The sequence below is a fragment of the Ylistrum balloti genome, unplaced genomic scaffold, assembly GCF_031769215.1.
Source record: "Ylistrum balloti isolate Yb309-2 unplaced genomic scaffold, AGI_CSIRO_Ybal_v1 Utg370266, whole genome shotgun sequence".
Classification (NCBI taxonomy): domain Eukaryota; kingdom Metazoa; phylum Mollusca; class Bivalvia; order Pectinida; family Pectinidae; genus Ylistrum; species Ylistrum balloti.
Window position 1 is genome coordinate 397766 of NW_026782208.1, and position 72089 is coordinate 469854.

The 72089-nt window shown below is 34.2% G+C and overlaps 3 protein-coding genes across 3 annotated transcripts; 1 reads left to right on the top strand and 2 right to left on the bottom strand.

The window, feature by feature from the left end:
* The first annotated feature begins 6333 nt into the window (after window positions 1-6333).
* On the top strand, window positions 6334-20675 carry LOC132552664 (probable ATP-dependent RNA helicase DDX10). The gene is made up of 19 exons (XM_060216853.1): window positions 6334-6498; window positions 8444-8504; window positions 9115-9245; window positions 9615-9773; window positions 9937-10057; window positions 10522-10636; window positions 11574-11670; window positions 12744-12848; window positions 13110-13272; window positions 13551-13635; window positions 13869-13970; window positions 14251-14338; window positions 14798-14886; window positions 15386-15797; window positions 16426-16554; window positions 17276-17428; window positions 18555-18614; window positions 19248-19378; window positions 20442-20675. Exons 1-19 carry the CDS (start codon window positions 6334-6336, stop codon window positions 20635-20637), a joined length of 2562 nt encoding a protein of 853 aa, XP_060072836.1. The 3' UTR covers window positions 20638-20675.
* A 1856-nt stretch (window positions 20676-22531) lies between these two features.
* Window positions 22532-23200, bottom strand: LOC132552683 (achaete-scute homolog 3-like). Its single transcript, XM_060216875.1, has one exon. The coding sequence runs from the start codon at window positions 23192-23194 to the stop codon at window positions 22532-22534; it is 663 nt and encodes a 220-aa protein (XP_060072858.1). The 5' UTR covers window positions 23195-23200.
* A 27317-nt stretch (window positions 23201-50517) lies between these two features.
* Window positions 50518-56698, bottom strand: LOC132552681 (steroid 17-alpha-hydroxylase/17,20 lyase-like). Its single transcript, XM_060216873.1, has 6 exons — window positions 55981-56698; window positions 53720-53806; window positions 53321-53527; window positions 51732-51901; window positions 51218-51321; window positions 50518-50757 (listed from the first exon to the last, which is right to left on the bottom strand). The coding sequence occupies exons 1-6, from the start codon at window positions 56686-56688 to the stop codon at window positions 50522-50524; spliced, it is 1512 nt and encodes a 503-aa protein (XP_060072856.1). The 5' UTR covers window positions 56689-56698; the 3' UTR covers window positions 50518-50521.
* Window positions 56699-72089: the final 15391 nt, after the last annotated feature.

The window sequence follows — 72089 nt, forward strand, 5'->3', positions numbered from 1 at the left end:
AGCAAGATTTTTAAAGGTTCTTAAAGTCATATATGAAAGTCAGTGTTTTTCTAGTATACGAGTTTAACAAATCATGTAATGTAATCTTAAACAAATGTTACAATGTTTACAGAAATCTGTAATTACCACCATATTGATTAAGTACAAACTTACCCGTGTGATATTCCTGTTCTTATAGTCATAATTTATTCAACAGGAAATTTAGTTGGTATCTCATTAGTACCTAAATGTGGTATATGCTTTATCTATAAGAAATCTAATCCGATATTCCAGACCATGGTTTATGCAGTTGTACAGTATTTGTTATATAAGAGTATTAATTCTTTGTTTTGATTGAATATTTAAACATGTTTCTAGTTGCTGATTGAAGTATTACAATATGCTTTTTTGTTGTAGTTTCTCTAGCAGTGCATACTTGATTAAATTGATTACTGATTGGAAAAAGAAAAACATAGCTATCTGGTGGCCTGATCTTGAATTATCACGTAAATTTCAAAGTTTATTTCCCTTTTTCTTATTAAGTATTTGCTGTTCCTGTGGGCCCTAGTTGTGCGTGTTTAGTTTTTAGTACGGATCAAAAGAAAGGTAGATAGGTTGCCATCGTAGATTTTGACAGTTCAAGTTTGATATTTCCCTATAAATTACTACTAAATTTCAGAATTAGGTTTTCCTTGGTCCCTTACTATGCTTTATTGCTTATGTTTTTTATTTTGAATTCATTTGAGAAAAACAGTTAATCGAGCATAATACTGTGAGACAAAATAATGAAATGGTGGGGAAAATTCAAACTTTCTCTATATACCTTTTCTCAGTAAAGACAAAATGATGATGGGCACCAAGGTTCCAGACAAGATACATTGTACCTCTAGGATCTCCTTTTCATTTGTGTGACATATATCCATATTTTTAGATATTTAGGTAGGTATGTATTTGAAAAAGGGAGAACACAATTTGATATGACCAATTTGTTTTAAGTTGTAGTTTCATGATACGTTTATTGGGTACATCAGGACCATGCTTTGAAACTAACGAAGATTTAACATTCTCCTCCACACGATAAAGGAAAAGACAAAGAGAAACAATGACTATGACATATTTCAATTTCCTTTTAATCCTCATAATTTGATTGGTTATTTTGTCTTAATTTATTGACTACATTTTCCAAAAGAGAAAAGTATATACCTGGACCTATCAAAGTTTACTTGAAAATAATAATTCCATGTGACAACAGATGGTCAATATTTATCAATTAACATTTTCTTTTTTTTAAATTAAGGAAGGAAAGTATTTGTTGAATACATACCATGTACTGTTATGTTGAATGATAAATTTTAATCTTGTGGTTGTGTGGTATATACCAGTATGCTATATGATTAGAACATATATATGTTAATTTTTCTTAGGGGAAAAAAATGAAATTATGGGACCTTATATCCAAGATGTGTTCGTATCAGTATTAATAATTTGCTTTTTTGTATTATGAGAATGCCTGCCAATGAAACACCTTTTGTTGTTACCAGTTACTATTTGTTTATTGCAGACTTGTGATAGAGGGAGTAGCCATTCCATTTTAAGGCATTATAAACACTCATATTGTTGAATTTTTGTTTAATGTCATGCTACTAACATTTATAACTGACTACATAGACATCTTTCCATTTCTCCTTAGTCGGAATGTGTAACCAGACACAAAGATTGAATTAGAAAAAATAAAATATATATTTTTAATGACCTTTTCTGTTAATTTAATTGCCAAAAATTGAATTTAAGGATACTATAATGGATTTATTTTCAATAAGAAATATAAATTTACTGCTAAATTTCCTGATGATATTTAACAAGAAGTGTTTGGCTCTACCTCAATAATTTTAATTAAGTAAAAGGATTATTATGCTGTAAGATACTCACACAATGGGAATTTGGTTAAATGAAAACAGTTTTAGTGCATTTTGACATCATATCATCTTTGGAAGTCTAGATATTTGAGTATGATATTACAATTGTATACTGAATTATAAATTGCATTTATATCTTGATCAGGTTGATAAATTTGGCCGTAGAAATCTACACACAATTTGTTCTTTCTCCTAAGTATTATTACATGTACTGTGCTTATCATAAATCTTTCTTCACTTAATATGTTTTACTATTTAAATAGTATTATGTGATTTTTTTTCTGAAACCAGTAGATAAGTACCAGCTACATTGTTATACTGTTGTAAAGCTTTTCTAAGTCTGTGTTAATAGTATTAGATATTGATCTGTATCTGTTACTGTGGCAAATCTACTCTAGGCAGAAATGAGGAAAAACTGCTTGGATTTTGTTAATAGTTACCATAGAATATACATAGAAAAGATATTATTTGACATTCCTTGTATTTTGAAATGTTATTAGTGATTCTGTTGTAAGTTGTAGTATATTTGGTGCTACCATTTTATTTCAGTATACATTTAAAATAAAACTGCCATTTTCAAAATAAAGAGCGAATATAAGTGTAATACAATTATATGCTGTGAACAGTGTTAATATCTAAATACAAGATATTCTACAGTTATTTACCTGTTGAAGATTATACAATACCTGGTAGTTCAAGCATACAAATGTACATGTTCAAAATTCAAGGGTTACAAATTTATATGCTTGTCTTCTTTGCACACTTAGACCTGTAAATTGTCACAACCAAATTGATGATTTGTACAAATAGGCCATATGACCCTGATTGTTTGCAAATAACTTGATTAGTTAAAATAAATCCATTGAGTATTATGATTGTGCTGCACCAAAATCACTTTAAAGTCAGTATTTTCTTTGTCAAATTGAGCAGACTAAATGGCTTTTATCACCTAGAAGGGGGTGCGTTATAGAACCTTTGATTTAGTCATATGTTGCAGAGAAAATCAACATTAAACAAGAATGGAACTTCTGGATTTCAGAATCAACAAAACTGAAGGATAGATGCCTTTCATTGTGCTACAATGTATTACATGTAGGTTGTGGCATTGTTAACTCTGGAATCACTGTCCTTATTATCATTTAGCTACAACCCATTATTATTTGAATATATACTTGATAAAGGAAATGTGTCTCTTAGATCTGCTTACTTAATTTTTTCTAGTGCAGCTTTCAGCAAAGGTCTAAAAGGAAAAAGTCATTTTTATCCTGGCTTGTACTGAGTTTAGGTGATTTCCTTTAATTATTGGTTGATAATGCATGTAGAAGAAAATGAATTCATTTTATTATTTTCAATTTATTTTGGTGAAATTTTCCAATCACTAAGACACTTGAATCTAGTCCTTGTGCGTTGATGAGATATGCATGTTTCGTTGATGTCTAATAAACAGGAATGTGGATATGAACTATTACAGTTTTGTGTTATTAATGGTATCACTATTGTATCTACCGAGGTCATCAAATTTTCTTAAAGGACACCTCTATGACAATTGCTTACAGATTCAGATTCAAACTTAAGGATTAGTACCAATTTGGGTCACTAATAAGATGTTGTATGGGCTCTTTAAATGATTAAGTGTCAAAACAGGGATTGGAGGGTCACGGGTTTGTTGAACTAAAAAAGGAAGTCACGAGTCTGTAATTCCTAGTTAGTTAGTCGTAAGTTATAGTAGAAATTAAGACATGGGTCTGTACAGACCTGAAGTATCCAGCTAGTAAATCATGTGTCCGAAGTACTAACTCAGTGATTAAGTAATGAGTCCGCAAGGGCCGGAATAAGTATTTATTAGTAATTATAAATCATAGGTTTGTACATCTAAATTTGTAATTTGTATGTCCAGTTAACCAAAATTGAAAGTCGTAAGTCCTAGCATCAAAATTTAATTAGTAATTCGTGGGTTATAGTAAGCCATGAGTCTGTGTAACTAACAGTTAGCACGACGTAAGTTGTTGATTATAGTAAGTCGTGATTCCGTAATTTCTACGTAATAGGAATTACGGACTCATGACTCCCTATATAGATTCAACAAACCCATGACTTTATAACTAGTAATTACGGACTCATGATTCCCTATCTAAGTTCAACAAACCCATGACTTTATAACTAGTAATTACGGACTCATGACTCTCTATATAGATTCAACAAACCCATGACTTTATAACTAGTAATTACGGACTCACGATTCCCTATCTAAGTTCAACAAACCCATGACTTTATAACTAGAAATTACGGGCTCATGATTCCCTATCTAAGTTAAAAAAACCATGACTTTATAACTAGTAATTATGGGCTCATGACTCCCAATATAGATTAAAAAAACCTATGACTTTATAACAAGTAATTACGGACTCACGATTCCCTATCTAAGTTCAACAAACCCATGTCTTTATAACTAGTAATTACGGACTCACGATTCCCTATCTTAGTTCAACAAACCCATGACTTTATAACAAGTAATTACGGACTCATGACTCTCTATATAGATTCAACAAACCCATGACTTACTAACTAGGCATTACGGACTTATGATTCCCTATCTAAGTTCAACAAACCCATGACTTTATAACTAGAAATTACGGACTCACGATTCCCTATCTAAGTTCAACAAACCCATGACTTTATAACTAGTAATTATGGGCTCATGACTCCCTGTATAGATTCAACAAACCCATGACTTTATAACTAGTAATTACGGACTCACGATTCCCTATCTAAGTTCAACAAACCCATGACTTTATAACTATTAATTATGGGCTCAGGACTCCCTGTATAGATTCAACAAACCCATGACTTTATAACTATTAATTATGGGCTCATGACTCCCTATATAGATTCAACAAACCCATGACTTTATAACTATTAATTATGGGCTCATGACTCCCTGTATAGATTCAACAAACCCATGACTTTATAACTAGTAATTACGGACTCACGATTCCCTATCCAAGTTCAACAAACCCATGACTTTATAACTAGTAATTATGGGCTCATGACTCCCTATATAGATTCAACAAACCCATGAATTACTAACTAGGCATTACGGACTTATGATTCCTTATCTAAGTTCAACAAACCCATGACTTTATAACTATTAATTATGGGCTCATGACTCCCTATATAGCCAACTGCTGAAAAGGCTATAGCCTTGGTTTTTTGGGGTGCTGAACTTGTTCTGATAGTAGTTCATCTGCAAAAGGGACAAACAATTAATGATAGATGTCATGCATCACATCTTAGGGGGCTAAGAGAAAATATTGATAAAAAAAACCCAGTAAAGGTGTGTTGTTCCACCAGGACAATGCCCCTTTTCTTAAGTCTGTCATTGCTATGGCTGGCATTAACAATTGTAGCTTTGAATTGATTGAGTGTCCGCTTTATTCTCCTGATTTCGCTCCATCAGGTTCGTATATTTCCAAAATTGAGAAAAAAAACACATTTCTGGTATCTACTTTCGGTCAGACGATATTGTCATACATGCAGTGGTAGACTTTCTGAACGGTCAAGAAAAGGACTTCTTCAAAAGTGGCATTGAGGCCCTTGAATATCGCTGGCAAAAGTTTTTAGTGCATTAATGGTGTCATTCTTGATTATAAGTCATTGTGAGCATATCGAAGCCGAAAGTTTTTACTGTACCTGTGTGATGTACATATTGTTCAGGCCGAAAGTTTTTGCTGTACCTGAGTGATGTACATATTGTTCGGGATATTTCTGTAGTATAGAATTAATTTCAGTGCATTACTACTTTAATGTGTGTTTTTTTTCAAACTGGAGACCTTTTTGTCAAATTTAAAAAAAAATTCTATATTTCCCTTTAAACTATCTTCATATCAACATAACAATAACAAAATAAGTTTTTACGAAATATGTGGTACAAAAACATCTCATTGGTGCCATGGATCAACATATGATCAGTTCAAAGAACATGTGAGCCATATGGGTCTCTTTTATTAAAAAAAAAGGAACATCCATGCGTATATTTTGCATGGTAATTCAAAGTACTAAAACGTGCATAGTTTAAAAGAAATCCAACTGTGCGTGGTTTCTGTCGGAAATCTGACGAGTTTTCAACCCGCGCTGAAATATGCCGCTGTCACAGATAAAACAAAATCAATGAATTATTATGACTTCACTCATTATGTCAGATATTTGCTAATGTTATAGAGTAATATACAAAAAAATTAAGTTAATTTATTATTAAGATCAGAGACGTATATATATATATATATGTAAGTCTCTGTTAAGATACAATTCATTTCTTGCGTCCGGTATCAGCACTGTGTCAGGCCAGGTTTAGGCACAGCGTACAAGATTTCACTACGACCATAGAGCTCTTCACGGTCAGGAGGAAATTTTGTGCAATATACACATAACTTCCGGCAAAATGAATACTCAGTTTGGAAAATCGTACTTCGGAAAAAATAAGAAGAAGGACAATTTTAGAGGACATTCAGGCAAAGTAAAAAAGAAACATTTATACAACTCTAAAGAGAAGACGTGGAAGACAATAGATAAAGAAATATCATCTCTTCAGGAAAAATATAGCCAGGTAAACAAGGGACGAATTTCATCCACCACGTGTTTTTATTTACATGTAGGTAGTGTCAACCACGTGCGCTGATCAGGAGTATTACTAGGCATCTTTATCTTGACCCAGGAATTCCAAGCTCTAGATATATGAAGTGGGGAAAAAAATCAAACATTACGATAAAAAATCGCGAATGTCCCTTTCAAATGGACTGTTTGATAATTTTGGCAGTAAACAAATGGCTTTAAACTGGTTCCCTAAATATCGGGAGATATTCTAAAGCCCATAAAGTTGTACAAGCAAATAGTAAAATAATATAAAATTAAGTAGTTGTTACGAAGACAATAGACAAGTGTTTGTTGTAACCAGTCCATGTGCAATCAGATGGCTTAAGATGTACAGTTACATGCAATCAAGTATAACAACAAAACAGAGTTAGAAATTGATGGTAATATATACATGGTCAGGATTAGGATGTATAAAAAGCATAACATCAGATGTATCTCTTTATAACCACAGCGAGGCTCTCACACCCCATTTTGGGACTGGGACCCGGGGCCCTTAGAATTTGGAAAAATAGTGACGTTTTCCTTAGAATTGGGAAAACTTTGGGTCTAAATTGGGAAAAAAAGATACCATTTTGCATTGGGATATTCGGCCCCAAATCTGGCAGATCAAGAGGCCTGTGACAGGTACATGCACAATAGTATTCATAGATGTATGCACAAATGTACAGTTTTTTTCAGTAGATATAAAAGAAATAAAATGCTTATAAATCTTCTTTATCCCTTTATCATCCCTTTAATCATGTACCCATTTAACACATATATATTGGGAATACATTAAAAATAAGTTTTATACTATTTACATGTTAAGAAGTTATTCAGAATCACCTGAGTATTGCTCTTTTTGAGTAAATTTGGAATGTTAGAATCTCACATTCTAAAATTTGTCTTATTGTATCAGATGTCATTATTTGTTTTAATGCCTCTGCTAAGATTAAACCCTGGGACCTCCGTCATATTAGTCTGATGTTTAACTGATCAAGCTAGAGAGAAGTTCTCTAAATACTAGCCAATTTGTATATTGTGTCTAGTATTTTACCAGAGTTATGATGTAATCAGAGTTATGATCTTATTTTCTGCACTGCTATTTGATAATACAATATATCAATTACTGCAAATATTTTATGTGTAAAGTAATATAATCATTCATATCCCAAACTATATATAAATAGAGTTATATTTGATTTTAGCTCACTTGTCTGAAATAGAAATTGTGATTAAACTTTTAAAATCTTCTTCAGATTGAGAAATGTCACAGTTTTTATATTTTATTTTAAGTATAATATAGGGGTGTATATTTAAAACTGGTAAAATCAGACCCTGGGGTCCATAAATGTATATAAATCCTAGGTCAAAATTCAACATAAATTCTTTCTGCCACTTAGTTAAATTGTGTTTTGTATTTCAGTGAGAGTGGTATGTGCTTAGAGTACTTATAACACATACTACAATTATTTTCATATTACAAACTGCTCATTCTTATCATACTTTAGAACAATAATGATCTGTATTTAGCTACATTTTTATTTACCTACAAACTAATTAACCTGCATGAAATTAAAAGTATTCCAAGGACATATCTTTTGATTGTCAATTTTTTTCATAAATTAATTAACCTCTTCCACACTTACTGACATGATGGAGTAAGTACAATTATATTATTCATACTTTTTCTGTTAAATGGTGGAATGTATATAAGAACTGGTATCTTTTTAAGTTTTAAATTTGATACCAAACTTCGAAGTGGTGAACTACAAATTTGCTGTTATACGTTACAGCTTGCTTCAAAATATTTCATTCAATTAACAGTTTGGATTTCTCACAAAACCTGAAAAGGATGTATTAAGTATTACCCATGTAGCCGCTGTACAACTTTCTTTTGACGTTTTGTATGTTTGCAGTTTGACTCCACATCTGTAGAGAAATTCACTGACTTCCCACTTTCCAAACGGACACTGCAGGGTAAGTGATAAACCATGGTGATGAAAAATATATATTCCTAAAAGGCATACCAGTTATTTCATTCACTATGATCCCTTCAAATAACCGAAGAAAAAAAAGCAGTAGTTAATCCTTAGATGGACCATATACTTGGCCTAAAATTGTTAATGTTTTGTCTAAGGCATATCCAGGTTACACAATACTGATCATGGAAATAAACAGTAGTATTGGTACATTTTTAATATGACTTCCATTCTGTTATCAGAGATAAGGATTAGGTGTCCGAGGAAGTAATATTTGAGTCCTGGACTCATGCTTTTCTGTGGGACTTAATTATATTTTGAGAACCTGCTATGTCTTAATATTGGGACTTATCAAAAATTTTAAATTTGTGCTCTGGACTCACCTGGAAAAATCACTAGACTCCGTTATATCAGTATTTTGTTTCCTTAATTGATACATTGTTTTTACTTTGATGTTATAAAGAGGAGTTTTAAGAAAGTTTAGTATGAATAATACCTCACTTTATCCATGCTTCCTTGTGTTTTCATAAGCTATATGACATTGTGTGACATCATGAATCTCTTTGGACAGATGATATCAGGGATTTCTGATTTTCTTCTCACTTCAGGTCTTGAATTTGCAAAATATGAAAGTCCAACAGAAATTCAGAAGGAATCGATTGGTTTAGCTTTACAAGGAAATGATATACTTGGTGCTGCTAAAACAGGATCAGGGAAAACTTTAGCTTTTCTTATTCCAGTGAGTATGTAGCATGACTGATGTATAATTGTAAAAAACTAGCTTCAAATATTATTTATCATAAACAATGCCATTGGAATGAAATTGATAATTATATATTTATATCTGAACTGACGTTTTTCTGTGGGAGAGAAAATGGTACCTCAATCTTGAGCTGACATTCTGTAAAAGCATTAGCTATCAGTCTTGACAGATTTAAATAGATTGTGAACACAAACATTTAACACATGATTATATAGTCTATTCTGGACATTTATCAAAAACGAATATACTTTGAAAGGTGGAAATCAATTTGATGTCTTATCAGTTTACTTTATATTGTTCAAGAATGTGATTAAGAACATTTCATTTCGTTTTGCTTTTCTTCAGATCCTGGAATGTTTACACAGACAAAAATGGAGTCCAGTGGATGGTCTTGGAGCATTGATTATCTCCCCTACCAGGGAACTTGCCTATCAAACTTTTGTAGTTCTACGCAAAATAGGAAAATATCATGATTTCTCTGCAGGTTTAGTGATTGGTGGGAAGGTAAGAAAACACAGCCTGTATTAGATATTGATAATCATATTCTATACCATTACTTGTCATATGTGGCAGTACAAATAATTACCTATCAAGCTTGTGTTATTATGCTTCCATTCTTGTACTTGTAGAGAAATCAAAATTTGAATACTTTTTTATGTGGTTTTAGCTGCTGCAGGATGAAATTGGACGTATGAACAGGACAAATATTGTGATCTGTACCCCTGGCAGGTTACTACAGCATATGGATGAGACAGCTAACTTTACAGCTGATGCTCTACAAGTACTAGGTAACTTTATATATATAAATTATCAGACTACATGACCAGTTTTTTGATGTTGAAATAATGAAATTGATTTGATGAATAACTTCATACATTGTATAATTAGAGGTTGAAATGCACTATAAGATATTTTCATGTACAATATATAATAATTTGACTCCAAAATTCTTTACAACCATTTTTGAAAAAGGAAATGAAAGAATGCCTTCTTTTTTATTCAGAGTTGTGTAGACATAACACTTTGTTTGAGGAAATTAACATTCATGCAATGGTTGTGACCTGTAAACTACCATATCACAGTGTTAGAGAAAAAATTCTTTGAAAATTCTAACAGTGTGTCTTACTGATGAACATCTTATGTATTGATGATATGGTGTAGAGTGCCTTCAGATGGAGGCAATAATATATCTTGACATGTTTGGTCGTTTTTGATAATCAAAGTCAGTTCTGTTCTGTTTGATTTCTCACAGTTCTTGATGAGGCAGACAGAATTCTTGATTTGGGGTTCGCTCAGGCGATGAATGCTATCATAGAAAACCTTCCAGTATCACGACAGACTCTCCTTTTTTCTGCAACACAAACAAGGTAAGTTTCTACTTAAGAATTGCTGTTCAAATTTTATCATAATGTAGGGAAGCATGTTCGCTTGACAGTTCACTAGCAGGATCTCTGAAAATTTTGCCAATGAAAGAGGTGCAACAATGTATTTTAATATTTGTGAAGTTTTGTAAGCATTTTCTCTCTTAGTTTTACTGTGTACATTTTCCTTGGTAATATCTTGTTGTGTGCATTGCCAAATTTATGTAGGAGAATGCATTCATTGTAAATTACAGTAAGGCATTAAAATACCCCATACATGTACACCATATTGAAATACAGATACATGTACTGCAAGAGGTGATTGTAGAGGATGGGTTATCTCCTCTTCCTGTATCACATAATTATATACTCCATAAGTGATACCATAATGTGTGTCATGTCATTTATATTTCAACTCAACTTTTAAAATGAACTTTGTAATATTTCACTAGTTTCCATGAGGAAAGATTTTTTTGTCAGTGTGATTTGTAGGATTTGTGATGGAGTTTTAAATATATGTATGTTCCTGAAGTTTGTATTGGTCAATTTCTGATCTTTAATACACAATAATGTGTATTCTCATACATTGAGTTTTAGGACTGAAATATATATTACCTATACATCTCTTTGTATATGACTCATCAATATATTGGACTCGCCAGAAAAAACTGCTTTTAATTTGTCAGGATTTACAGGTCTGTCTCTTGTTTGACATTATCATGCTCCAAAAACCATCAAAGAAACTTAGGAACAACTGGGTTTTTTTATATCAGGACCTCATTTTAAAAGTTAGTCAAAATATGTCTTATTTATTTTTTTGTCCAGTTAACAATGTACTGTTTTCATTTCTGCATATTACATCATTACATGAATGATAGCACAACTTTTTCGATCTTTTTATAATTGTAACTTTCATATCTATTAATATATTTGTTCATTGTAGGTCAGTGAAGGACCTGGCAAGACTTAGTTTACAGAACCCTTTGTATGTTTCTGTACATGAAAATGCTCAACACAGCACCCCCACACAGCTTGAACAGGTAAATGTCATATGCATTGCTATGTCCCTGCAGTTGAAAAAGGATTTGGTTTCCGCCTCAATAAAGTTAAACTATTTTGCATGTATGTTGAAATATTAAAAAATATTGGTCACTCATAACTTCAGAATGCCTTAATAGAGTTAAATGATATTTTGCATGTATGTTGAAATTTTTAAAATCTTAGCTAAGTTTGATTTTTGCTAGTTTCTGAAATTTGTTTAAGTTATGGCCCTTTCTTTACCAAGAAACTAAGAAAAATTAGGTTTCTGCACCATAACTTTAGAATGCCTTAATGAAATTAAATAATATTTTGCATGTATGTTAAAAAATATTAGAAATATTGGTCACTAATAAAAATCTCAGTCAAGATTTAATTTGCACTAATTTCAAGATTATTTGCTACAAGTTCAAGCAATTTATAGCTTTTGCTCCTTATCTCAGTCAGACATTTGTATTGAAATTCGGTATGAACATGTACTATGTAAAAACCCAACATGCTCTTAGTTGGGTTGGGTTAGATGATATCTAAAAGAGTTATGCCCCTTGGACTTAGAACATTGCAAACAGTTCACATTTTCATTTAGTCCCCTCAGGGGCATTAATGTTGTGTGGACATATCAAGTTTTATTATATGTAATAAGAAATGTATTTATTCAAACATTTGTTTATAAATGTATCATTTGTTATCTTTGGTTCTTGGCAGACAAAGTTATTAGAGCCACTGATTTAAATATTACTATCCTCAGTGTTTGTGATTTTTCATCATGTGATTGAGTCTGAAGATAATTGTGAAAATATGCAATAAACAAGTAAACAGAACTCTCATGTTAATTATTGGATAATGAGATGTATGTGTTCATTGATAGATGGTTATTATCCATTTAAATGTGCTGTTAATCCAACATATTGATGGAGTATATCAGAGACTTACTGTATCCGGTCTCTGAATATTCCATTGAAATCTCTGAAATGAATTATAAAAACTACAGAGTTTAGTTTTGTATATTATCTTATTAATTGGAAGTGTCTGGGTTAGACATAAACATAAGACAGGTGTGTTTTTTATATTTCAGAGTTATATTGTGTGTGAGTTACATGACAAACTCAACCTGCTGTGGTCATTCATCAAAAACCATTTGAAATCAAAAACCCTAGTCTTCATGTCGAGTTGTAAACAGGTATGTGTTTGAGAGTAAATAGTCATGTACCATATTTTCTGGATTATAAACCACAACTGATTGTAAGGCAAAATGTTCAGTGTAATTTAAATGGAATTAGTTTAAAGAGTTTATTTCCATTGTGTTTATTGTATGGTATATCGAGTATAAAAAAAGTTGTAACTAGGAGGAAACATTTCTTTTCTCAAATTTATTAACTACAATGAGTACTCGTGTATTTGAATATTAAAAAATGAACAATCAACTCCTTTTTGTTTTTAGGTTCGATACATTCACAACAGTATCTGCCATCTCAGACCGGGTGTTTCTGTCCTTGCACTTCATGGTGCTATGAACCAACTAAAGAGGGTTGCTGTTTATAATGAATTCTGTCGCAAACAAAATGCTATACTCCTTGCAACTGACATAGCAGCCCGAGGACTAGGTACAACTTTGTAGGAATTTCACAATAAGAAATATCTTTTGCTTTTAATTACTGCAAGGAATATTTGAAGAACTTTAAAATATGGCAAAACTTTACATGTTAAATACTGAAAATAACAACATTAGAAACTTGCTACAGTAAATTTAAGTTGGTGTGTGATACAGAGACCTATTGCAAGATAACTTTTTGTCCTATTTCACTAGTTTTATATACAGCTGGAAAAAGGACATGCTGTTCATACTAAAATAATAGAAAGATTGTTTACATATCAAATCCAGATTTCCCTGCTGTCAAGTGGGTGTTACAGTTGGATTGTCCTGAGGATGCTAACACCTACATACACAGAGTTGGAAGGACAGCTAGGTAAGGGAGACAACTTGTTTACAATCACATAGAAAGCCATTGTAATGAAAAGTTCAAACTCTCGATGGGAATGGAATTTGGTTTGTATTTTTATAAAGCAAAGGCAAGAGAGATTGCTCATATGAAAAGGTATTTCAAGCTTTTCTTATAAGGTGTTTGAATGACTAGTTTTGAAACAAACAGAATACATGTATTAGAATAATGATTTATATTGAATGACCCTTGACTTGTAGATATGACACAGATGGGGAGTCTCTTCTTGTCCTGATGCCCTCGGAGGAGGAAGCAATGGTCCAGCTACTCAAAGAAAAGAAGATTCCAATTGAAAAAATAAAGTAAATACTGGAATTTGATGAAATAGCATTCAAGTTTGGAATCACAGTAACATTCACATCTCCGAAAGTATTCGCTTCGAAATCAGGGTTTCCTACAGAGATCTGAATATTAGAAGAACAAAGTCTCAGGATTTATTCTTTTATTCACACAAATCAGAATAGAAATTACAGATGAATATATAACTGTAAGAAAAGTATATCCTGTATTTAAAAAGTAGAAAATGAAGATTTGAGAAAAAATCTAAGGAAAAGGTAATAATTATTGCATTTTGTGTCACAGGGTTAACCCAAAGAAATTATGGAGTATACAACCGAAGCTTGAAAGTATGTGTGCTGCTGATCCACACGTCAAGGAGTCAGCACAGAAGGTAGGTATATAGGATTCAGATCCAACAAAGGATGAAGGAGTCAGCACAGAAGGTAGATGTATAGGATCTAAGTCCTACAAATTTTGAAGGAGTTAGTACAGCATGTAGGTATATATGATCCAAGTCCTATAAAGGTTCAATGATTAAGTAAAGAAGGTAGGAAAAAATGATCCAAGTTAGTCATTTTTACAGCAATGATTATTTTCAGGATATTTGATTGTACAAATGTAAATCTTAATATTGAAAGCAAATGTAAATGAAGTTGTTCCGTAATAGATGATGGTATAGTTATATAGAGCTGGCACTGGACTACATAATCATGAAGTGAACAGCAGATATTACTGATATTGTATGCAATGTCTAGTCTTTGATTCATTAACTTTTTAAATTTAATGTTAATTGTTAACTTTAAAGTTTACAAAATATATTATGCTTAATTTCTTTATTCACAATTTGCAGGCATTTCTGAGCTATCTCCGATCTGTCTTCATGATGAGCAACAAAAAAGTTTTCAACATCCATGCTCTTGATACAGAAAAATATTCTGGGTATGTAAAAGCTGGTTTCTCATTTTCCTTTTAGATATTTATCATATGTCTGCTGAAGGTCTAATGAAACCTTACAATGGTGTTGCATTTTGTATTTTTCAAATTAAGGGAGATAACTGTGGTATGATTAAGAGTAATTTTAACATAGTATGTTTGAAGTATATAATTTGTTAAAGTGAATGTATGATGACATGTGTAACTATCATGTGTTTTAAATCCAAATAGTTGACAGATCATTTTAGAGATTTTCATATGGCCATTTTGATTGCACACCTCTTATCAGTCTTAGAGTCCTGGTATCAGTCAGATCGAGGGCTGATATCAGGACTCCAGGAAGATGACAGCAATAAGTGGTAGCAGCAAGATATTAAAATTTGAAAAGGGTGCTATCACCCAGGCTGATATCAACTTGTGGAAGTATCAGACTTGTCATATATACAAAAACATTATTATCAGTAATAAACATATGATAAAGATAAATATCTACTGTCTCTAATAGGTGCTTAGGTCTGGCCTTTCCCCCAAGGATCAGATTTCTTCAAAGAGAAGAAAAACGGTTAGCAGAGAGAACAGCTACTCAAACTTCACAGATCAAATCCAAGGACAACCCTGGAAAGTCTGAAAATGAACAGGACTCTTATGTTGGATCTGAAAGTGATTCTGACTTGTCTGTAAATAGTGAAGAAATTGGTGTCAGCAGTGGTAGTGAGGAGGACTCCAGTGAAAGTGAAAGTGAAAATGAAAGTAAAATGTCTAAAAATACATTGGAAAAGAAAAAAAGTAATAAAAGTGTTTACCTGGAGAAAGATTCAGACAATGTGAGTTTTGATGTGGAAGAGGAAGATGATTTCCTCACAGTGAAGAAAAGACATTTACCGTCTGAAGTTAAGGATGACAAGAAAAAAGACAAGGTACCTCATTGCATGTATTGATGAAGCAGTTTGTTTATACTGACAAATTGGTTCGTCTACTTTTAATTGTACCAGGTATTGGTAGTTCAGTAAGCTTTATCTATGTGTTGCATTTAATTCATAAACAATTAACTGTTCCTAGTATAGGTCTGTACATACCTTGAAATAAAGCAACCCAATGCTGTAAAATTTCTGGAAGCATTTAATGCATGCTTCTTACATTCCTCATATTTTGGTAAGATATTGTATTACTCTCAGAGTGATTTATTTTGCAAGAAGATACTTACTAGGTCTAACATTCTGTTTTTGAGATGGAGTTACTGATGATTGTGATGCTTGTTAGTTGGCATTGTGGATTAATTTTTGTCAGCATTGTTTTCATTTGAAAATGTAACATTAAACATGGCAGATAGCTATTTCCTTGGCCTTATCTTACACTACAGATCATTATTTTTGGCAGGGGATTGATTTTCAATGATTTCCTAGGTAAACTAAATCCACAAGTTAATAAGTTCATGAACATTCTATAGAATAGTTGCAGTAACACTGCATACCTGGTTTAAATGTGTGTAATGGTATATTGAATTTGACTGTTATCTATAACTATATATGATAATGTTATCCTCAGTCTGAGCAGAGCCTAGAGATACCACAACGTCAGGGAAAGAAGGCACCAACCAAGTATGCCATGGCAAAAATGATACAGAAGAAGAATATCATTGTTAACAAGAAAGTCTCATTTAATGATGAGGGAGAGGTAAGGATAAAAATGATAACAGAAGACAGCATTTTATTTTTTGTATTTTTTCATTTAATGCCTTTTAATTAATACTTTAATTGAGAAATTGATAACATGCCTATAATGGTCTATGTGGTAGTATGTGCATTGTACACCACATATTCAGATGTTTCACTACTGGTATACGGTACCTTATAATTTTAATTGCTGTTGTTTTGGATAACAAAGTGTGGCTGAAAGTGGATATTAGGTTTTATACATGTTATGCTTGCCTTGTTACAAACTGACATCTAGAATATCCTGTATAAATATGAAGTGAGATTTTTATACCCTTCCTTAATGAAGTTCTTTAGGGGCATGTAGCATCTGCTTTGTCAGACATTGATAATATTTGAGGATGAATAATTAAATTGAATAGCTACTTTAGTATACTGTATGTTCATTGGAGGTTCTACTTTGATAAACATTAAATTACTTTTGATTATTTGATATTTCTGATCAGTTACATTATTTGATCAGATTACAAGTTGTAGCATTAAATCTATTTATCATATTCAGTCTGGATATTTAGCAAAACTGATTGTATTTTGATTTATTGCTAACAAAAATAGAACTATTTAATGTGCTGTATCAGTGACACAGAGGAAAGCTGACTTTTGTAAGTATGATCATGATGTTGTGTTTTCTATTAACCTAGCCTTGATCCTAATTGGTGTGACCTCTGACCTTTGTGTTGTAGGTTGTGGTGGATGTGATGAAGCAGTCCAAGGTTGACGAGGAGCCAGACGAATACGAGGGAGGAATCAACATAAGTGCTGCCAAAACACGCATGGAGAAGGAGGACAAATTTGACAAAAAGCTGGACAGGGAGCGTGTACTTCAGAAACATAGGGTAAAACTAAGGGAACCTTACAGATATAACTATCAAATCAGTAAAGGACAGGGAAGGTGTACTTCAGAAACATAGGGTAAAACTAAGAGAACCTTACAGATATAACTATCAAATCAGTAAAGGACAGGGAAGGTGTACTTCAGAAACATAGGGTAAAACTAAGGGAACCTTACAGATATAACTATCAAATCAGTAAAGGACAGGGAAGGTGTACTTCAGAAACATAGGGTAAAACTAAGAGGACCTTATAGATATCGCTATCAAATCAGTATAGGATAGGGAGCATGTTCCTCAAATATACAGAGTAAAAATATTAGGGACTATTAGACAAAGTAAACTAGAAAAGGACAGGGAATATAAGCGTTATGGTGCAAGCTGTATCTCATAAACAGAGGATAAAAATAAGGGGATCTTACAGATGTAACTATTTAACTTGAAAAGGACAGGGATTGTGTACATAGCCTACAATGGAGGCAGTTCTTGAGAAATACGCCGCAAAAAACAAATTGATAAACCTAAGTAGAAAAGTACAGAGATTACATTCTTTAGATACGAAGGGTATGGTAAAATCTCACTTTAACAGATGTAGCTAAGCAGACATTGATCATGTCATTCACAGGAGTATGATATAGGCTGATGAGTATTATAATGGACATAATGTAGCATGTTATGTTAGACTTTTGAGCAGTGAGCTCTCCTTTTGTACTGTGTTATTACCATTACAAAAATTCTTATTAAAAATGAGACCAGTTCAGAAAACATGTTCCCTTTATAATTTTGCATTTAATGTATTAAGTCAAGTTCTGTATTTTCTTTCAAATCTCTCTGCCTGGTGGTATCACTGAATAGAAACACCACTATGTAGTAAATATATATTTGTGGTTTTTATTAAAATGTGTTCTCCAGTGCAGAAACATTGGGCATTGAGGAGGCTTAGTTTACAGATAATTTATACGTAGATTATGGATGAGAAGGAATAGGATATTAGCCTATTATGAGTTACAATGTTATAGGAATACAAGTAGCTAATAACAAACTTGAGAAGAAAATAATATGAATCAAGGGAGACAAATCTTACATATGCAGCAGAATTTGTTTTTATAGTGTTATGTATCCTTCCTTCCAGGAGAAGCGACTGAAGCTCAAAGAAGAGATGAGAGCAAAGAAAAACAAAGGAAAATATCAGGTGAGCTATTGTTTCCGAGAGCTGATGTACAGGACTGAAATATGTTATAATTCATTATACATGAAGCTGATCTGATTTCAGATATTTTATGGGTTCTGTAAGCTGTGGGCTTGTCTTTTGTGAAATGGTCAGTAGATGTTATTTGTTTCCTTTCACCTTGTTTGCTTAACGATAGATCTCACGGGTGTTCAGTTGGTTGTTTAGAGTACACAAAAGTGCTCTCCTAGAGTAAGACTTCTGAAAAATCTTTCTTGACCCAACAAACATTCACTTTCTCTGACAAGAAATTATCTGATATTTGGTGTTAAACAAGGGGAATTCTACATTTCGTGACTTTCAATTCATATCTTGTGTAATTGATCAAGTTTAAGTTGTCATTAAACAAATTATATGCATTAATCATTTGTAGGTATGTATTTTACATTAATTTGTGATGCTACATGTATTTGAGGAATTACATTGTGATTGATTCAGTAGGGGAGATAATCAACGCATTCTCTGGTATAAGTAATATCACAAAATAAGAAAAAAAAACAATATATATCCACAAAAAATAGCAAACAAACTAACAAACAAATTGTTTTATTCTTGAAAGATAACATATTTATAACTTATCTATGGATGTATTGACAGGACGATGAGGAGGAAGGTGAGGCTGTTCTGGGAGGAGAGGAAGACGGATCTAATCCCTTAGATTTCCTGCCTGATCCTGACAAAGTGTATGGCTCTGCTGATGACAGTGGGGAGGAGGACTCTGATTCTGAGTATGTATCTGAAACATTATACACTGTACAACCTTTGTATTTTTGCAATGTATCTGACAATGTGTTTTTTCATGTGTGTGTGACTGTTATGTATCATTGTGACTGCTTTATATGTGAGAGTGACATTGTTATGTGATTGTTTTGTAGCAATGCAAACACCTACAAAATGTTATCATTGCCATGAGTTGTGTGTTTTCATAGCCATCGTGCTTTGTCAGCTGTGTGTCCTCAGCTCTGCCATCCGACATGCATAACATTTTGACATTTCAAACTTGTTATCAAGTTCCACCAGTGAGATTGAACTTGCATGAAATGATTCTGAGATGGTCCTGACCAAGTGTTGTTATTTTTCGAGTATGTCTGATATCCAAGATGGCCGCCATGGCTGCCATGTTGAAAAAACAGATTTTAAACTTCTTCAGTTTCACTGGTGCCATTGAGATAAATATTGGTGGGAATGTTAAGGAAAGGTAGCCAACAAAGTATTTTTTATTTTTCAACCATTTTGTAACATGATTGCACAATCATGGTTTTCCTGTGCAACACCTATTTCAAACTTCTTCTCAAGTTTCACCAGTTGGATTGAGATCCAACTTTACTGTCAAAAAATAGGTAACACTTGTAACAGTTACCTTGTCCTCACCAAAACTTCCATCTGCATCATGGAAAACAGATTCTTAGCAAGATTTCATTCAAAGTAGAAAAAATAACCGTTATGGTCCATGAGCCTCTTGTTCTAATTGATTTAGGTAAAAGTTAGCTAACTGATCGTTATTTTTTCTGATCGAAGAGTTTAACTATCAGACAGAAAGTTTTCCCTCAACTTTAATAACATCAGAGTATATTCATATTTCAGGCAATTTGCCTGTCATTGACAGATAGCAAGTTTTATTTCATATCTGTATTTCATTGGAATGACAAAATTGATGCAAACTGTGTATTTGGTTATTGAGCTCTAGGTCTCATTATTCTAAATGATGATAAACCTTCAACATTCTGATCTTAACATTCACATAATTAACTTATTCTTTAATACATATTGTATATAAAATAATCTTTGCAGGCCAGCCATTAAAAAACAGAGGCTGACTAATACAGAAGATAGTGACAGTGATGACTATTCTGGAGATGAAGATGTGGCAAGTGGAGATGATGATGATGATGATGAGGATGATGATGAGGATGAGGATGATACAATGCAGTCAGCGTACACGTTAGAAGATGATGAAGCTCTGGCATTAAAATTACTTGGAAATTAAAATTGTTAATTTTAAAAACTGAAAGAATAAATATTTATGGCAGCAGAATATATTTTGTTGGTAAGAAATTATTTATTCTATAATCGTCCAGGTTATAGTTATATAAAGATATCAAATTTCATACATATTTGTCTGTCTGTGTGTCTGTCTGTGTCTGTGTGTCTGTCATTGTAACTTCTTCAGCACCACGGACTTGATTTCACTCAAATTTGACAAGTACCTATACATTGTACATATATGTATTTGAGTTATCGCCCTTTAACATGAATTTTCTGCTCATGTCAATGCAACCGTATGTCCAACTTCTCCTGCATTGTATGCTGGGTTTTATTGCGACTTGATAGAGCGCAGTTAAAGTGGGTTTTTAATGACATGAGCCGGAAGGAGGCAAATTATGACAAATTCTGCTGTAGTTATGGCTGAAATGTAGATTATTACTGTTTGGTGGATTGATATATTGATAGAAATAAATATCCTTTATTTTTTAATAGAATCTTTCACCCACTCGAGATTTTGAAGAAGGATCTCCCCGATAGAGGAGATTATTAAGGTATACCATTTACCTGAAATCACATACATAAATTTCCTTAGTTATAGTATGTCAATTTTCTTAAAGGAATGAGGTGGCAGAAAATGCCAAGAGGTCACAGGGATAGAACATTCGATGTACATGTTTACTGTTGTAGCTGACAGGCGGTGTGTATGTTCCAGTGTGTAGTTCAACACAGAGGTTCGTTTGATGGAAAGGACAACAGACTGGTTTAGATCTAGATACCAGTCCTTCTATTTTTCGTTGCCTGATCATAGACTTTGTGTCATGTGTAATTTCAATCCTATGAATACAATGATAAACGAAACCTAGAAATATACCAAGTTACCATTCCAATGGTATTGCTGAACCCGAACATTGATATAATTTTTTCTTACGTCTTCTGTCAACCTGAAAAAAAGAGTCACGTGACATTCATCTGCCAGTAATATGAATTGTGTACTTAAAAAGGTCCTGGATCCTACCCTGTTGGACTCCTTTTCACGTTAACAAAAACATTCCTGTGTGTTTTGGAACAGTTACAAATTTCCTCTTGTTTCTGTTTCACAAAGATTTCCTATTGAAAATAATCTGCCGGGCATGTTGTACGAGCTCTTAGTGTTGACTTCGTACATTCATTTCGCAGCGAAACAAATTCGTCATGTGCTAGAGACTGACATACGGAATCACTGCTCCTGTTCGTGGCTATAATCGGTTCCATTACTATTTTCAAAACACCGATGAAGAGGTGAATTTACCAACAGATAAACCATTAAGAAACAGATGTTTTAATTTGCACCTTTATTTCGTTTGAATACAATATACAACATGAAAACCAGTTGTATTATACCTACGACAGCCGAGGGATAAAACTATGTAAGATTCTGCGGACCTTTTCGTCGTCAGAACTAGTACAACTGCGTATTTGTAAAAGGGTAAACCCTACATTTACTTAAGTTCTAAACAGATCAATAATAAAATTATTCACGTTTATTTAGCAATCTGGGGAACAAATTGATCAGATTCATATTAGCTCTTCCTGTAAAACACTGTTTATCTCGGCTGTACAATTACATTGGTTGACGTTTGAAAATATAAAAGTTTCAGATAGATTACTGAACAAACTATATAATTATTGAATTATTGTTCACGTGGTAGATGATTATTTGATAATGACACCAGTAAAACAACTGCTTTGTGACGGTTGGTTTTTTTTGTGTCATATATGTTTTAATATAGACTGTAGCGCATATTGAATGACTAGATTACAAATTCTCACAACGCTCAAAGGGAGATTTAAATCGCGGCATACTGTATTTAAACATGATATTTATACTAATTAAGAACAATTAACAACCATATCAATTACGCGTTATGAACACACTTTCGTTTCTCAGGACAATGCACTTGACTATTTGCAATAGAGTCATTGGCTTTTAGAGATCGTTTCCGGTGACAGGAATCAGAATTGTCTGTGGTGTTACTATCCGTGTCTGAGAAACTATCGCACATTTCTTCGCTAAATCTAGATTTGGGTATTGGACTGACAGGTCGCGAGTTTCTTTCGATGAACGAGTCTGGCGTGAAGCTGTGGTTATGCTCACTGTCATCCTGGGCAAGAATGTCCTCAAGGTGTTTGATATAGTCTATGGCCTTTCGTAATGTGTCCACTTTACTAATCCGTTTGTCTTTGCGTTCCAGTGGTAGGTGTTCCCGCAACCTTGTGTAACCTTCGTTCACACAGCGCACGCGTTCCCGTTCGCGTTCATTTCGTTTCCCAATACAGTTCGGTTCACCCTGTTCCGCCATGACTGAAGGTAGTGGGATTATGCACAATGGAGAAAAGGGATCCCGCTTCGGCACTACACCTTTAAGGGAGGCTTCATACCTTAATCCATCGAAGTGAAGGGAAGGGTTTTTGATTACCCTCGCAGCCGTGGGGAATATCGGAACACATGGTTGGTCATCACAATCTCGTGGAATCCCGAGTTCTTCACATGTTGGTGACGAGATCTTTATAGAAAACATGTCGTATTGCGATTGAGGATGGCATCTGTGAAAAAATATTACAATATATAAAATCCCTTAGTATATTACTTAGAAAGACTGATAGTTATGTCAAAGCTGGGCTTTTATCATTAGAAATATTTTTGATGGAAACATGTTATCTTCGATGTACAAGTATAAGTATATGTAGTTCATACGAGACACACATGACAATAATCAGGCCTGTGCAAACTTAATGACAGTTATCGAACTTGTAGCAAATCAGTTAACATTTAATACATAAAAGAGTTATACTTCATACTATTTATGTAACGTAAAACGTTTTGTTCACCTGAAGACTTTATGATAACTGAATTGCAATATCCATCAATGGAAAATTTCTTTTCAATTTGATTATTACATTTTCAAATATATTGTTTATCAATATTCAATTTAAATATTTGTATGATATATTTTAGTACATTTATAATATATTTATAGATATATTTATTTTATAAAAATGTGTCTAATTCTCAAAGTGATAAAGTTGCCCAGCAGTCTTAGTTTATCGGATATTGGAAGTTATATATCAAACGTTCGCGAATTATTATTTTTAATGTATTGTCTTACTATAAATGTATGTTCATTGTGGAGATACAGATTCTTATTTCAGATATCATAATCCAATGTTATATTTGCTGATTATTAAAAACAAAGCTCGAATAAAGTTGATGAAGACGCTTTAAATGTTGAAAAAGGAAACCAAAAGACAATCTAAGACAGTTATGCATCGTTTTCTAGTTAAAATTCCATGTATATACACCCGACTACCTTACAGATCTAAACCTGGTGTACATCACACAAAGGAATATTATTAAATTTTTATAAATTTTATTCAATTTTCAGTATTAAATACCGATCGTATTAGATGTATACTACAATAAATCTTCACGAATTCACAAAACGGTGTTATTTATTAAACATATATACTAAATTAAATAGACATCATCGGTAAGAGGGCCTATTGATAATGAAATATCGATATACATGTAACAAATTCATTCGCGTATCACAATTTTAAAAAAAGGGGACTTTTATGAAGTTGTTAATGTTATGCGTTATCATATTTTTACGCATTTTTCTAGCAATTATATGTTTTATTAAAACATTGAAATGCACGCAAATATAAAATAAATTGGCAATAATTATGTGACTTTCCAGGCATTTACATAATAGATACTAAATCAGAAATATTTTTAAACATCAGTATACAATGCAGTTGGTCTTTACCATAAAGGCCGCGGTAAGCTATCCGAATTTTTATTTCGGAAAAAAAATGAACATTGGTTCGTATTAATAGTCTACACAAGCTGTTAACATAGTCAACTTCTGTTTATTCAAACTGTTTATTACTGTAAGGTACTACAGTATACAATGTTCCTTAGTTCGTTTTGATTATACAATGGTATCAATATTTTTCAATCAGCGTTTTATTATTGTTTTTTTTTTTAATTTTCTAGCTTGAATTGAAGATGTACATAAGAGAGAAAGTAATAAACTCATCAATATATTTCAAGGGCTGAAAATGTAGCTATGTTGAAACAACATTTTATCCATTTTTTCAACGATCAACGATTATTTATATGGATTTAAACGCATGAAAAAAGAATGATTAAAATGAAATAGAAACAGTATTTTGTCTCCTATTAAACACGAAGAACATGTAACCTATGTTGACATGTTCAGTTTGGAATTAATAAATACATAAATAACATATTTCTAAAACACAAGACAACAAATCAGACTGGATCAACATATAAAATACTAGCTCATATACATTTTCTAATTGATTGTAAAACTATCAGAAGGAAATAACAACCTAAATCATTTAGTGTACGTAATATTGTACATAATGTAATTGGTACAGTAATTAAGCCATACATACCAAGTTTAAACAAAAGATTCGTCCATTTCCAACTCTTCACTCAAACCGTCATCAAGAAATAACTACCCTTAAGTAACCTTTCATCATGCTATCAGTTCAGTTTTTTTCTGGTATATGAGAAAATTCTCGCCTCCTATCTCCTTATGCAAATAAGCTTCTCTCGGGCGCGTGTCTCGGGCTTTCAAGTGCCATAAGGGATTATCTCCCTTCGCCAATCAGTAAAACACCACAAAAAGCGGATTTATCACTTGAGCAGGGAAGATATTCTTGTGAAATAGTCACCCATGAACGGTGTAGAGATAAAGGTAGTGTTGATGATACATTGGTAGAATCGGAAAATACTGTCCTTCATATCTGTAATTCTCTTTTAACACATAATTCCCGTCATATGACACATTAATACGACTCTAACCTTTTAGCTACAAACATGGATAAATAACCAGAAATAACAGAGTCATAGTTGACTTAGCTTTGTTAATGTTTTGTTTGAATTTGGACCTCAGTGTTACATACGGTCCACTGACTTTATTGTAACAGGATCGTCCTGACAGGATTACACTCAGCTGAACCGTCTACTAATAGATGTCTTATAATTAATGTATCAATGAATAGAAGGTAGGTTTTCCTTCATCAGAAGTCATTGCCTATTATTTAGTTAAAAATGGGTTATTTGACTTGAATTTGCAAAATCAAGCAATAAAAAAATACGTTACAATTACATTTTTTTCATATATGATAAAAAATTAGGCAAAATAAGATTTCCACGAAACTACTTAAACCATTGTAGGTATCTGTTGCTCACTGTTAAAACACATTGTATGTATTAAATGGAATCAGTTATGCTGATAAGAAACGGCGTCCTTTTTGTTCATATGCTTGGGTACAAAATTTTTAATCGCTGTACATTCATTGCTAAATTGTTAACATTTTTGATGGTCATCCATTCTTTTTTTCTATGTAAAAGCTAAGCATTTAAAATACATAATCACAGCGTGTTCTTATTCCTGTAAATAGTGTATAATATAATGAATGGACTGATCTTATCAAAGGTAAACATACTAAATTCCTTTTACATTTCGTCACAGCCAGGTAATGCGCGACATTAAAGGCCACTGTTAACAATACATTCACACTGACCAGCTTTTGTTCAATATTATTCTACACTAACGGAACACACATCTGTCGAGTGGTCATTTTCCGCATAAAACGAAACACTCCCGATATTACGTCATAATGGTTTTTATGATAAGTTGTATTAAGCAAACATTAAATAAAGGATCAATGCATGTATTGAGGTTTAATTGAGTTATTTGATAGAAGCGTATTCTAAGATCATGCCGAATACCTCCTAATTATGAGCATTTGATAAAGTATTAAACACGCAATCCAACTTGTATTGACTTAATTGCCTGATCTTATCAAACTCTATCTTGGAAATCTACCAGTAATCATTTCAGAACCTCAATCTCAAACGTTTGTCAGTGATAATTTAAGTCTATTCAGAGGTTTACTGGTAAAATTTTGGTCTATCTTAGATGCGTTTAACCAGTAATCGCGTGTTCCAGTAATTATTAAAATTATTTCGACATATAAGTATATCGGACTTTAACCAGTAATCATTTTTTACCCTGTCAATATCTTTGAAGTTTACCGGTGATTAGTTCGGCCTTATTCGGATTTCTATCAGAAGAGGAAAAATATATTTTGTTAACGTGTACCGCACATTCTGTCCAAGATCATGTAATTTTACCATCTCAGAACACAGGGCGAATCAGCGTTAACGGCAACGTACAAATGTCTGTCCATGAACGCATAAAGTATACGTAGCGTCAGGTGTTCTGGTCACATACAGCTTTAAACAAATAACTTTTCATACATTGCACGTCACGATGAAATATATAAACACGGAACGGCAAGATTGCCATCCTATACAGGGACGTAATACGTGTAACGTTAAAGTCTTATAAAACAGAACATTTAACATTCAGCGTGTATGTTAACCCTTCGGAAATACTGAATTTTGTACCTGTGTTCAGAATGTGCAATAACTATACCTAAGATATTGATTAAAATGAATAGATGATGTCGTCAAGTGTTCGAGCTCCAAACACCTGTCTGGTATGTAAATAAAAAGATGGGTTGTAGTGAATTGATATCTTAAGGTAGTTCTCTCGCATTTAGCGACGTAATCTTAAAGCACAATACAATTGAGCGTCCTCTAAACAGCTGTGTATCTCGAGGTATTTACTAAGACGAGCCTTGTAATTAAATATTGACAACAACTTTATCTCCAAGTGGTAATGGAATGGGTCGTTAATCGGTTCTAGGCTTATCCTGGTCTTAAGTGTCTCATAGTCGTCTAGAACACAAGTTTACTTCCTATCCTTCAATCAGAGTGCCCATCTTTAATTGTGTTATCGCTATCTGTTACAGAATGCGCATGCCCAGTATTTTATGGTTACCGTCAACAGTTAATCCCTTGACGCCGTTCACTGTTTGGTTTGACCACTAAATTCAGCAGATTCTATGAGGAAACATTCAATGACTCCGTGATAAAACGTTTATATCATGAACCCGACTTCCTAAAACATGTTTGATATGAATTATAACAAAGGAAACTTAGAATTATCGATAATAAAAGAGGACATCAACTGTGTGCCTATACAAAATGACATTGGTGTCATCCTCACTACGTTATACATGAAACAATGGTCTTTGACCCTTTTGTGATTACTAATTCACAAGATATGTTGGGCATATTTTGCACGTGGGGCATCTGTATAATGAAATCTATTATACCCGTTGTAATCGTTGTATTATCTGTAAGATAAAAAACATGTTTTGAATTCCTGTCAGCATTAAGTAATGTATGTTGTATGAGGTCATATATTTCTCGATTTTCTCTTGTAATAATTTAGGTATGATTTAATTGGTTATCTTGACCTATTAACCTCAATTTTTGCTTTCGTAGTAATATCGGTATTATTAATGATACAGTGGTACATGTCGCTATGGTTACCGACATCTTATTATTTTTATAATGCAAGTCATTATTGACCGCCAGAGGTAAAGCTTTGTTTAAGATAAAATGAGTTCATTTCGTACTATATGTATATGTTGCATTTATGATACGCTTTGTTATCCATCAATGTAATTAAACATATTTTAAACATCTTCTCGAGTTCCACCGGTGGGATAGAGCTAAACCTTATCCTGTCCTGGCCATGTTTTGTAATATTTTGCGTAGGTCCGCGATGGCCGCTGTGGCAGCCATCTTGAAAACATTTTCTCGAGATCCACAGGTTAACTGTAAATAACTGGAGGTGATAAGGAAGGGAAGCTGATAATAGTTTTGTTGTTATTTTTCGACTTCGTCAAAAGTTCAATACAGGAGCCATAGCGGACACTTTGTAACATGGTTGTGCAATTATAATTTCTCTCAAACTTCGTATTAAATTCCATTTAAGGGATCAAGTAGAAACTTGAGTGAAATGATCCTGAGACGTCTAGTCCTCCTTTCCTTCACACATCCGTCACAAATGGTGTTATAATCATACGTATTTCTACTGGCAGTGCATCGTATGGAGACAATATCGCCACGTTACAATCAAGCAACAGTTACGACATTTCGTATATAATAATAACCGAGTATCATTAAAACATTTTTTTGTTAAAGAAACAATCGAAGGATAGGTCACACATTGTTAGTAGACCCTCTCCCGACAATACAATATAGGATTCTATCAATCAAAAAGATCGGTCACACATTGTTAGTAGGCCCTCTCCCGACAATACAATATAGGGTTCTATCAATATAATCAAAAAGATAGGTCACACATTGTTAGTAGACCCTCTCCCGACACTACAATATAGGATTCTATAACCCAAATAGATAGGTCACACTCTCCCGACAATACAATATAGGATTCTATCAATCAAATGGATAGGTCACACATTGTTAGTAGGCCCTCTCCCGACAATACAATATAGGATTCTATCAATCAAAAAGATCGGTCACACATTGTTAGTAGGCCCTCTCCCGACAATACAATATAGGGTTCTATCAATCAAAAAGATCGGTCACACATTGTTAGTAGGCCCTCTCCCGACAATACAATATAGGGTTCTATAACCCAAATAGATAGGTCACACATTGTTAGTAGACCCTCTCCCGACATTACAATATAGGATTCTATAACCCAAATGGATAGGTCACATATTGTTTGTAGACCATCTCCCGACAATACAATATAGGATTCTATAAACCAAATAAATAGGTCACACATTGTTAGTAGGCCCTCTCCCGACAATACAATATAGGGTTCTATAAACCAAATGGATAGGTCACACATTGTTAGTAAGCCCTCTCCCGACAATACAATATAGGATTCTATAAACCAAATAGATAGGTCACACATTGTTAGTAGGCCCTCTCCCGACAATACAATATAGGATTCTATAAACCAAATAGATAGGTCACACATTGTTAGTAGACCCTCTCCCGACAATACAATATAGGATTCTATAACCCAAATGGATAGGTCACACATTGTTAGTAGGCCCTCTCCCGACAATACAATATAGGGTTCTATCAATCAAAAAGATCGGTCACACATTGTTAGTAGGCCCTCTCCCGACAATACAATATAGGATTCTATAAACCAAATAGATAGGTCACACATTGTTAGTAGGCCCTCTCCCGACAATACAATATAGGGTTCTATAACCCAAATGGATAGGTCACACATTGTTAGTAGGCCCTCTCCCGACAATACAACATAGGGTTCTATCAATCAAAAAGATCGGCCACACATTGTTAGTAGGCCCTCTCCCGACAATACAATATAAGATTCTATAAACCAAATAGATAGGTCACACATTGTTAGTAGACCCTCTCCCGACAATACAATATAAGATTCTATAAACCAAATAGATAGGTCACACATTCTCGCAAACGTCCAAACTAATTATACTTAAAATATTGATATGTAATATCGCAAAATTGGGAAGAAAGAAGAGGACAAAGAAGGACTGAAAGGGAGGATGAGGGTGTTCTGATTAAATCCGTTTTAGCTGTTCCTATGAATAACCGTACAGTTTGTATATATCGACATTGGTTATAAATGGAATTTCCTCATCTTCTCATAAAATGGTAGAAAGATGAAGGTAAACGTGTTTCATTGCCAGCGGTATTATATAGGAACTCAGATACAGAAATGTTATTTTAATTTGTAACGCCAAATAACCTATTTGTTATTACAAAGGTATATTGCTTTGTTTTATACCCTTCTATACTTTTGTTGGGAAAGCAAACGAAACAGAAATCGACTCAGAATGGATGTTTCACACACAGATAATTATGAATCATAATCACTAACGGTATACAAGATATCGATAAATATGTCACCACTAATAAAGAAATAACCTAATACAGTCAGTAGCAGTACCCCACAGGCTATTTCAAACTTAACCTATTAACCATATCCAAACTTACACGGACTAAGATGTATATAAGCGGAAATGTTTTCATTCGCACCATTTAATTTAAAAGGAAAACAGTAAAAATATTTGGGATTTAAAACTGACATTTTGTCCAAACTGACACTCCGCTTCGGTAAATCCTGTGTAACGCCGAGGGCGAGGCTTGGCTGTGGTCAATGGTCATTTTGTCACAGCCAGTTCAAATTTATCCTGGTTTCTTGTACTTTGATATAAAATCTAAATTAATTTGTACGTCATTCCATTTAACATAACCTGAAATCTTCAGCAAAAGAAACGTAAGATGAGGCAAATTAACATAGAAATGTGGTGTGGTGCTTAATCTTCGCCGAATAAGAAAAACACACACCAGTCATAGATATTAATTGCAATTTAGTCGTATTTTAGTAGGTAAATACCACTTAAGTTACCTGTTAATTACGTAACTAATTACAGGTAATAGGTGGTTGTTTACATTGTAACTTTCTGAATGGTTCAGACTTTTTAAAGGGACATTTGTTTCGTTTATACATAAAGCGAACGTAGTCCAAGGAGTTTTGATATTACATTTATTTCAAACCATTTAATGTGTCATATGTCTTCTTCGGAAGCATTCCACTTATAATCAAAGTAAGGACAGCCGGTTACAAATATTCCTAACAAACCAGATGGTTACAATACAATACATGAAAGTGTCACATGTAAATTTTTCCTAAAATTATTAATAGTATAAACATATTTGAAATTTGGAAGATATATTGACATTGACACCTACTCTGTTAAGGCTTACGATATACTAAATAAAATCCACTATTTATTGGTACTAAAACAAATGATAAATAACATTGTAATTTAATCGTATGTTTCACAGTTTAGATAATTAATGTGATACTTTAGACTCTTTGGTTGCTGCTAATGACAAGAGGGAGTTGAAAAAAAATCTTTTTAGCGAAAGAAGACAGTACAATCATTTTCAATGAATACTGCATACATTTAGTAATAGTGTTGTTAGGAAGGTATTTGTTCCTTACTACTTACTAACTCTTGTAGTCTGAGACATATGCAAGATATCATAAATCCCATCCATATGTGATAAAGGATATAGATACCTCTACTTACGTTGCTACTGTCTCTGTTTTCCATTGTCTCGACGTTCTCTGTCTGTTGATATATTCTTTTTACTCTCGTATGTAATTCTACCTTCTTAGTCTAATCATCATAATCACCTTCTGAGATGATGATTGTGACAAAGCCATTTATGTTCAAATAGAAAATGAAGAGATTTATTCCAATAAGAGAAATATTTACCCAGATATAAAGTTTCTATACAAAACTGTGCGTTTTTCATAGCTGTCTTCATGTTCAAAGTAAAACTGATTCCTGAAAACCCAATCAAACTTTGTATTTTTTCGTGTCTGTAATTTTTCCTGGATCAACTTTTTCGATCAAAGACATAACATAATGTCGGATTTCTTAAGTACTGAGAATATAAATGACATGATGTAGAAAATCAGGTAATAAATAAAGGTTACAAAACGAATGGTTGTTCTTTATGGTATCTGTTTCACCGTCGAGTTAGTTATTTTTCAAAAGTTACAAAACAAGAGCCTATACTTACAATATATATAAAATACATGTGTACAGACCGTAGATTTTTGGGATTCGTGCCCAGTCCCTGTGCTTTACGATACCATAATGTTGGCCGATGACTTGACTGATGCGATATGAACACAGCACGCGTTTTGATAATAATATCATACAACAACTTCTCCATTTTTGTCGGACACGTTTTCCAGTGATTGAGATTGTTTACAGTATTATCTGCCGGTCACATAATTATTTCATTGTCATTGATAATAGGTTAAGTCCAGTGGGGTATTTACTGAAATCGACTGAAATGGAGTTGAATTATCGAAAACGGAGGAAGATTAGACTTGTATCAATCATATTTTAAGAGAATGGACCTAGAATCATGTCCTTTAGTGACCTGTTGATTTGTATATAAAAAATAGTTGGTTAATTCCACGTAGAAACATTTTTATTATCTTAAAAAATACCATCTCACGCTACTGTCACCCGACTTGAATTATGAAAACGGAGGAAAAAGGACCTGAAATCAACACCTGTTCAGGAGAATGGACCCATCATAGCTTTAGTAGATATAAGTTATGGCAATATGTGAAATATTGAGAGATTATTTTACTCTCATCTATTTTAGTTTTATTTTCAGAAATATCTCAATTCAAGGTCTATTTGCGCAAAGGCTGAATTACAGAAATGGAGATAAATGTACTTAAAATCATCATTTTTACAGGGGAATGAACCCAATTCTGCATTCTTTGTTATTCATTGGGTCATATGAAGGAAAAACAGTATATATTACCAGGGAGCATAAAAGAAGTTTCGAACAAAGCCATCATAAGACTATTCAATGTAATATTTTTCTTCCGAGATAAACCACCAAAATGGAGAGAAATGGACCCGAATTCGGCTCCTCATCTAGAAAATTGTAACACTAGAGTGATTTATGACATTTAGTTATGTTATGTTTAAAAAATTAGGGTTCAAATATCCACGATTCACGGTTTGATTTTTGCCTGTTATTAATGGCTCTGGGTGTAAGTAAAGAGAAAAAGTAGGAAATTGAAAAAAAATTGAGAATTTCCTAACGAACTTGACAACATTATTTCATTTTTCTATTATTGGCTACATGTTATTTATTAACTCAAAATTTGCATAAAAATCACATCATTTCTACACAAAAACAATGAGCATAGTTGCCAAAATGTTTGTTGAAGAAAGATTATCCCTCCTTTTTTCTGAAATAATTAATTTTGACATGTATGTATAAAGTCATCTCTGCATCTTTTATAATCTTGTGATTGAAATGAATATAAGTTGGCATACATCTGCATGAACTCTCTATTTGGAATGCATAAACTAGTGAATTAGTATCTATCAGTAATATTAAACACAGGAATCATAAGATTAAGTGTAGAATACCTCAACTCTTCCTATTATCGTGTAAAAGAAAATTCCAAAAATAATTCATATATCTCTGAAAACTGATATATCCATGGATTTAAAGGTGACTTTACCGGTATTAATACCTACAGTTACAGTCACTAACTGTATTACTAAAAATATGGTACAATGGTGCAAATGGAATCTGTGTGTGATTATAAAATCAAATTCATCAAGGAATTCTCTATAAAGTTAACAGGTAATCAACATGATTTCTCAGAATTCATCAGTAGTTTCATGCATAACACAGTTGTAAAGTACAAAAAAATGAAAAAGCAGCTGTTTCACATTGTTCATTTGGTTATCAGACCTGTCTATTTCTTTCTTTCCCATTTACCAATTGGTTTTGTCATTATATGATTTATAAAACATGAATGTTTTGTCAGATGACTTACTTATACTGTGCTGTATATATGTCCTCATTATGATATAAAGTGCAAAATAACTGTGAAGCTCACCATGAATAGGAGAAATAATTTTGATGATATACATTGGTGTTGTGGTACCTTTCTCTTTTGTAACTGTGTTTTTTTATCCATACGTTTCGAGGTCTTCCAGAACTTCTTTTGTTTACTGGTTTCCATGTTTCCATACACTACATAATTTTGTTCAACAAAGTAAGCCCATGATTCCTCCAGATCCATTTCAGTCATTTCGCCCCACTCATCATGTTTCACAAAATCCTATATCAACTTAATGTCTTATACTAAAGTCATATGGAATACAGACACGTTCAAAAGTTAGTTTTGATTGCTAACTACATTGTCTATAAGATTAAGTACCTCTTTCAAATCAAAACGCTTTAAATTACAGCTTTAGCCATTGTCTGCAATACTCTCTCTTTCAATTTAAAATGATTCAGAAATACCACAGGTGATAATCTTATTCTTCACAGGAAATATGAAGGTACAACTTGTATGTAATGCCGCTAAAGATATTATTCTAACACAGATGATTCAAAACATACACCATATTCAATCCAACAATATGTTAATGAAATCATTGAAACGATAAGAATCCTTTTGAAACTTAAGAAGTAGTTGACTTTGGAAATTAAAATGTTAAAACATGTATAGTTTTGCAGCGCGAATGTTCTTTTTTACTCCATTACTGTTTTATTTAGAGGTAATAACTAACAACTCGTCACGTCTTAGGATCTCTCAGGAATTGACATTGTTATATTATGTATGTAAAAACACCATCTACTATTTAAAATCATACCTGCTAATTTATATTTCATAAATAATTAATAACTAATTTTAATCCAGTTGATGTAAATACAAAAGTCAGTCATTAGTAAAATACCAGTTATGATTGGTACCCATGTATAAGAACGATATCTCATTCTGTTTTTTTGTTCGTTTTCCGACCTATCATTTTAGTATTGCTCAATGCTAGTTCATTACGAGAACCTATTTTGAATAGCAATTAAAAATACTTTCAAGTCTAATAACCTTGGAATATTTAACGTGTGATCTAAATGAGAATCAAATAATGTTTTATTGGATCTATTCTCTAAATAACACATTGATTTTATGTCCATTTCCCTCCGATACTTCTGAGTGGAATAAACTTACGATTCATGATATATGTACGAACAGAACACATAACAAGGCAATGACTGGTCCATTCTCTTGAAATATAATCAAGTGCAGTTTCTTTCCATTTTGGTATGTCAACATTAGCGGAAGCTGGGACATGAATCGCAAGTTTTTGAAAATTGTATTAAATACTTTTTATGAAAATAAACTTATGAAGTTTACATTCAAACCAACAGGTCATTAAACAAGACAAGTCCCGGTCCATTATCTTTAAATTCAAACAGTTTTTTCTCCATTTCGGTAAATGGATATTGGCGGAAGTCGGACCGGGAATCGCGAATTCTTCAAAAATTAAACAAAAATACTGGTAGTGGATATCATCCCTCGAATTTTAGCATATAAATCAATATGTCAATAAAGAAGGTGATGCCAGGTCCATTTTCTTCAAACACAGCCGATTTAACTCTCAATTTTCTCCATTTTGGTAAATTGAACTTCATTTCAGTGAATAGCCAACCCGGATAATCGGAGAGACGCAAGCTCAAAAACGTTTTCCATGGAACTACAAAATGGAACAATAACGATTAGCACACGACCTGTAGTAGGGGAAGTCGGCAAAACATATCGTACTGAGGGCAAGAATTCGAATTGACATAAATAAAAAATAAGTACTCTCAAGATACCCTTTACATACATTAGATATACAAGTATGTATAAGGTATGGGAACTTTTCAATCTGTTGATGACTTTCGATAGTAGTTTTCATTATAAACTGCTTCGTGTAAGTGTTATCACATCATATATAATACCTATATACCATCTTTAATATCTACAAAAGATTCCCAATTAGCGGTACTATTCTTTTACAAATTTGAGGTGGTAGAATTTTTTTTACATATATCTAAAATCAATGTGGTAAAGATGTTTCAGTGTCTTCCGCCTTAGTTTTTCCCTACCTGTCTGACACGCTGCTGGTGTGTTCATTTCATACCCGAAAAAGTTTATATACCTTATGCTATTAGTCAACACTTCCCTACCAAATGTACAAAGTAATTCACAATATGTAAATCCATATATGTTTTCTTCATATAATTATTGTACATTGTACAATATGAAATAAACATTTTGTAGATTCTTCAATTCTTAAAATAAATTTAATTATGACATCCACTCCCACTCATATTCAAGGGAGAGAAAACATATTTACATATTGTTTCAGTATCACTTAGCTAGATCTGATAAAAATATAAAAAAAGTCATAGAGATTTTGTTGCTATTTCTGAAATCTGAAGTTTTTAAAAATGTAATCTATTTGATGTTGTCTTTACTACCAAGTGTTTATATTCACGGTTTTTGCTGTTGTACACTGTACTTAATAAGAAACTGAGCAAAACGCAAATTTAAAAATTCCGCTTTCTTTTTCTTTCAAAGTTGCTTGATCGTTACAAAAGCAATTTGTCAAATAGATGGATGGACTTGTTGAAGTTTCACTGGTGTGTTTCTTCATATAAACTTCAAGGTTAAATGTGGTAGACACTGCTGGGGGACTTTTAGTTCTCAAGGTTCGCCGTAATCTGAATGTCATGTTTAATTCATTTGAATATTGGCAAGGTTCAGAACATACATATTGTCTCGACGTTCTTCTAAAATAATCAGATATGAACATTCTGAAATGTATTTAATAGCGGAGGTAGTGCATCTCCCCAATTAGATTTTAGAGTTCTTTCGATCGATTTGAATTTTTCGAAAGCGCCCTCTCAACTTCAGAATTTAGGCCTTTAGTATCTCTGACGAGACATTGACGAACGAAAAGCTGTTTTATTCTTTGTTTGACTCTATCTTTATCTCACTCATAACACGTGTCTTTTGTCACGTTTCCAGTATGAGATCTAGCTTATACTACGCTTTTTATTAAACGAATTTAAACGCATAACTATAAAGTGAAATGTCGCCGCCGAAAAGTCTCGCTTCTGCAATTTTTCGTCGCAATCGAGACAAAATAAAAAATGAGATAATACTACGTCCGAGTAAATTATGAAATGTTTATTCAAGGTATATGAATTAAGAGTTTTCCATTGTTTAACACACAAGTACAATGTCTAAGTACAGGTGACACTGTGTTAATGCCATTTTGAACGTATTTTGATGGAATTCATTACCGTTGTCGTTTACACGAAGTTCCGTAAGATATTAATCCTTTAGAACAATAGCCACTGGCTATCAGCCCCAGTACAATAGTATCCCATTTACATACAGGCGGGAGATTTAGTGTTTATCCTCACAAATAAACTCAACTTACTTACAACAATATTTACGTTTGGCACGAGGACAGAGCAAACTTCGTTTTGACAAGTTGATAACGGTAATACCATTATTGAACGATCGACTTATACATGTCAAGTTTAGTTCACTTGTGTATTTGTAATATCATCAGTATAAATTCCTTGTGATATTTTCTGAGTAATTAAAAAAAGCTACATAAGTATATAAATGTTTCAAATCATTTCTCTATCATTTTCAAGGTTAATTAATTCCATCAAAATGTTCTGTCCTATGCTATTATAATTGATCAATTTATTTTCTTTTTTTGAGGGGATGGTATTTGCAGAGTGTTGTTACTTTCTGAGACATGTCTTCCCCTCTTTTGGCAAAATAAAGTATAAGAAAGTACGAAAACATCAATGATGATGGCTATTTTGTCTGTTATAGATTTTATTATCAAATTAGATTTGTTATAAAATTTTGTACATTTCAAGGATGAACCAAAGTAGAATCAATACACTGAATATATAAAAAAAATCGTTAATGTTTACCGTTATATATACTGCTATGTACTGTTTTAACAAAAAACAAAAAACAAAAAACCCCACATATATCTTTTATACATTGCAATACATTACATACGTTTTTATTAAGTTCAAAGAAAGTTAGTTTTGAAATTTTTGAAATTAATGTTTAGTTTCAAATTTTCTGCTTGTAATTTTATAAGATTATCATTGTCAATCTTTCTTTTTTTACAGATTTTTTCTCGTCGTTTCAGTAATTTGGTTTATGCATTTAGATTTTGTTAACATGTCGATATTTTATATTGTTTTAAAAACTAGAAAGTAAGAGAAAGGATAAAACATTAAAGTAAAAGAATGGGATTTTTTTTATTTTCCGAAATCGATGTTTCATAACGTACATTGTATTTGCAAGTTTATAGAACATGTGTTTGATAATACAGATTTAGTTAATGTTTTCTGACATTTATTTCATAAACATGCATCTTAAACACCCCTAGAGTACTATTTGTAAACATCTTCAATGACTTGATGAATATCCTTGAGCAAACATATATGTTATTGTCAAAATATTTTGGCACACGTAAGTACAGACAGCTAGCTTAAACAACCATTTGTTACAACATTCAGAGTATCATCTCTCATTAATTTGTTTCAATAAGAGATTATTTCAGATAGAGTAAAATAAAATTCAGCGAGAAGTAATAGATTGAAAATTGATATATTCAGAGCTCAGTGTGATAAGGGCTACATCTCGTGTTAACGTTGTATTGTATCGTGTTTAATCGTACCACAAGTCACACCAAACAAATTAACTGAAGAACTGAGGTAACAACAAACATTTATAAATATTTCTATTGTTTCTCTTTGTTGATACATTTTAGACAAATACATTTAAGAAAATAAAGCGGAAAACAAGTACATGTATCGATATTAGTATTACAAAAAAAAATAAAAACAAAAGTGAAAGAGATTTTCGCTGGTATGGATATATCTGTCTTTCTGCGTGTATGTTAACTATGTACACAATGCGTAGGATTTTTGTAATAGTAAATAGTATTTGAGTGTGATATTTTTACTGGAGTGACAAGGATATAGTACGATTTAGTATTGTATTAAAATGTGTAATATCAGAGGAATCTGAGATGAAATAGCAATCGTTTGTCTGTAAATGGAGATTCTATAGTTATTTCCCTGTCAAACTTCCACGTTTTTATATTAACAGTGAAACTGTCCTATGTCCTCAATTTATTATACAGGTTAGTATCTTTATATATATATATATCCGAGGACTTCCAGTTTTCGTGGTGCAGTTCCTTTGCTATATACACCAGTTTCGCATTCCCGGTTGTCATATTTATATCATCTTTTGACTACTCCAGTAATTTAATTGACATCGTCAGCTGTGTTTTCTTCATCACTATGGTTATCATACTTCAATGATATATACTTGTATATATTGTAAAGTTTGTTATTGTGGTAAAGGAATCAGATTTATGATAACAATACAATATACAAATAATTAGTTTTCTAATTTCAGTTATCAAATTAGAATAATAAGTTTCAGCATTCCGGCTATTGTGTCGAAATAAGAAACCTTATAATCAATTAATCATATTCATTTCATTTGTTTTGTTACATCGATAACCGTATTATCAGTTATGTTAATTCGTTAATTATATTCAAAATATCAGTATTCTAACCCGATAATTATATTCATGTGGTAAAGATAGCACAAACGACACACAAGTAAATAACCTCTTTTAGCTACAAATTTAGAGTAAATAAATCTAATTATTTTCATATATATATGGTAATTTTAGAACAATGACAAGTATATGTATATCATGAACCGTGTCACTATTCGTATGAATTAAAACGTGGCATACAGGTTACAGCAAACCTATGTATTATCATTTACTGTCCGGTGATTGTATTAAAATCATCAGCTTTTCTACTCCGCTTTATATCGTATTTATGATATTGAGTTTTGTTCTTAAGGTTTGGGTTTTATACACTCGTTGCTATGTCTATAATATAAGATATAATATATTGTTTGGACTGAAAATAAGCATTTCTTCTTGTGACATTTCCGAACTGATCTTTTAGACAAAATGATAAACACACTTTTATTATCTTCTCTTCGAAAGTGAAAAACTGAGTAGTGAAAATATAGTTAAAATTTGTGTTATTTAAATATAGTTTAAAAACTTGTTTCAGCTCTAAGTAGCCAAGTAAGCACCATTAAGTACAGTTCCATCATAAATGTGCTGTATATAATACTATACGTCTCTGGTTCCCTATTGAATACCCCTTGATTATACTAAAACGTTCTATGTGAAAGTCTCCATATTGTAATGATATATATATACCATCAAAAAATCGCTACAGGAATTTCAGCAATGCTATAATTACGTAATAGAATTGTAAATATCTGCTGTCCTCATAAGACATATTACAATGATAGGTATAGCCTCGGCAGTTGTTGTTATGAATACTAACGCTCTGTTGGATGTCTAATTAGGCTGATCGTCCGTCGTCTCCCTAACAGCTACTGATGTGTGATTTTCCGAGGTAGCAGCATATCGAGATTGTGAAAGTATCCGCCAAACATATTTCATGTGAACAAGACACTTAATTGTACTCCTTACAGATCACATAAACAGTAACATTTATCGTACTAATGGATGACAGGAAACCTTTATATACTCTGTACCCTACCCATACCTTAATAACTATCTTACTTTAATCCTGTCAATTTCCACAGCTGCCGGATCAGAAACAATGGCTATTTATTGGAATATTGGTGGAATAATGATTTGTTCATTGACTGCGGACAATACACTGACAAAAGAGTTTGGACAGGCTGGTCACTTTGTGGTGTCAGGTGTCCAGATGAAGAAAACAAGTGTCTGCTTGAATGAACAAGTTAGCTATGTCTAGTTATTGGTCATTGTTGAAGTGAGAATTTATCCGTAAAATATAAATGCTTATGATAACTTTGTAACCAATACACTTACCTCATACATATTACAATGTACAGCTATACTGGACTATGTTTAACATTTTTGTGTAGTCTAGATAGTTTTAATCTAAAACTAAGTGTTTACAGATAATGAGAGTTGGGTTTTAAATACCACTGTAACAGTGTGTTGTTATATCTAGCTATCACGTAAACCAACTTTAGGCATTATTCTATCTCATTAGGAGTAATATCTGATTCATAGTGAGATATAGACACTGTTACGTTTGTTTGTTATCATCCACTAAACAAACAGAACGGCTTGTGTATGTCAATAATGTAAAATACCAGAAGTCAAGTAATTTTCTTATACTTGATACTTTGTGACTGTTAATGCTTATGAATGTTGGTATTTTATATGATGTATCAAACAGTACTTATGAAAAACAAACAAAAAAGGAATTGTACAGGGAATGATATATATGTTTTTATGACAGTGTTTTATGCATTATGAAACGTTTCACCAACCAAATGCATATAAATATGTAGTATATATGACTTTCAACATTGTTTTGTTTGTTTTTGTTTTTTATGCTATGTACTTTATTTAAGTTTTTAAATTTCGGCAGATTGAAACCTTCGTTTTTAACATAAAAGATATTTTATATATGTAGACAAGTTAAAGAGGCATTTAACAGTTGGCATGAAGAGATATTTAGTTCCTTTGCGTTTTGTTGCTATCAGAATAGTAAAAGTGGTCTCCCCTTGACTATAGTGTTATAATTACTCCTGTAGGTAGTTATATTCACTGTAGGTAGTTATATTCACTGCAGGTAGTTACGTTCACTGTAGGTAATTATATTCACTGTAGGTAGTTATATTCACTGTATGTAGTATTCACTGTAGTTATATTCACTGTAGGTAGTTATATTCACTGTAGGTAGTTATATTCACTGTTGGTAGTTATATTCAATGTAAGAAGTTATATTCACTTTAGGTAGTTATATTCACTGTAGGTAGTTATACTCACTGTAGGTAGTTATATTCACTGTAGATATATTCACTGTTGGTAGTTATATTCACTGTAGGAAGTTATATTCACTGTTGGTAGTTATATTCACTGTAGGTAGTTATACTCACTGTAGGTAGTTATATTCTCTGTAGGTAGTTATATTTACTGTAGGTAGTTATATTCACTGTTGGTAGTTATATTCACTGTAGGTAGTTACGTTCACTGTAGGTAGATATATTCACTGTTGGTAGTTATATTCATTGTAGGTAGTTATATTCACTGTAATTATATTCACTGTAGGTAGTTATATTCACTGTTGGTAGTTATATTCACTGTAGGTAGTTACGTTCACTGTAAGTAGTTATATTCATTGTAGGTAGTTATATTCACTGTAATTATATTCACTGTTGGTAGTTATATTCACTGTTGGTAGTTATATTCACTGTAGGTAGTTATATTCACTGTAGGTAGTTACGTTCACTGTAGGTAGTTATATTCACTGTAGGTAGATATATTCACTGTAGGTAGTTATATTCACTGTAGGTAGTTATATTAACTGTAGGTAGTTATATTCACTGTAGGTAGTTACGTTCACTGTAGGTAGTTATATTCACTGTAGGTAGATATATTCACTGTAGGTAGTTATATTCACTGTTGGTAGTTATATTCACTGTAGGTAGTTATATTCACTGTAGGTAGAGATATTCACTGTACATAGTTATACTCACTGTAGGTAGTTATATTCACTATTGGTAGTTATATTCACTGTAGGTAGAGATATTGACTGTAGTTATATTCACTGTAGGTAGTTATATTCACTGTAGGTAGTTATATTCACTGTAGGTAGTTATATTCACTGTAGGTAGAGATATTCACTGTACATAGTTATACTCACTGTAGGTAGTTATATTCACTATTGGTAGTTATATTCACTGTAGGTAGAGATATTGACTGTAGTTATATTCACTGTTGGTAGTTATATTCACTGTAGGAAGTTATATTCACTGTTGGTAGTTATATTCACTGTAGGTAGTTATACTCACTGTAGGTAGTTATATTCACTGTTATATTCACTGTAGGTAGAGATATTACTGTAGTTATATTCACTGTTACATAGTTATTCACTGGTTATATTCACTGTAGGTAGTTATATTCACTGTAGGTAGAGATATTCACTGTACATAGTTATATTCGCTGTAGGTAGATATATTCACTGTAGGTAGTTATATTCACTGTAGGTAGAGATATTCACTGTAGGTAGTTATATTCACTGTAGGTAGTTATATTCACTGTAGGTAGTTATATTCACTGTAGGTAGTTATATTCACTGTTGGTAGTTATATTCACTGTAGGTAGTTATATTCACTGTTGGTAGTTATATACATTGTAGGTAAATATTCACTGTAAGTAGATATATTCACTGTAGGTAGTTATAATCTATGTTATTATTGTTTACTGTTATTCCTAAAATGCTTTAGAGATAGAGGTACAGTGTATGTTTTGTTTTCAGATAGCGCAGTGTACACGTGAAGACTAATGTCGTATAACATGTTTTCAGGTGTGATGTGTTGTTCGTTTACATTTTATGTAATATAACAGGCTAGCACGCTTCTCTTTATCGATCTTATATGAATAGGAGACAATTTCGGATTCCAAAGTATCCAGAGCTAGGAAATGAATAAATAAAATTTAGATTTGAAAAGTGCTGTTGGGATATTATAGTGCTAACATACGACGAACGTGTTTGAGTAGTTGTGATCCTGATGTTTTAATACTTCCCACCACAACATTATTCTAGTTTGATATCATTGTTTTATAGTAGGAGTGTAAATGCTGTGATTGTTAAAACTGAATGTTGTTTTTATTAATACTCGTACATCTTCTGCTTGATTGACAAGGATGAAAAGGCAGACAAAGTGTCGTCGTGAAGAAGGGAGACAAAGTGTCGATGTCGTGAACTAAGAAGGGAGACAAAGTGTCGTGAATTGACAAGGATGAAAAGGCAGACAAAGTGTCGTGAACGAGCAAGGATGTGAAGGGAGACAAAGTGTCGTGAACGAACAAGGATGAGAAGGGAGACAAAGTGTCGTGAATTGACAAGGATGAGAAGGCAGACAAAGTGACGTCAACTTACAAGGATGAGAAGGCAGACAAAGTGTCGTGAACTAATAAGAATGTGAAGGAAGACAAAGTGTCGTGAACTTACAAGGATGAGAAAGGAGACAAAGTGTCGTGAACTAAGACAAGGAGACAAAGTGTCGTGAACGAGCAAGATGAGAAGGGAGACAAAGTGTCGTGAACTAACAAGGATGAGAAGGCAGACAAAGTGTCGTGAACTAACAAGGATGAGAAGGGAGACAAAGTGTCGTGAACTTACAAGGTTGAGAAGGGAGACAAAAAGTCGTGAACTAACAAGAATGTGAAGGGAGACAAAGTGCTTTGAACTAACAAGGATTAGAAGGGAGACAAAGTCACTAGAACTAACAAGGATGAGAAATTGATCTTAATTCATATTATCAATGATGAAGTGTGGGAGAAAGTGCCTTGAACTTACAAGAATGTGAAGGGAGACAAAGTGACGTGAACGAACAAAGGTGTAAAGGGAGACAAAGTGACGTCAACTAACAACGATAAGAAGGCAAACAAAGTGTCGTGAACGAGCAAAGATGAGAAGGCAGACAAAGTGTCGTGAACGAGCAAGGATGAGAAGGGAGACTAAGTGTCGTAAACTAACAACTATAAGAAGGCAGACAAAGTGTCGTGAACGAACAAGGATGTGAAGGGAAACAAAGTGTCGTGAACGAGCATGGATGAAAAGGGAGACAAAGTGTCGTGAACGAGCAAGGATGAGAAGGGAGACAAAGTGTCGTGAATTAACAAGGATGAGAAGGCAGACAAAGTGTCGTGAACGAACAAGGATGTGAAGGAAGACAAAGTGTCGGGAACTAACAAGGTTGAGAAGGGAGACAAAGTGTCGTGAACGAACAAGGGAAACAAAGTGTCAACTAACAAGGGAAACAAAGTGACGTCAACTAACAAGGATGAGAAGGCAGACAAAGTGTCGTGAATTAACAAGGATGAGAAGGTAGACAAAGTGTCGTGAACGAACAAGGTTGAGAAGGGAGACAAAGTGTCGTGAATTGACAAGGATGAAAAGGCAGACAAAGTGTCGTGAACGAGCATGGATGAAAAGGGAGACAAAGTGTCGTGAACGAGCAAGAATGAGAAGGGAGACAAAGTGTCGTGAATTGACAAGGATGAAAAGGCACACAAAGTGTCGTGAACGAACAAGGATGAGAAGGGAGACAAAGTGTCGTGAATTAACAAGGATGAAAAGGCACACAAAGTGTCGTGAACGAACAAGGATGAGAAGGGAGACAAAGTGTCGTGTACTTACAAGGTTGAGAAGGGAGACAAAAAGTCGTGAACTAACAAGAATGTGAAGGGAGACAAAAAGTCGTGAACTAACAAGAATGTGAAGGGAGACAAAGTGCTTTGAACTGACAAGGATTAGAAGGGAGACAAAGTCACTAGAACTAACAAGGATGAGAAATTGATCTTAGTTATTATTATCAATGATGAAGTGTGGGAGAAAGTGCCTTGAACTTACAAGAATGTGAAGGGAGACAAAGTGACGTGAACGAACAAGGGTGTAAAGGGAGACAAAGTGACGTCAACTAACAACGATAAGAAGGCAAACAAAGTGTCGTGAACGAGCAAAGATGAGAAGGCAGACAAAGTGTCGTGAACGAACAAGGATATGAAGGAAGACAAAGTGACGTCAACTAACAAGGATGAGAAGGCAGACAAAGTGTCGTCAACTTACAAGGATGAGAAGGCAGACAAAGTGTCGTGAACGAACAAGGTTGAGAAGGGAGACAAAGTGTCGTGAATTAACAAGGATGAAAAGGCAGACAAAGTGTCGTGAACGAGCAAGGATTAAAGGGAAACAAAGTGTCGTGAACGAGCAAGGATGAGAAGGGAGACAAAGTGTCGTGAATTGACAAGGATGAAAAGGCAGACAAAGTGTCGTGAACGAGCAAGGATGAGAAGGGAGACAAAGTGTCGTGAATTGACAAGGATGAGAAGGCAGACAAAGTGTCGTGAACGAACAAGGATGTGAAGGAAGACAAAGTGTCGAGAACTAACAAGGATGAAAAGGCAGACAAAGTGTCGTGAACTAACAAGGTTGAGAAGGGAGACAAAGTGTCGTGAACACTTAACAAGGATGAGACAAAGGCAAAGGGAGACAAAGGGTGTAAAGGGAGACAAAGTGTCGTGAACGAGCAAGGATGAGAAGGGAGACTAAGTGTCGTGAACTAACAACGATAAGAAGGCAGGCAAAGTGACGTCAACTAACAAGGATGAGAAGGCAGACAAAGTGTCGTGAACTAACAACGATAAGAAGGCAGACAAAGTGTCGTGAACTAACAACGATAAGAAGGCAGACAAAGTGTCGTGAACTAACAACGATAAGAAGGCAGACAAAGTGTCGTGAACTAACAAGGATGAGAAGGCAGACAAAGTGTCGTGAACTAACAAGGATGAGAAGGGAGACAAAGTCGTGAACTAACAAGGAATGTGAAGGGAGACAAAAAGTCGTGAACTAACAAGAATGTGAAGGGAGACAAAGTGCTTTGAACTAACAAGGATTAGAATGGAGACAAAGTGAAGTGAACTAACAACGATGAGAAGGGAGACAAAGTCACGTGAATTAACAAGGATCAAAAGGCACACAAAGTGTCGTGAACGAACAAGGTTGAGAAGGGAGACAAAGTGTCGTGAATTGACAGGGATGAAAAGGCAGACAAAGTGTCGTGAACGAACAAGGATGAGAAGGGAGACAAAGTGTCGTGAACTAACAAGGATGAGAAGGGAGACAAAGTGTCGTAACTAACAATGATGAAGTGTGGGAGAACGTGCCTTGAACTTACAAGAATGTGAAGGGAGACAAAGTGACGTGAACGAACAAGGATGTGAAGGCGGACAAAGTGTCGTGAACGAGCAAGGATTAAAGGGAAACAAAGTGTCGTGAATGAGCAAGGATGAGAAGGGAGACAAAGTGTCGTGTACTTACAAGGTTGAGAAGGGAGACAAAAAGTCGTGAACGAACAAGGATGTGAAGGGAAACAAAGTGACGTCAACTAACAAGGATGAGAAGGCAGACAAAGTGTCGTCAACTTACAAGGATGAGAAGGCAGACAAAGTGTCGTGAACGAACAAGGATGTGAAGGAAGACAAAGTGTCGGGAACTAACAAGGTTGAGAAGGGAGACAAAGTGTCGTGAATTAACAAGGATGAAAAGGCAGACGAAGTGTTGTGAACTAACAAGGATGAGACAGGAGACAAAGTGTCGTGAACTAACAAGGTTAAGAAGGGAGACAAAAAGTCGTGAACTAACAAGAATGTGAAGGGAGAGAAAGTGCCTTGAACAAACAAGGATTAGAATGGTGGCAAGGTGTCGTGAACTAACAAGGATTAGAATGGAGACAAAGTGAAGTGAACTAACAACGATGAGAAGGGAGACAAAGTCACGTGAACTTACAAGGATGAGAAAGGAGACAAAAAGTCGTGAACGTACGAACAAGGAGGGGAAATTGAGCTTATTTCATATTAACAATGATGAGATATTGGACACACTGACTCGCTAACAACGATGAGATGTGAGACACACTGCATTTTTAACAACGATGAGATGTGGGACACACTGCCATGTTAACAACGATGAGATGTGAGACACACTGCCTTGTTAACAACGATGAGATGTGGGACACACTACCTTGTTAACAACTATGAGATGTGAGACACACTGCCTTGTTAACAACGATGAGATGTGAGACATACTGCCTTGTTAACATCGATGAGATGTGGAACACACTGCCTTGTTAACAACGATGAGATGTGGGACACACTGCCTTGTTAACAACGATGAGATGTGGTACACACTGCCTTGTTAACAACGATGAGATGTGGGACAAATTACCGTCTTAACAACTATGAGATGTGGGACACAGTGACGTGTAAAAAACCGGAGATGTGGGACATAGTAAACAATAATGAGATTGGTGACAATTAATTCCTAAATGAAAAAAAAAATTCAAAGACATTTTTGTATACATGATTTAGCTGCTTTATTCAAAAAGGGCTGAACAACAATAAACAGTAACACAGATATCGATACAATAGGTTATTACAATAAAGGATTTATACAATAAACGATAAGTGTGAACAACACACTTGTTAAATAATAAGTTAATACAAACATAATAGTGTATATATGTATATAAATTAACTAAAACATAATTGTGCGTTATATACAGTATTTAGTAGTATTGCATTGCTTTGATATTCAGCACTTTTCCTTTCGTAATGATCGTTACCACCGGGAACCTTTCCGTCATATGTTGCAGAATTACTGACATAATCAATTAAATTTGCATAATCATTTTCATTTTATTTTTTTTATTTTATTTTTAGAATTGATTTCAAAAGTGCTATCGGATAAACATTTTTAATGATCATTCATTGTGGATTCCCATACATTGACTTCCCTCTCTTCCCTCTCCGCCATTTTAAAATGCATACTTATAAAAGATGAAACACTTCATGGCCTTAATTAATTGTGTGCGTTGTTTGGTTTCATATAAAGCTTGTTGTACATATTCATGACATACACATAAACAAAATAGTCAGCCGGATGGTCTTTGAAATGTTGAAGGTTTCATATTTCAAAAACATCGTTACATAATTTACTCATACACAATTAATCTACTGGACGGATTTTGAATAAACACACTCTCGAGTACATACGGGTGCTATCCTTATTCAATTCGTGTCAAGGAAAATGTGAAAAAAATCGTAATATAAGCTAACGACCTGTCGGAACAAATTAATAAAAAAATAGCATTAGAAGGGTTTGTAATTTTACAACAATCAGTATCGGTGATCAAAGATACCTTTTTATTGTCCCTTCATAACCAATCATGTGTTCGATTAACATTGGCAAAGGCTCTTTGTCTCTGATACTATTTATACAATATGTACCAGGGAAGCGGAAGTGGGCACTTTATCGTAAACAACAAAAGATATTTGTCAACAGAGAAACCTCATCATATTTAAATCAGAATCGAAAAAAAACCCAAAGTATTTAACAGGAGGTATTTGTAACATGTTGTTCTGTTATGTACAAAGATTTGCATTCTAACAAAAAATCATTTGCGAAACCACGCAACTTGGTAACAAAAAGAAGATCCATATCTAGTTCAGACGTGTAAGGATTTACATACAATGTGTATTATACAATCAGCCTCAGACTTGCTTTGTTGCTAAGTGTCGATGCCATCACTTTAATTAATTACACTCTCTTGTTTAATATCGCTAACAGGATGAAATAAAAAAGCCCCTACCGACAGACAGATCAAAGGCAAGTATACACATTTTTTGTGTGTAATTGTGTATAGCTTATCTATGGTGTCTGAGTGATTCACGTGGCAATTGACAATACATACAACGACTAAGCTACTACGCATATTTTCTCTACCATCACTTTAGTTGTCGGTACCATATATACCACGGCTCCTACTGCAATGAGACCACACAGCTGAAAACAATTGACCAAGTTACACACTGACCTACATGTGTGTACCCATATTTAGTTCAAGATGGAACCCTGCCAAACATTTACACGACATGCACGTTTTTTTCTTATTTTTTCCATCACTGATTTCTCTTCGCATAAATGTCAACATCGAATGCGATTGTAAAACGTAATTGATTGAAACATATATATCGTCAACGTGGTATGTCTGAAACATATATATATTGTTAGCGTGGTATGTCTGAAACAGAGATATATCGTCAGCGTGGTATGTCTGAAACATATATATTGTCAGCGTGGTATGATTGAAACATATATATTGTTAGCGTGGTATGTCTGAAACATATGTATCGTCAACGTGGTATGACTGAAACATATATATTGTCAGTGTGATTTGACTGGAGCAGACATTTTGTATTGCTTGTTTGTTTTCACTGAAACAGATATCCCCAGCATAACAGCGTAACATATTATCTAAGTTGAAAATCGCAACTTTAATAAAGCACATTTCATTGGCTGTAAATAAAAATTGAAAATGCTTTCGCAGTTTCGATAGCTACACATAACTGCTGTATGAATGTTGACACGAAACATTCGTGTGGATATAGTGCAATTTGACACCACTTTATCGTTTTTCAAATTGACCAAACTTTAAAAATCTTAACCATGAACTGAAAATGAAATGATAAAAGTCTCTTTCTATTGCTGGCAGTAGATTAAATTGTCAATACGACCATGATAACCAGACTGGTCAAAACATATTCTACTCGATCGGTTCCATTGGAACCTTAAATGACTCTTAAGCCAATGGTCGACGCCTTGGCATGTTCTTTGTCAAACATTAATTGTGTCGATCTTTCTATCATCTTAATTCCTTGTCTTAGAAGGGTTTACAACTGTTCCTCCGTATCACCATGGAATTGAACAGAAACGTTTCCTGCTGGCTCTTGTCAAAGAATTACGAAGAATCTGACTTTATGGTAAAAGCGTTCACCAGTCAATTCAGAACCAGAGAGAATCCGCTAGTTTACCTCTCAATTAGCTTGATCCTGAACGGTTTAGGTCTCAGTGTTAGACCGGGAATTCCCGTCACGTCCGGGAGTGGATCCCCCTGTGGACATACAAGCTCATATCTGGAAAGGAGGCAAGCACAATACATGAATATTTCCATTTTGGAAATAGTGGATCCCAGGCACACTCGATTACCTATCCCGAACGGTAAGTAACTGTACCTTTCTCCAGGGCATTCGTCAAGGAAGCGACCTGGAAAACACATAAAATTGTTTCAATGATAAGTATTCACAACGGTAACTTCTTACATTTAAGTAACATACAGTTTAGATTTATACTATTTCCAGTTATCATGCGTCCGATGAACTTTCCATACAAGGCACAAATATGTATAGATAGCAGGAATTTCTATCTTAAAAATAAACACCAGATTCTATTACAACTACCATTACTGCACGCAGAAAATATATCAAGACCGTTTATCTGTGCCATTTCGCTTTGATCACATTAATTTTTGTTCTACCTTTTCAGCAAAATATCAGATTTGATGCTGCATCATACAAATGGAAAGTTTCAGCTTTTCGAAAGATACTTCCAGAAAACTATCTTATAGGCCAAGTAAACTGAAATTCAGTAGACAATTGAATACCGTCAAAGACATTTAATGTACCGATGCTTACTCGATTTTGAAACACCAGTGCGATCTACCTACCTGGATTGAATGTGTACGGATCATGCCAAGCTTGCTTGTCGTGGTGTATAGCCCATATGTTCATCAATACCATAGTATCCTTAGGGACATACAACCCAGAAAGTCTGCAACGTAAATTTAGATTGATATTCAGCACAATGATTCAAGTAACATATTGCACAAATAAAAAGACACCGACTTGAGCTTCAACTACATATAGTCGGCATGAAAGGAAAAAGGTCATTTGTCTTTTTATCAAAGATTCTGCATTTCAATATCACTCTACAGTTTTGTTTTAGTTATAGATGAGGTAAAGTTAATTAATCTAGGCATATTGTTTCTCTTCAAGCCAACGGTATTATTTCTATACAAAGAATTCACTATGGATGAGTGAGTGACGCCATATATCCGCAGTAGAAGTGTTTGAATCTCTAGTATTGTGTTGTCCGAAGTCTCCTAGTTAAAGACTATCCTATGATAGACAGTGTTGCTATGTATTCACGTAGATTGTATGACATTATACATTGTTACTTACTTTGTATCCTCCATAGTCCTATGGGGGAAGCCTACAGGCAGGACGGAAGCCATACGAAGTGTTTCCTTTATGGTTGCTTCCAGAACAGGATAACGTGAGCGATCAAATGGTCTCGGCAATGTGTCCGAGTCTGTTACGCTGTGGATTTCGTCATAAATTCGTTTCTGCCACTGCAATCAAATTAATAGGTCCAGTTTAATAATAGTGTGACTTAAAATACTTTATTTTACAACAGCCGGTGAAAAAACAATGAACATTGACAGTCGTTTGACTGTACTGACCTGTAGATGAAATAATAGTAATAGTTCTAGTGTGGACAATTATTAAAAGTTTTGGATTTCGGACCGACACGACATCTTAGATCATTTGATCAATATCATCTCGAAATCATTTCAGGCAAGCCTGACAAATCTTACGAGTGGAACTTGGGAAGTTTAGAACAGTGTTGTTGAGAAAAAACCATGACTGTGGAATTATGTAACAAAATGGCTACCATGGCTGCAATGCTAAAGTGTCACGCAGGTCATGAAGTAAAAACACATTGTTGGCCTACTGTCTTAATATCCCCACGAATGTTTAATGGTGGCTTGAAAGATGGCGGCCATAGTGGCTATTTTGGATCAATATGGCCGCCATGTCTGCCATAACGAAATTTTGAGGAGATCAAAAGAACATTTTGTCGGCTTCCTTTCTTTAACATTCCAACAATGGCGCAATTGGATTTCGAGAGGAAGTTTGAAATAATGTTTCAAAATGACGACCATCTTTGATTTCCTTTTGCACTTGCTTAGTATCATTCAGGACAAGTTTCAGACCAATCTCACTTGTGAAACTTGCGATGAAGTTCAAATGTGAAAATTGTATACGCAGCTGACGGTGGATGGCGAACGGCATTTATAAAAACGAATGAAGGGCAATCAACAGTATTATGTTCAAAGTATTAAAATGCCATAGAAACGTTATCCAGCAATTACTACTTCTGGCCATAAATTGTTAACCTGATGAAGCCTACCAACACAATTTATACAAATCTCATTCAATATCGCTTTGTTACGATCTGTCAGGAACGTAATTATTTGGAATATGGATCTTTCTTGATGATATAAGTTTTTCTAAATTTCACAAAATCTCTAAAAAAAACAACAGCATCTAACATATTCGACTAGTTGATTAATCAACATTCTATTATCATCATCATCAAATCAGAGTTACAGTCATAATATGGCAGATAGAACCAATACGTTAATATCCAAAATAATTGATGTAAATCGAGCAATGTAGATTAAGGTCACCATCGCCATTTAGGAATAATGCTGTTCCTCGATATGAACATTTACATGACAAATATTCGAAGTATTTCTGGCGGTTTAACATCATATGCACCCCTGTTTCATTTTGATAATGTAATATTACACAGATTGAACTTTAATTTACGGGGAAGATGTCGTCCATATAACTAAGACGCTTAGCATTGCGGAACATTTGTTTGCATTTTCTAGTTTTATTGTTCAAAATATCGATGTCTACTCAACTTCAGTGCGTGTTAGTATAATATTTAAGTGATTGAAAAAAAATTGGCACCGACTTACCTCTGGATTTCTTATCATATAGATAATGAACCAAAGGATGGTCATAGTTGTGGATTCGATTCCACCACCGAACAATTCGTAAACAATATGGCCGATGCTGACGTCACTGAGAAGCGCCAAACGTTCCTTATCCCCTTCTTTCTTAGCTTGTTCTTGTTCCTTCAGTAATATATCCAGTAAATCACGATTGTTTTCACCGAGTGTCTCCTGTAAAAGACATATTTCAGTTATTTTTCATTTGTTCTTGCAATCGATATTGAAATTGAAAAAGTTCATTTTAATAGTATCAACAAGAATATATTATCTCATATCTAAGAAAATTTGCCATTATTTTGGTCAATCTGTAAGTTACTGCTATTTCCTCCATGAAATCACACGACGTACCCGTCCCATGCTTACCCTGTGTTCTGATATGACTTGGGTGAGCCATTCGTCTCTTCGTTTTAGACTGCCAAGAAATCGGCGCCAGCTAGGAATCGGGAATCTCTGAATACAGAAACGAGTCATATTGTGATAGCCCGTTCTTGTCAGGATGTACCTACTACTTATATAATTAGATAGATGATATTTCTCAAAACAAACACAAATATATCAATATATCAACATAATCCAAGTTAAAAATCAAATTCGATGGAAGCAGGCGAAAATATCAACAAGGGAAAGAGTTGCACTTAGACCCAAGAGAAAGGGATAGGGAGAATACGACCAGCTGTTCCAGAAGGATTAGCGTGTTCTACTTCATCGAAACCCATCCCGTACACCGTAGACAATCCTAGTTAGTAATGTCACGTTCCCAATCTGTCAAATGTCACAATTTTGCACGGAAATCGTAATATGTTGGATAAGCCCTTGAATATCGGCCCAACTGAGGCTTGTAAAGTAGATGTGTTGCTATCACAGGGATTTGGCACGAAGTTGACCAACGGAACGTATATATGTATTATAGTGACTATTTTACATATATATGGATTCATGCCTTATCCCTGTGGTTGTTTTCTTGGAGAAGAAAAATCCACAACAGAGAAATTATAATCATAACTGTTATTATGAAACTTAATTTGGGGACAGCTGTTCCTGTTGACTGCGTAGTAGGAAGAGATAGAGGTAAGACAAAACAATGATAATATATCCAAAAAACGGTGGGGTGGGAAATGAAGGATTTTTTTAGTCAATTTTCCTGAAATAGGAAATGTTTCGTTTACAGAAACGAGTACATACGAACGAAACAATGTCCTATTACTGTAAGTGCAGGATAACTCGGCACAGTTCCAAATCCATGACCCTAGCTGTATCACATACACTTTGCCCTCATTCATTATACCAGCTTTCTGGTTATTACTGTTGTATGGTGCAAGGTAAGATAAGACAAATATCAAATGATCACAGTTTTTTTTTTATGTAAATACTGTGATATGTCATGACAAGACAATAGGATATGACCTAACACAATCTAACTATATATCATTTGCCATGAGAAAATAAGCTTTCTATTTCATCAACAAATAACCAAGCAGTTAAAAATTATTGAACTTCCACCGTGAATTGATTTATTGCTAGTGTATTAGACGGTGAGCAAAACAACAAACTGAACGGTACGATATATTCGTTCACATGGTCGGTAATCTGGCGCTGGGCCAGGAACGTGATTATGTGAAGGTGATTCCAAGCAAAAACAAACCAGTAATTATCATTCTTTCTGGTCACTGTAGTCTGTGTTATATCATTACCAGCGTGTGCAAGTAGAGTAACATGATGAAATACTCTGTTAAAATGACTAGAATAAGTAGGGGACTGCTGTATGTAATCATTAGCCCGTTAGTTAACATTCTATCTTATGGTAGAGTCTGTGGGCGAGAGATATAATGATGACCTTTCTGATGTCAAAGACCGTTCATCAGAGTACACGGGAGTGCAGGGCAGTGTCACCTTATTTACTATCGTCCATACTACCCATCCTTAAAACCCATTCAATAAGGAATTTGTAACCGGAGAATTTTATTGAATGGACCTCCCAACAGACCAGAGTCACAAGTGCATTTAGCCCGTATAGTATATACGTTTCATTACACGTATGGAAAGGAAGGTTGTTTGTCTCCCGAGTCGTAATAAAGCAGCCAAGCTAGGCATTTCAGCATGCGAGGAATGTGACCTTTGGACTTCTCGCGGAGCAGCCAATCACTGCTTGTGTACTTTTACACACCCCTTATATTTGATAACAACCGAGAATGTTCTATTCAACTGGATTTCATTCTGAAGTATCTAGGTCACACACCCACATTTCGGAGGGATTTCCAAAATGCTCATCCTGGTACTTTCACTAGCGTCCTGCACATTTGACGTATTACTATTGGTCACTAAAGACGACTAACACTTATATACTGCACAGACATACAACACGATAGAAAAACTTATATAACACAAATAAAATGTTTGGAACACTGACGTTCTCTTAATACAAGTAGCACTTACACTTTAAGTATATGTATTGGTTGATAGCTTGTTTCCAATATAACACTAATGTCCTTTGACAAAACATTTGTGCCGGAAATGAGCAAATAAGTCTGATCAGAGCATTCATACAATTTTTTTTTATAATATAGTATTCTAAAACATAAACCAATCATCAATTAGTCGTTAATTATAAAGGCTTATCAACATACCTCAAGAAACGGGAATACGTCGACAATGTTGAAGCTCTCGATGTTATCTACAATGTCTTGAATAATATGAAGCTGGTTCAGAAAAGCGTCGTCGACGTCGTCAAAGCGGCGATCCAAAATGCACATGCATAACACGTTAGCCACAACTCTAGATATGTCAAGTTTGGGATCAAAAGACTGACCACCTTTACAAACAAGTGCCAGTTTGTCACTCAGACTTTCCGTTTCGAACATGATCATATCTTCCATGCGGTGCTGACCAGCTCGAGTCTGGGAAGACAGAAATGAATGAACAAGCTTTCTGTGAAACTTCAATTCGGGTCCCGCATCGCTCATTACAATGTCTTTTCCTTGACCAAGAAGAACTTGCACAGTCTTCCGTCGTTTAGGCCTGCCAGCGAAGACTCGGCCCTGGCGTACAAAACTAGTAATGGCAGAATCGATGGTGTTGACTACCAAAACGTTCTCCCCGCCCATGTTTAACCAGACGAGGGGGCCATATTTGTCTCCCAGATTTGTCAGGGCAAGATGTAGAGCCTTACCAAATATCTGCGGCATGTTTCCAATAAGAGGCCATGACATTGGTCCGGGAGGAAACCTTGGTCTCCTATACAGTTGCAGCAACCAGTAACTCGTCAGAAATGCAACCAAAGAAATCAAAACAGTTGTCATGTCAACATGATTTACAAAACTTTCAAAAATCCCCATATTGCTTGAAATGTTTGTCAACAATACTATGCAACTTCTATCGTTGAAACACAGAAACTTCTACCGTTGAAACACAGAAACAGTTCTGAAAAACCTTCTTCTTTTATTCGGATCAGGATACGGTCACATTCTCGTGTCTGCCTTACTATGGTTGTAAAGCCACGAGGGTTTGTTTATGTACCGAGAGCGTACAGACACTCCTACTCACTACGTATGGTCACATGACTTGTGTTTACAAACATTAGATATCTGCCTCTCTAGGTCACTGGGACGCAGTGTATATAAAAGTATTATCACCAGCAATGCAGAGCGACGGAGAGCACGAAACAATCGGTTGTTTCCAGGACAAGGGCAATGTTGTTAAACAGTATCAAACCTTCTTTCCTTAATCATTATCAATATCACCACAAAAATATTAATATAATGTTTATTTTTCCATATCAACATTTTGTATCTTTGCAAATTTGTCGTTTAAAAACTTACTTTGTCTTAAGTTGTGGCTAACCAGACTTTGCTTGAAGCAAACACTCAATATCAATTATAGGACTGTGGACTCAAGCATGAAATTACAAATCCAATCATAAAAAGGATTGGTATCTATTTTAAGCTACTGCTTTACACAGAGGTATTTTATCGTCCTATATATCGAGGAAAGAAAGATCCCGCTGATGTATTGTCTCGCAAACTCCTGTGTCATTACAAGACGATGGCCTAGAAAAACTAAGAGGTCGATGCTGTGGTATTCAGTTTGTACTGAAACTGATAATCACACAAAATCAATATGAAACACGGGGAATGGGTTTTGTGTATGCTGGCTGTTCAGGATGAGCTTGCAGGAAGCTAATTCCGCATTCAGTGTTTCAAGGTAGCTTCACATACAGCTGTATTTAAGAAATATTGAAATTGATTGTATCTTCAGGAAGGTGCATTTAGGTCAATGTTGGTCGAGGAAGGTCGTAAAAATGATAACGGGGAACATATAATCAAAAGAGAGAAAAAGAAAACAAGTTAGTAACAAAAATCCTAAATAAAATACGACCTTAAAGAAATACACGGGATTAGCAAAACTTAATTAAAAAAATATCTGAGGTGATTCGGTGTTCCGGAAGGTAAGCGTCTTTTCCTTCTTCGACAATGAAATATACGCCATATTCGCAAATTAATAATTTAAAAAAAAAAGAAATCAATTAAACGAGGTCAAAATAGGAGCTTTAGAAAGATATAAACGCATAAGGTCAATGGGTATTATGCTTTTTTTTTTGTAATATGCTAACAACCAACGAAACTCCTGTCCGACCAGGAAAAACCTATTACCAATAAGATCATCGTAACGACCACAAAAAAATCCCAATACTTTTCAATGTACAGCTCTTGAAACCATGTTGTAAGTCAATCTATCAGCTGCCGACTTCTTGCACGGAAGCTATGATACTAGAAACGATCCCATTGTTATGAACCAACTGCTACACGTAAACGCCATAGGTTGGGAAGTAGGAAGGTTGCTATCTAGAAATATTACATTCACAAAAGAAGAATGAGAATAATCACACTGATTATACAGCATAGCAGAAATTTAGGTCAATATAAGTGATAGAGCTTTCTAATAATGGGTACTGTGTTAACGATATCATCAGATCAACAATGATATTGACAATGCTAATCAACCGGTACACTAACAACTACTGTACATCTACTAACTTAATACCACAAAAGGAAATCATTGCCCAGTTATCATAACCACATTTTAATTTACATAGTAACGTGTATACTTCTAGTATGAAACCAAAGTGATAGTCGCTATGGACGTGAAATGAAATAATTTTTTATCTAGGCTTGAAGATTAATTATCAATTCATCATACTGCACCCCAAAGCTCTTTTCTCATAAGACGTGAGAAGAGGTAGGGAATACTTCTACAAACCCTTTGATTTTCGTTATATATTGATGGTTACTCGTATTCAGATAACAAGACACATACTGACCATGTGCAGGTGAATAAGCTGTATGATGAAATTGAGAATGAAAATGTTCGTACTCCTCAACCGAAGACGTTTTGTCCCAAATATATCATGACTTTAATGTTTGATGTTGAAGGCTGCTAAAAATGAATAAATAGATATGCACACATGCAGGATGATTGAGTTTTCGGGAAAGTTTCATAATTGATAGCGTGATTTTATTGGGATAAAATATGTAATCTGATCTAAACCATATTGTTAAACTGCGACGAGACATATAAATATTGTACATATAAGATAAAAGTATGATTTCAGTATTCGGCAAACTATAAGCGTTAAAATTAACTGATGACATTCATGCTTTATATGCTTCCAGTACATGGTATTATACCATCGTCAAAGAAGATATTCAGGAAATTTTCTATTGGACCTGTGGTAACGGACTACATATTCTATGTTTATCAACACTTCGAAATCACATACTCTGTTTTATTATTTGTGTCATCTGGATCTTTGGCACGCTGTCCACCCAATCTCATCCGATCTGATCTGATCACTTGTTTGTATAGTATTTGCTAAAGATTTCATAACAAGAACGTTCCTTCATTTCTTTAAATGTTAAGACCGGAAAAATTAAACGACCAGGATAGAATTTTTTTTTTGGATGAGCCTAATCTACTTATGATTAATTGAGTCAATGTAAAAACAAAAAATGAAAAAAAAATCGTGTTTTGATGCTTAATCGCTTAACAGTGTAGTAATAAGAACAGGATTTTATTTTGTATCGACAATAATAGATAGCATCTTACGAAAACCTTCAAGGGACATATTTTAAGAAATCAAAATTTGTAATTTCTAATGTTATGATGGACATGGAGGATTTTACCACCTGGTGTATGTGTTGTTCCATCTCTACCAGAGTTGAGGATTTTACCACCTGGTGTATGTGTTGTTCCATCTCTAGCAGAGTTTTCTATTCAGTTAAGCAAAATTTTGATTTACATTTCAATAAACATTCCGAGTCCCAGTGTTGTTTCAGAGTTGACTTGTATACCAAATTTTGCTTACCTATGATATTAACTAAATGGTTTGGTGATAAACATTGACCCTGTACATACAAAGACAATCCACAATCCATGTTTGTTTAGATGTTAGATAAGATATCCTCGTACGCCCACGTTTTACACTGATCACATGCTATCACCACAACCTGTATCATATTAAACTTGACAAACACAATGTAAATTGAAGGGAATAAAACCGCACGTTTGGTTTGTTTTCATATATAGTAAATATATGAACATATTGGCCTATATGTCATAAGTATACAAGATTATTGTGTAAAGGAATGTTTATAACATTTTTACCAGTGAAATATAGGAATTTATCAGATTGGAAAGAATTTAGATGATATAAGGATATGATTTTTCAGGTGTTGATATAAATTGCATACTTTTGACCAACCGTGCTATCTAGTCAATACATTGAAATTCGCCGAATTCCTTTTCGAAAACAAATGAAGCAAAGATTGAATAAATTGGTTTTATCAAATAATCCCAGACTACATTCTGGTTTTCTCTAGTTTGGTAAATAAAAACAGTGTTTTCCACTAGATAACAACATAAAACGGCAGAATACTCCGTAAAAAATGTAACGTAAGGCAGTTAATTCAAAATGGCGTCTCCTTGTTGTCAAGAGTAAAGTCAAACTTAATATGTATCTGACGTGAAAGAGCTCGCTGATATTTCCCGAAATATTTTAACATCGCGTTATTTTATGTTTGGATCAGCTTTCTCTTTAATTTGTTTTTCCATTCAAAATGAAATAACAAGACAATGTTACGGTTTCCCATTAAATATCATATATATTTCACTCGTATGACAGAATATATCTGTTATTTTCATTCTTGCTTCGCACTCGTGGAAAATATTCTGTCTTTCTCATGAAATAGATTTATGGAGCAGTAAACCATCAGATATTCTATATACCACAATTTATAGTGGTTTAGTCTATATAGGATTATAACTAGATGTCTCCTTGTCACTTTCGATACCAATGTACTGACAAAACTTTCGTTACTTTAGTTAGGCCTTCACAAATGCTGACAGTAACTTTACAAAACTTCAGATTTTATCAGAAAGCTAAGTATAAGCTATTTAAATGATGAATTTTAAGGAAGTCAAGTATCTTTTAAATAAATCAACTTTCAGTCCACATATCAGACCAGATATCCGTCCAAATATTTATCTATATATAAGTCCTGTTGTCTGTCCACACATCAGTCACGATGTCTGTCCACATATCAGTTCATATATATCTCTCCAGATATCATTTCAGATAACAGTCCAGATACAATCCAGATAAAAGTTCATATATATCTCCAGACATCGCTCCAGATGTCAGTCCATATCTCAGTCCAGATAACAGTCCATATCTGTCCAAATAACAGTCCATATATCTCAGTCCAGATAACAGTCCATATCTGTCCAGATATCAGTCTAGATATCTCTCCACATAACAGTCCATATCTGTCCAGATAACAGTCCATATATCAGTCTAGATATCTCTCCAGATAACAGTCCATATCTGTCCACATAACAGTCCATATCTGTCCAGATATCAGTCTAGATATCTCTCCAGATAACAGTCCATATCTGTCCACATAACAGTCCATATCTGTCCAGATATCAGTCTAGATATCTCTCCAGATAACAGTCCATATCTATCCACATAACAGTCCATATCTATCCAGATATCAGTCTAGATATCTCTCCAGATAACAGTCCATATATCAGTCCAGATATCAGTCCAGATAGCGATTGCCTTGTTTCTAATCTGAAGGAGGACGTTATGAAGATTACAATACCCAGTATTTTTTTCTGAACCTAGAAATTTTAAGATTGGCAACACAAGACTTACTTAACGTGTTTTATTCAGATAGGATAGTTTTCTATCATGCATTCGTGTGTCACTTATACCAACAAGAAACGTCGGTACACCATATACTTGCGAGGTTCAATTAACTCTATCTAATGGAATACATATGAAACTAATGCTTTAGCTGGACCCTGTCTCATTTTATCTCTGATGATGACTTGCTCTGCACAAATCTGATGCACGTGTGTAAATAGATACAGAAAGAACATGTCATCTGTCCAAACTGAACGAACTCTGCTGACGGGAAATCCTGGTCTGAAGCTGTGACGTCATATACGAAGGCATGCAACGGGTACAGCTGTACCTAAAATGGTGTATACTTGCCATGCTGATGCGTAGTTCCGTCAGAAAAGAACAACTGATACATGTAGCTGCTTTCAGAATGCATCATTGACGTCAAAGTAGAATTCGTGAAGTAATTGGATATAGAATTGACGTCAAAACAAAAGTTTTCACACCATGTTCACTGAACAAGATAAAACCCCGCAAGTTGACCTTGTATCGGCTTGGAGTTTGTGACCCATATGTACGGCAGACGAACTACTCGGTCAGTGGTCAAACCATGACCCTAATACGTCTACAGTACATTTGTGAAGAGTATTGGTCTCAGGCCGAATAAAACACTATCTAGGGTGTTATTGAACAAGAGGCTATATCCAATGTTAAACCATGAATGTCGAGGGAAAAATTTGTCCTTTGTTGACAATATGTATTTTGTACATTCTGTACACGTTTTAAATTTTATTTTCACTTTTTATTATATATAATTTTCATTTTTTGGGGGAGTTAAACTCGTCTGTATTCTATATAGATATCAAACTAGTTTTTCATACCTATATCCTAAATTAAGCTGGTCACGCATGCGTAAATGTTTTCACATTTTTGTGACTATCTTAATTAATTTTGTTACCCATAGTTCACAATACAATAACTCACTGGCCGTTTGTGTGTTTGGTGGCAGGGAAAGTGCAAACACTAGTCATTTGTAACTCAGATCCAACCAGTTAACTCTCGTCTTCCATGTATGACAACACCGTTATATTACCATGGAAGTACTCTTTCACATTGGAAGTTACACGTTAAGATCGTTCACAGATGTTTTAACTTCTGCAACAACATTTTAAAAGCTTCATGGTTCGTTGAGTTTAGTGGGAACAAAATTTCATAGATTAATATCAATAATAGTGTCTGAGGAACGAAGCGAAATCTTGATATAACCAGAGTAAGGAGTAAATTAAAAATCAGTCTGTAAACATTTACGGCCTATTTGATTGTTTGTTGCGATTGCTGGAAAGGAGGCAAACCAGGATATGTTGTTGTTGACAACACGCTATTGGTTTTTCACGCCTACGGTGTATGGTCTGTTCACACCATCCAGTAGAAAGTTTTCATCACGTAGACAAAATACATCCGGTTACTGATGAAAAGATTATGTATTTCATCATTTAAAGGCACTTTTTAAGGTTTATATTTAGACATGACTATAGAACATCATGTGTTAAACTAGCTATGATTCATTGCTCGGCATGATATGGAACCGCCAATAAAATATTGAACAATTATTGTGAAGGGTCGGTCATTTTAATGAGCTGAGAGATTTGCGTTTACATCTCTTCAAACAGGAAAGACTTTAATATACAATTAATATCGTGCGTCACGTATTTATCTGTATAGAAACATTCTGTCAATGCATGAATAACCACCCTACATCAACATGCCCGGAATGTTCCGTGTGAAACTACACTGGGCGAGAACATGCTGCATATGGTTTAAACAACTCTCTTTATTTGACACTACTATTGGAATATCGGTACGTTTTATTTCGGTTGGAAATGAAAATTTGCGTGTAATATTACCGATGAATACACTGCTAGTTTCATCAGACCGATGGGTTGGGGGTGTCGGAGTGGTTGGCTGGGGGAGAGTGAGAGTTGAGGGGGGCGGGGGGGGGGGGTGTTTACAAACAAATTTGGTCAATTCAGTCTGCACTACATGCGTCAGGCTAGTACACTTCACACTGGTCAAATATTCTACCGGTTGTGGTATAATAACTTTTATTGCATTACAACTGAATTTCAGCTTGCGATACCTATGACAATCATTGTTTTGACGTCATCATCACACTGTGCTAATGATGACATTGCTCTTCGATGGACTCGCGTACTGACGTTTTTGGGTGAAATACGTGATTTAGCATAACTACGTCACTGGAATGTATGTACGGTAATATACGGTAAAACAACGAGTTTGAGGTACAGTGCTGACACAAGCTTTACTATTGTAAAGGTCTGAGACTACAGATTTAACTCATACAGACGAGCCTTATTTTGAGAGGAAACCTTAGTACCCGGAACCCGGAAAGCACTATATAATCTGAAGCATCTGGACCATATTAAATACATATGTATCAATAGGTTATCATTCGTCAGTTAAAGTCCTTGCATGCTTCTATCCGGGTCATCAAGAACTGATAGATCTGGTTGCACAGTTGCGAAAGAAACAGACCAGGATAGACAGATTTAGTGTTGTATTTGAGATGTTATAGAACTGTTTTTGTAATTCCGTCTTGATGTATCACTTAGAACCTTTAAATACAAATATAGAGTTACATGTAGATACAGTAGAGCCAAACAATGAATACACCATACAAGTGTTTCGTCCTTCTAGGACTCGTAAATGTTGCTAACGGCCTTAGTTTTGAAGCCTAGGAGGCAAATGAGTGAGAAAAATTCAAAGTGATTAAAGAAAATACCAAAACCTAGATGAGAGGTCGCACTAGAAATATAATTTAATCAATGACGTAAGTTTCTGATATCTTAATAGATATGCCAAGTACACGTGTACATTCTGATCCATGCCACTATTCGAAAGTAGCAAGTCGAATGGCTGGTTAGGATGTCTCTATTATGCGGATATATAAGAAATATACATTTGTTCCCGTGTTTGATTCTCCATGTTGTTACATAAACAACCAAACAGACATGTTGCCGTCAAATGTAGATTAAATATAAACGATCTTCGTATTCTAACGAACATTTGAAATTAAAATTTCCTTACAAAAACGAGGGCAATCCCTTCCACACACTGACCCTATGGTCACCCGCAGTTGGTCTACTGACATACAATGGCAATGAGAACTATATCTGCTTGGTAGAGAATATTGGCACTCTTCCAAAGACAGCTTACTTCACGATTAACAAAGGTACATACACTATCGTCATGTATTTCCGAATTATACAACTATGATGCCCAGAGGCGGAAAGAACATTTCAATCATTCTCACTTTCTTTTCATAATTTAATTTTGTTTGGCAAAACAAAATGAAGCATTAAAAGATGTTCCATATTTAAGCTTCGAAGAATATGGGACTGGGGAGGATAATGCCTGTTACATTGGATTAACTTTTAATTCAAATTAAAACCATTGAATCATTATTCCGGTCATTTCTAAACGAATTTGAAGCTGAAGATCTAAAATAACAATTAAAACCAAGTCTGTAACCAATTTTATAAACATGTGACTGTCTGAAAATCTTCTAATACAAATGAGCTTGATCGTTGTCAGCAAGCAATACTATATATTATCCATACAGAAAGCACCAGGCTTACTAGATATCTAAAGTTAACGCAACCGACACATTATCCAAGCTTCCTATTGACGGAAGACTTTCTAAAAATGCTTCAGTATTACTTTAATTCGTCTTGCCAATTCATTACGAGAGATACGGTTGTTCCACGTTAATATTGAAATTGTAACTTTACACAAAGTATTTTATTGCTGTCTTGTCTATTGGATCAACCAATCCGTCATCTAAGCTTCTTACTGACATTATTAGTACAATAATTAGGTCCACACTCTTCTTGTCATAATATTAACTCGACTAATGAAATGAATGGCACGTGGAATTTTAAAGAACTCGAAAAAACTTTTGATTAATTTTGGAAAAAAAATGCATTATCTAAAATTGAATGAACGCATCGACTTTCGATACAAATGTGTGGCTCTATACTGGGGAGTACTTAATGAAAAGTTCCTACTCGGAAAGAAGTATTCTGGTTGACAATATCCTTTGAACATCGCGTTCTTCTTGTATTGGTTCTCATAAGTGACTATTTCTTTGCACGATATGAAGCTGGACGTGTTTGATGCTCGTTAAGTTTGCCTGTTTGTTTCGTTGTTGTTTACCTTTTACTCATTTGAGAACGTGACATTAAATCTTAGATTGACCAAGATTTATACTATATTGACATGTTGGGTTTCAAAGCAATCAATCTCAAGACTTCTCTATGTACTCTCGCCCTGATAGGATGTCAAAAAACGTCTAAAGCTGTCAACATAATTGGGAAAATACTCTCTATGGTAACTGATGATATATTGGTGGAGATACTGATAAGCTTATACTGTGTTTTAAATAGATTCATTCGTAATCACATATTTACTTTGTTTCTTTTTGTCAATTAACTGAGAGATATCAACATGAGAGTTTCTATTTTGTAATATAATGCTTTGATAATTTCAGGATATATATGCTGATTATCCGCTCGAACGGCAATGAAACTTTATCTTTTTAAATGATATACATGCTTCAAGGAAAGTTGAAATTCACAACTCGTTAAAGCTCGTTTCTTGTAATTTAAGAAAAAATCACAAACTCTAGTGAAAGAAAAAAGATATACAACAACCACTGATTGTGTTATATTTCTGATACGTGTATATGTAGCCCTACATTGTAAAACCCTGAATTATAATGTACACGTGGTAACCTGCCAATTAACTGAAATGTTTCGGTGGAAATGAATGGGCACCGATCGTCACATTGAGGTATAAATAGCAATACTGACTATTTCAAACACACTATATAGACAACACAGAGCTTGACGGAGCGATTTCAGACATTCCGCTTTCTTTACCCTATACAGAAAGAATCCTTGAAAGACATACTTGTACGAAAACATCTGCATACTAAACGAGTTATGACTCAGCAGATATGTTGTTTAAGGTTCGCGCGAGGCAGATTATAGATGAAAAGGGGCGTCTCATTCTAGTCGCTATTTCTACATATCACTGTATAAGATAGGCTCTCTCCGAACACTACAGCTGTGTAATTGTAGGCTTTAAACTAATGTTTAGTTATATAATTTAGAAACTTGATAAACATACATGTCCAACGCATGTAGCCATTGATTACAGTACATGCAAAATGTAGCAATTGCCGTCAATTTCTTCTGTGAATATGTGGTTTATTTCGATTTCGGCAAAGATTACACTTGTATCAGAATTACGAACACAAACACTTTGTCAACGCTAGGCATGTTACTACGTACCCCAATGAACAGAACTTTTTAACCGCGAGAGAGATAGAGAGAACAAGAGAGAGAGAGAGAGAGAGAGAGAGAGAGAGAGAGAGAGAGAGAGAGAGAGAGAGAGAGAGAGAGAGAGAGGGGTGGGGTGGGGGGGGGGGGGGTGGCACTGGTGAACATGTTTCAAAAAAGGAATTTGTTTAATGTTAAGGATGTTAAGGATATGATACATTTGCGGTACTACAAAGGAAAACTTGGTACAATGTACATGTATTTTGTCATCCCATTACAAACTAAGAAAACACGTCACATATCATTGCTTTTAAAAACTAAAGATCTAAACTAGAAAAAAATATATTTTATGCCATCTCAGAGTAAGATTGATGTCGGATATCTAATCCCACAGACCTAGCGTGTTTTCTGTAGACCTACTGTATACGTTAAACTGTAAATATTTATAATTTTTTCTACTACAGGGAATTTAGAGTTAAAGGATATATAATACGTTGTGGTTATTACATATCATATATACGTAATGAGTTGAGTTATATTACATACATATATAGATGATGAGTAATATTGCACATCAGATATATATATATATGATAAAAAAAGATAATGAGTTGACGTGTCTTATAACATATGATGTATGTTATTGGGATGTTTAAAACATAAGCAGGCACAAATAAGTATTTTTCAGAGAAGTCAAGTTAGAGCGCTAGAGTGGTCGCCCTTGTTGACGGTATAGCAGCTAGTTTAGTGTCACATTTCAAAAATACCATCATCGTAATAAAACGCATAAAGCACTCCTACTTGTTATTTCAGAGGTAAAGTGTACTCAGGTGTTCAAACATGACATGCATTTCATTATATCTGGTGATGTTGACGATATCACTCTGTGATAATACGGTTGTATTCAGTTTTCGTGACAGATAGGTCTTGTTTGTTTAACTCTCTAATCTACAGTATGAGATTACTAATTTCTGATAATATTTGTAAATATTTCACAATTGTTGACACGTCTGTTGATAAAAAGCTACTCTCATCAAATTATTGTGTATATCATTTCAAGGTAAAGACAATAAAACATTTCTAAAGTGGTGCATATCGAAATTTATTCTGATCGTGACGAGATACACGTGTAATACATTACAGTTTATTCACGGTATATGTGGCGTATTCCCATGAAAAATTGTCATGTCCCTATAAAGTTCTATTCCGTGTTTTATAAACCTGTTCATAAGAAATCAAAAAAGTTTCATTAAGTAAAACTATATTTATTCATCAGGCTATTACTGTTTGCTTTTGCAGGGATTAAATACTTTATAGACAGTGTACCTATATTTACCTACTTCTGAAGTATTGCTAGCGTCTCAATACCATATTGTCAACTTCTAAACAAGTACAATTAATATAGATCTTATTCTGATAATAATAATTTTATACCTTGAACCAGTTGAACATTTCACATATCGCTGTACATTTATACACGAAGTCCTTTAAACAGCGTCGGTTGGACGAGTTTTATATGACGTGATTTGGAAATGTATCTATCGTTGTATCCAGTATTACACATCATACATTAGACTATATAACTCCGATAATTACCGATAATTTGGTTACGTTTTATTAATTATTTCAACATCCTCCATATTGCAGTGGTTACGATCACTTTCGCTCATTGTACCCCCTGGAACATGATATATCAAAATCGAAGGTTCCGTGGGCGACACTCTGTGGACAAGACGAAAAGACTCGTTTGATACTTTGAGTTACACCTGATACTTTGAGTTACACCTGTTACTTTGATTTACACTTGATACTTTGAGTTACACCTGGTACGTTGAGTTACACCTGATACTTTGATGTACGCATGATACTTTGAGTTACACCTGATACTTTGAGTTACACCTGATACTTTGATGTACGTCTGATACTTTGAGTTACACTTGATACTTTGAGTTACATCTGATACTTTGAGTAACATCTGATACTTTGAGTTGAACCTAATACTTTGAGTTACACTTGATACTTTGAATTACACCTGATACTTTGCGTTACACCGGATACGTTGAGTTACACCTGAAACTTTGAGTTACACCTGATACGTACACCTGATACTTTTAGTTACACCTGATACTTTGAGTTACATCTGATACTTTGCGTCACACCTGATACGTTGAGTTACATCTGATACTTTGAGTAACACCTGATACGTACACCTGATACTTTGATGTACGCATGATACTTTGAGTTACATCTGATACTTTGAGTTACACCTGATACTTTGAGTTACACCTGATACTTTGATGTACGTCTGATACTTTGAGTTATACCTGATACGTTGAGTTACATCTGATACGTTGAGTTACACCTGATACTTCGAGTTACACCTGATACTTTGAGTTACATCTGATACGTTGAGTTACACCTGATACTTCGAGTTACACCTGATACCTGATACTTTGAGTTACACCTGATACTTTGATGTACACCGAAAGAATTTAGGGGTCGCACAACGTATATTGTAACGACTTTGAAGTTGGATGTCGTTTCTTTGTAAGCTTCAAACGGAGCATATCTGCCTGTGATTGGTCAGTTTTCTTCTCCTGGGACCAATCAAGCTACTTTACTTGTGCCTTCAATTTTGACATGTCATGTTTCAGGGGTACAGAGAGCGGAAGTAACGTAATCCCTGGAGTATTGGGGTTGTTATTTCAAGTATTTTCGTGACCGAAATACGCAACGCATGTTTTAATAGTATCATAATATATCTAGTATCTATCTAGTATCTAGTATGTATATATATCTAGTAAGTAATATCGATGATATGGTCCAATATTGGTACTGGATCCTAACAAACAAATGATCATTGGATGCGTATTGCTGGAATAGATATATGATCAATGAAGTAATAACGACAGTACGGACAAGTGAATTGTCAAATTGTCGAGGAAACCTGTCCCTTTATCAAGATATAAATATTACACAAATTACATCACATACACAGAACATAAAACAAATACAAAGTTATAAATCTAAATCGGGACCGGTGGTGTAGATTTAGGTGTCTCGATAATCCTTTCGGCCGATGGACGTCGAAGGCCCTTTAAACCGGACAAATACCATCCCAAGTTGTTGTATGTAAGATGGTGATTAAAATATCAAAAATGTTTTACGTAAATCTCGGTAAGTTTTGCATTGTATACACTGAGAGTTTATGTGATTGCAATTGCTCATTGATACCTTCTCGGGAGTAAAACCATTCGTGGGTTGGGAATTTGCCCCCTGTAGTCACCTCTTACAACACAGCAGGTATATTCGGAGGAAATCCTTAGACATATGAGCTATGAGATACGTACATAGGAGGTATTGGACGTGATTTATTGGTCAGTGACACAGCGGGATATTTAAGAGAGATAACAATATGGATGATAAATGTTTTGTTTTTATGAATTCTCAACAGATTATCTAATCAAATACCCCTCCTACTAATTCAAAGGAAATCGGTCAGCAATTACACATTTCCATTATATTTCCAATTTACAACAGAATTTATTCAAATTGATAAATTGCTTGATGTATAAATTGTCATATATCATTCGACAGTGAATGGTTTGCACCTACAGTGATTACGGCCACAGGAGTTGTCTCTCTTTGGTTAGTGTATTTCTGAAAACTTGCCGTCGAAACATTTCATATTCAGTATCAAGCTGTCGTGCTACTTTGCTTATAGCAAGGGTACTTCAATGTTCATTTTAATCTATACGCTTTAGGGTAGTTGGTATTTGACATAATACTATTTTTGAACGATAATCACATAAAAAACGGATCAAGACCACAACAACGAGACTGTATGACATGAAATGTTTATTGCATAGACAATTTCATTGTTTTGTGACTAAAGACAAACTACAAAAATAAAACACAACAAATGCGACTTTAGATAAAAAAAAACTATGCTCATTGTTTATAGTTATGTAGTATCCACGAAAATATTCACCCCCAAATTCGTATTCTACGGTTCAAATCACGATCGAAAATATCAGTGAACAATTCCTGTTATGCAATTTCTTGTAGATCAGGGATAAGGTAGGCTATATATGATATTTGCTTTTTCATGCTCTAATTTGTTAAAGATACTTTTATAACGAATAAAGGAAGATCAAGGATCGCATTGAAACTTACACCTGGAATCCGTTTGAATGTCTCTATAGTTTCCGGTGCTGTCGTTAACCTTAAAAATAGCCATCTGATCCTGACCATTATCGTTCCTTTTCTATTGTTAACATACATTTTGCTTCTTTGATGTTTGATAACTAATTATGGTGGATAATTGTGTTATGGAAAAGTAAGGTAGATGTCACACACCGAATTATGATATGATGAATCGCTATCGTTATCTGCTTAAGGTTTGGTGCATCATTTAGATAATGTCGTCTGGATTCAAATGATTGGTTAGTTTCTCCTGTATTTTGGTGGAAGTAAATGGTCTACATCATTACCCAATTTATTTGATTTTCTTTTGGTAGGTTTGCAGCTTTAAAGAAATGAGGTTAAGGAGCACGTGCTATTTGGCCACCTGTTACATATTGTATCGCTAACGATAGACAACAATTAACTACTAATCTCGACATATTTACGCACGTAACATATAAATAGATATGGACAAATTTCTATAATGTAACAACTAACCGCGATCTTCTTCATGTCCTATAGTACACAGGATCATGGATTTGTTACGAGTATCAATAAAATCGTATGTTAAAATAAACCAAGCAAACCAGAATATACCGACATGCTGACAGAATCAGGCTTCAAACTTCAGACACTTGTCACGAAGGCATACTCTCCGGGGATCTTTACCAAAATACACGACAGATAAAACTCTCGATCGACTTTATGGTCACGGACAAGAACTGTGTAAACACAATCAATTAGAAGACGTACGTCAAGTCATTACAAAATCGTTTGTGCATTATTGAATAAACTACAAAAATAGTAATAGTTTATTAAATGATGCATGAACGATTTTCTGATGACTTGCCATGTTTGATATCAGTGTTCTTACATACTCTTACTGTATTAGAAATCAGCAAGCTACTTCCTATACCATAGTTTATATGTATTAGGTAGAAGTCTGATGTAAACTGGCACTAAACTTGTTGGGTAATCTACCTATCTACCTTACATTTGTACCACATGG

Coding starts and splice junctions, on each gene's coding strand:
- LOC132552664 (XM_060216853.1), top strand. CDS start 6,334: ATGAATACTCAGTTTGGAAAATCGTACTTCGGAAAAAATAAGAAGAAG. Junction 10,058..10,521: donor TGATGCTCTACAAGTACTAG/GTAACTTTATAT, acceptor GATTTCTCACAG/TTCTTGATGAGGCAGACAGA. Junction 13,636..13,868: donor AGAGTTGGAAGGACAGCTAG/GTAAGGGAGACA, acceptor CTTGACTTGTAG/ATATGACACAGATGGGGAGT.
- LOC132552681 (XM_060216873.1), bottom strand. CDS start 56,688: ATGGGGATTTTTGAAAGTTTTGTAAATCATGTTGACATGACAACTGTT. Junction 53,528..53,719: donor AAGTCATATCAGAACACAGG/GTAAGCATGGGA, acceptor TGTCTTTTACAG/GAGACACTCGGTGAAAACAA. Junction 51,322..51,731: donor AGGACTATGGAGGATACAAA/GTAAGTAACAAT, acceptor TTTACGTTGCAG/ACTTTCTGGGTTGTATGTCC.
- LOC132552683 (XM_060216875.1), bottom strand. CDS start 23,194: ATGTTTTCTATAAAGATCTCGTCACCAACATGTGAAGAACTCGGGATT.